General features: G+C 34.6%; 2 protein-coding genes, 1 long non-coding RNA gene and 1 pseudogene across 3 annotated transcripts; 2 read left to right on the top strand and 2 right to left on the bottom strand.

The window, feature by feature from the left end:
• Positions 1–8,904: 8,904 nt before the first annotated feature.
• Positions 8,905–12,278, top strand: LOC114412298 (annotated as a pseudogene).
• Positions 10,214–12,805, bottom strand: LOC114412297 (UPF0481 protein At3g47200-like). Its single transcript, XM_028376125.1, has 2 exons — positions 11,981–12,805; positions 10,214–11,490 (listed from the first exon to the last, which is right to left on the bottom strand). The coding sequence occupies exons 1-2, from the start codon at positions 12,634–12,636 to the stop codon at positions 10,623–10,625; spliced, it is 1,524 nt and encodes a 507-aa protein (XP_028231926.1). The 5' UTR covers positions 12,637–12,805; the 3' UTR covers positions 10,214–10,622.
• A 39,989-nt stretch (positions 12,806–52,794) lies between these two features.
• On the bottom strand, positions 52,795–56,500 carry LOC114412296 (uncharacterized protein At3g27210-like). Its single transcript, XM_028376124.1, has 3 exons — positions 56,034–56,500; positions 53,986–54,066; positions 52,795–53,608 (listed from the first exon to the last, which is right to left on the bottom strand). Exons 1-3 carry the CDS (start codon positions 56,188–56,190, stop codon positions 53,202–53,204), a joined length of 645 nt encoding a protein of 214 aa, XP_028231925.1. The 5' UTR covers positions 56,191–56,500; the 3' UTR covers positions 52,795–53,201.
• A 513-nt stretch (positions 56,501–57,013) lies between these two features.
• On the top strand, positions 57,014–60,858 carry LOC114412295. The gene is made up of 2 exons (XR_003666639.1): positions 57,014–58,202; positions 60,584–60,858. It is a non-coding gene; the product is annotated as an uncharacterized LOC114412295 (long non-coding RNA).
• The last annotated feature ends 11,231 nt before the right edge of the window (positions 60,859–72,089 follow it).

Genomic DNA, 72,089 nt, shown 5'->3' with positions numbered 1-72,089 from the left:
TATGATGACAAACTATATAAATTCTGATTCATGAGCATGCATATCATATAAGATATATCAATTAAGCTTAGAAAGATAATGATGGTCAGAGTTCATAAATGCTTAATGTATTAAGACTCCTGCTAAGTCCAGTGACCTCTTATGCATGTTCAGAGTGATGAATGCATGTGTGTGTGTGTATAGACATTGAAAAAATAATGCATACTGTCTTACCATGAGAAACACTCATTTTTTTAGGTGAAGTGTGTTGCTCTTATTACATCAAAATTCCTAAGTCTTCTCCAACTTTTGTCGTTAGTAAAAAAGACAGAAGGGTTCAAGTGAAAGGAATGATGAAGGACATAATTGTTGTCCTTGAGTGGGTGGTGGAGGTGGTGTGGATGAATGTTTGGGGATGGACAGGTTGAATGTTTGGAATACTTGGTGGTGGAATAGTTTGAGCAACAGGTGGTGGTGGTGTAGCAACAACCGATTGGAGGAATATCTTTAGGATTGTCGGAGGAGGATGCTTTCTGTGTATGATATAGAATAAAGGAGAAATGAATGTGGGTGATTCTCTTGGGCTTTTGAAGAGGATTTAATAAGTCTGTTACTCAAGCACCAACTCAGTAGAGCACACAACACTTTTATGAGTCTTAGGTCGTCCAGTCATGTAGATGTAGTAATTTAGGAGTTATTGGACGGTGAGTTATCTTTATCCCATACGTTTTATGAATCATTCTTTCACAAAGTCCATTCCCAATTGATTTCTTAATAAAATCATCATGTCCTCATTGAGGGGTTTTGTAAAAATATCAACAAACTGATTTTTAGTGGGTACAAAATGTAGATCCATTGTCCCTTTCTGAGCATGATCTTTGAGAAAGTCATGTTTAATTTCTATATGCTTAGCTCGAGAATGCAAAGTAGGATTTTTGGATAAACTTATCGCTACTTTGTTGTCACAGTAGATAGGAATTCTAGTTTCAAAGATGTTGTAGTCTTCTAGTTGAGTCTTGATCCATATCAATTGAGTATAGCAGCATGCAACTGATATGTATTCAACTTCTGCAGTAGATAATGCTATTGATCCTTGCTTCTTACAGATCTCGATGACAAGATTTCCACCAATGAAATGGCAGCTCCCACTTGTGCTTTTCCTTTTAACTTTGTCTTCGGCATAGTCAACATCATAATAGCTTATTAACCTAAATGCTTTCCCTTGCTTAAAACAAAGACCAAGATTAGTAGTTCCACTTAAATATCTAAATATTCTTTTAACATTTGTTGGAATGAAATCTTTCACATATGCAAACACTAAACATGATATTAGGTGTAGAGTTGTGAGGTATAATAGTGATCCAATCATTGCTCTATATTGAGTCCCGTCCACCTTGTTGGATTCCTCGTCTAGTCCAAGATTTGTGGTTGGATGCATAGGTGTTTTCATCTCCTTAGCATCATGCATGTGGAACTTCTTTAGGAGCTACTTCACTTACTTAGTTTGATGGATGTATATTCCAAGGTTTTTATTTATTTATTTATAATCCTAAGAAGAACGTCAATTCCCTCATCATGCTCATTTTGAACTTAGTCTCTATTAACCTAGAGAAATCCTCACACAAAGGTTCATTAATAGCACCAAAGATAATATCATCTACATAAACTTGAACTAATATAAATTGATAGTCATAGTTTTTCCAGAACAAATGTGTATCTACTTTCTTTCAAAACCATTTTCTAAAAGAAATAAACTAAGTTTTTCATCCCAAGCTCGAGGAACTTGTTTTAGTCCACACAGGACTTTGTTTAGTTTGAGAACATGATTGGGAATGTACCACTCTCAAACCCAAGGGGTTTTTCTACATAGACTTCCTCTTGGGTAAGTCCATTAAGGAATGCACTTTTCACATCCATTTGACACAACTTCATTTTATTATGAGCTGCAAATGAATGTAAAATATATGTGCAACAGGAGCATAAGTTTAAGTATAATCTATACTTTCTTGTTGTGAATAGCCTTTGGCAATTAACTTTGGCATGTTTCTTGCTACCTTACCTGCCTCGTCCAACTTGTTTCTTAATACCCATTTCGCACCCACTGCCTTATTTCCTTTGGGTAGTTCCTCAAGCTTCCAAACATCATTCTTTTGAAATTGGTCAAGTTCTTCTTGCATGGCCTTGACCCAGTGTTCATCTTCCATAGTATTATCTATGTTTTGGGGTTCTATTTCAGATATCAATGTTGTTTCACCTTGATTTCTAAGTGATGCTCTTGTTTGGACTCTAGTTGAGGGATCACCAATGATTTGAATTTCTGGATAATGCTTCTTAAGTAATTGTCCAATTGGTTCCCTGACTTCTTGAGGATTTTCCAATGTCTGATTTGATGTGTCTACTTCTGGTGTCTGACTAATTGTTAAGGGTTTGATTCCATCATCCAGTTTAAGATCTGCACAAGACTCATCCAGGTCTGATATTTTTGTATCAAGCTTAGTTCAATAAACTTCACATGGATTGCTTCTTCTACTATGAAGGTTCTAGATTTGTATACCTTATATGCCTAAGATATTTCATAGTATCAGGGCAATGTTCCAATATCACTATTGGAATCAAACTTTCCCAAGCTTTCGTTAGTGTTTAAGATGAAACATTGACATCCAAATGGATGAAAGTATGAAATTTTAGGTTTGTGTCCTTTCCATAATTCATAAGGAGTCCTTTTCAAAATTGGTCTAATGTAAATTCTGTTTTGTAAATAGCCGACAATATTCACTGCTTTAACCTAAAAGTGCATGGGGGTGGAATTATTGTAACACCTCAAATTCTTTTTCTAAAATATAGCTTTAAAATCATTTAAATAATAAATATTGTGGAATACACATCATTAAATTAGTTTCTTTTATAAATTGTTAAGATATCTCAATGTATTTTTTTTCTTTTGAGAAAACAAAGAACATATATACATATATATTGTGCTTGATTAAAACATGTATGTATAATTAAAATACTCTTGAATAAAGGGCATTGTCCAAATGTGTTCTCTATAAAAAAAATATTCCAAAAGTTGTTGCCATTTTTCTTCTATCCTTATACAATGTTGTAATATAGTACGAATTATAAAGAAATAACTTACACAAAATTAAATGATGAGAAACTGGAAGAAGTACATAAACATACATATTGAGCCTCAATGACCCTTAAGATTTAAACATAAATGTACCGAAATCATTACAACTGTTAGCAAGAAAATAAAATATCCATCGTCCCTTGAAATGTTATACGGTATCACCAAAAGGTTTAATACAACAAAATATCACAACACTGAGTATAGAAATATTCCCACCCCAAAAATACATCAAAAAGGGAAAACCATCCTACACTCAAAGCAATTACTACCCAAGACCCACAAATTACCTAGGGCAAAGTCATATCTTCGAAAGGGTCGCTCTCATCTCCCGAGGAATCCCTTTCCTCGTCGGGCGAAACCATCTCTCCCTCAAATATCTCTTCACCCCAAACATCCCGATAGGAAGCTACCTTGGACGACGTGAGATCCTTATTGTCGCTGAAATCTCCAACATTCTTGTGGACTTCAATAGGCGTATCCCAATGGAAGGTAGATCTAGTAGGCCTCTCATTGGCATCATGCCCAAAGAATTGCTATGGGAATCACAAGGAGTTTTCCGGCCGCGCAAATCCAAAGTAAGCATAGTAGGAAATGATATGGTTAGTATCATGCTGAGGGGTATGCTCGAACGAGAAGTGGTATGTAGCATTTGCCTTTATGGTGACTAGTGGCATCTGGGGCTCATCTAACAACAAAATGTGGTGTTGAATGTATCCAAAGTATGCATGGAGGCATGCCTCTTCCTCCACCATGTAGTCGCATGAATAAATAAGAATTTATGTTGCACAAGTTCTAACTTAACAAAATTTGTTTTGATTGGGAACTGAAGTAATTGCTTAAGGACAAACAATGCTCAAGTGTGGGGAGATTGATCAACCACTTTTTGAGTGGTATTTTGTATGAGTTTTTGTGTCATTTTGCATGCATTTTCTTGACAGAACTCATGTTTGGACACTAGTTTTGTATTGCAGAAGTACAGTTGTTCAATTGAGTAAAAGAGTTCGAAATTGCACAATTTTATGAAGATTTGAAAACTCTATACTTGATCACGATCGTGGTACATTTACCACGGCTATGGTAATCAGCACGACCATAGTGAAATGATAACAACCTTGCAGAGTAGCATCAAAGATCCGACAACAACCGTGATAAACTTATCATGGTCGTGGTCAATTCATGAGGATCATGGTCAACACGGTCATAATGCGCCTTTTCATGCAAATATCTTTAGGAAGTTATATATAGGTCTCTAGATTTTGTAAAAACAATCTTTAGTTTTATTCTTATCTTTTATGAATTTAAGAGAACCTCGAGGGTTTTTTAGAGCTCAATAACTTGGACAACGCTGTTAGGACGGATCATGATCATCATTCCTGCCTATTGGTATGTCTATGTTTATTTTTTTATAGGATTGCAAGTTTGGCTTTGATCATGAGCGGCTAATCCCCCTAGTTCGGGAGTTATGATGTAACTATCTAATTGTACCCTTCTCCCTGTTGTTAATGAAATTCCTTATTGTTTTATGTTAATTAATTTTCTTCCATATTTTACTGTTTATTTGGAACCTATCATTCTACTCAATCGATTGCATACTAGTCATCATCTGCATGTAATTGGTATATCTAGGTAGAAAATGTTTTACATCAAATTGCATGATCAAACAATTTAGATAATCTCCAATATATTAGTTAATCTTTAATTGGTCATCCTTAGAATTGATTTTATCCTTTGACTTAAATTGATAGACCTATGATCATTGGGGTATTGATTTAAGAAGAAAAAAACAATCTTCTGACCTTGATCATAGGCTTTATTTGATTTTGGGAGTTGGTAACTAACTAGATAAGGAATTTCTTTAGGACTGAGATTTGGGGAAATTGGTATTATTGAGTCATAACTCCCAATTACTCTTATCATCACTCAAATCTCTCTTCGCATTATTTTATTTGTTTTATTCTAAAAATCAAAACAATAAAAATATTTAAATCCTCTTTCTAATCACTTCAATTGTTAGTTTAATAAACTTGTCTAGTTGGAAATAAATTGGTCCTTTGGGTTCGGTATCCGGACTTTTGAGTTCACTATTACAATTGGATAGGGTACACTTGCTCTTGTGTGAGCCCAACATATTTTACACATCAGTGGACTCGATGTGCATTTCCGTTTTGTCTTTCTAGTATGGATAGTCCTTGCCTGTGAAGCCTAACGACCTCATAAAGCATGCTTCCTAGGTACATACAAATTAGCCTATTCTAGTAGTGGAATTGACTAAGATATAGTTCCTAAGTTTAAGTTGCTTCCTTTTAATGTTACTTCTTGTTTTGGGGTAAATATCAACTTTATACTTGATAAGTTGACATTGCCTCTTTGAGACAATATCAACTCAGGGGAAACTATTTTGGGATAAATATTAACTTCATACTTGATAAGCCGACATTGCCTCTCTAAGACAATATTGACTCAGGAACAATTGTTCCGAGGTAAATGTCAACTTCACACGTCACAAACACATGGCATGCAACCTAATACAAGATGAACAACTTAAAGGCAATAAGTCAGATACAAATCTGAATAGCTGGTTGAAGCAAGAAGCGTCTTAGTAACAACCAACAGAGGGTAAGTCCAACGTAACCTTCAGAATAGGATATCTCACACAAATATTTGTAATAAGCCACTACACAAGGAGAAAGATGGGCTTGACCAACAACGACGAGATGAGTCTAGTAGTACTAGTATTGATAGCTACTAAACACAAAAAATGGTTTCGAAGAAGAATGGCTCACCGAAAAATAGGAATTATTGTTGCACAACTGGTGGCGGTGGCAGAGTGGGGTCGCACTTACTTTGATATCATATTAAAGTTTAAGGGCTACATTTTAGTAGGTATAAGTGTTTGGAAGATATCTAAGTGGGTGTGTGTGTGTGTCAGCTCACTTAGATATCTTCCAAACAATTATACCTTCTAAAATGTAGCCCTTAAACACATACACACAAATTGATTACAAAGATAAAGTTATTTTTACATAGTAGGTTCTGCTTTAATTTCAATTCACGCTATTAATACTACACTACAGGATTGTTTTAAAATTCATTTTAAATTCTTTCAAACTCTAATTTAATACATTCCTAACTCAAAATTTATTAATTAATTTTTTTTTTCAATTTCAGTCCCTAATACGCAAACTTACAAAAATTAAAATTAAAAACACACAAATTTATAAAATTAAAAATGAAAAAAAAAAACATACGGACACCAAAATTAAAAAAAAATCACATAACTTACAGAAACTAAATTCATATTTAAGTCTTTTAGAATTATAGCAATTGCCTTAATTATCTGAATTCCGGTTGCTATAGGGAGTGTATAGAATTCAAATGAAAAAAAAAATTAAAATTTCTTTCACGCTATTCTTTAACTAAATTAACCAGGGGTACTATTACTAGATGCATTTAGCTTTGTTAATGTGTCAAATTTGAAATGACTACAAGTAAATTCGCAGTGAAAAGCACTTAAATATATGAACAATCTTGATATCGATAAAGCATTCTACTATAAACAATTTAAAGTCTGTATAGATTCGTGATGAAAAAGCGCTTCAACAAACAAGGAAGGTACGTAGAATCAGAATTTATCATAAAGATTATAGGCTTAAATAGTCTGTTTGGACTTCACAAGAGTCAGTGATAGCCAATTAATTGCAGCAATACTTTATATAAGTGAACCTCCGTTGTTTTAAGAAACAGATTGCATTGCTTACTAATTAATTAGTAGTACATGTAAATTTGCCTATTCTGGTTTCGTTTAATATATTAATTTTGAACATCATATTTCTAAATTGCAAGCGGTCATGGTTGTAGCCGTGGCCATTGTAGTTGCTACGAAGCGGATTACGACCATTACAATGGCAAATTATTATATGATTGCGCAAAATGATATAAGAACTAATTCCATAGATATTATAGTTATTAGTATATCTTTTATTTTTAATGTTATAATTATTCAATCTAAGATTTTTGAATCGTTTGTCACCATTAGATGCGTCTCGCGCTTCCCCAACATCCCACTCAACCATGGACACTAATTAGAAATTAGAATAGAAGATTGAAGTTTGTATTTTGTTTTTTTTTTTATGGCAATTTTAGGTTCTATTGAAGCCCATTGCGTTTTGGTTGCGACTCCATTGCAGTTGCATTGTAGCAATTAATGTTTTTTATTTATTTATTGGAATTGAAATTCGATACCAGAGGCGTACAAGTTACAACTCCTTTTAACTAACTAAATTAGACATGATTGATAACGATTTAAATGAATTAAATTTATACCACAATTGCGGGTTGTTGCCGTTTCAGGTAGTTCCGCAATTGCAATATTGTGGCACAATAGGTGTTGCAGTCCACAACTTAGAACCTTGCTGATCATTAATCTGCTTTTTACTATTTTATGTTAAATCAAAATACAATTAATTGTGTATTAATAAATTTTAAGCAAATAATTACTTGATTTTTACAGCTTATTTAGAAAGCACATGTTAGAATTTTCAATACACACATTAGTTTAGGAATTTTTTTATCTGTCTAAATCTTAATAATTAATTTGATCTTTTTTTATTTAAACAATAATTCTCTCTTTCTTTATCTTTTCTTCCTTAATTTCCTCTCTCTACTTTTTATATAAAAAAAAATCCTTTATGTCTCTACTACCACTATTGTCATTATTGTTGTCGCATATATTGAAGTGACAACAATAATTAGTAGTGATGACAACACCATGGTATCAAAAGTAGTAGGTGTGATGATAGTGACAACTATAACAGAGACAATGATAAAGGTAAAGGGAATGATGATAATTATATGATAGTCATCAATGGTGATCGTGATTATGGTGATGGAGGTGACGACATGAGTGATGATAAATGATGATTTTTTTTAAAATAAACTAAAAGATAATGGTTAGATAATTAAGATGGAAAGTATTATGAAAGAGATAATTTTTTTAAAATAATAAAAATTAAATTAGTTTTTAAGAATTAAGACAAATTAATAGACTAACTAATACGGTTAATAAAACTCCTAATACACATGTTAGCTAAACTTGTTTATAAATTATAATCAGGTGTAAGGTAAGTTACACAATTTTTTTATAAAAATTAATGTATATGAATTAATTTTAATTTATCAAACAACATTAATTTAGGTCCCGTTTTGGGTGTTCTTTAGTTGTCAGTTTCAAAAAAAAATTTAAAACAATCAAATTTTAGTTTTTACAGTTGTAGTTTTTCCTGAATTTTTTAGGTTGTTCTAAAAAAATTCATTTTAAAAGTTTCTTATCTTATTATAATTAGTTAAAGGGTGTGATTATATGAAAATGACAAGAAGTGATAATAGTAGTGATGATTTTGAAGTTGTCAATGTGGGTTATGGTGAGAGCAGCACCAACAATATTAGTGTCAATGGTGATGTTGTTGTTGGTAACAAGAAGGACCATTATCAAATATAAGAAGAATGTTTAAAAACCAAATTTACAAAAAAAAAATATTTCTTGATTTTGAAAAAGATTATAAATGAATTTGAGGTAAAATTAAACTGTATGTTATGAATTAAAGACAGAAAATTTACCATCACCTCAAATAAATCATAATTTTTTATTATAAATTGCTTATGTTAAGAAATTTATATATACATCAATTGTAGAAATCTAGTATCTCACGAAGCAAAGAGATTTTAAGTTCGAATATTGTGTATCTAGTTACCTTTAAATACTTGGAGGATGAGTATTCATAGTGATCCTTGGATTCTTCTGATTGTCTCATAAATCCTTGGATTCTTGTGTCTCATAAATGTACTCTTAAAAAAAAAACTACTTAGAAATCATAGAAAGGCGAGAAGATAATTAGAATGCTAAATTGACTCCAAATTTCCACGAGGTTCTACACTCCAGAAACATTAGGCTTGAATTTACCAGATTATTCCTTTAATCACTTTGTATACCACACCAGACCAGACCCCCTGTTCGTCAGCATCGACATAACAGGAACAAAGAATTACTAACGGTTTCCTAGTCAACTCTCTACGACCTCCGAGTTTTCATCTTAGGATTTGGAATTAGAGAAAGAAAAAAAAAAAAAAAAAGAATGTCGCTGATCCCGAGTTTCTTTGGTGGTCGCAGGAGCATCCTCTTGGACTCATTCTCTCTTGATGTTTGAGACCCCTTCAGAGATTTTCCATTCTCCAATTCCCTCTGCACTTCAGAGAATTCAGCATTTGTGAACACAAGTATTGACCGGAAAGAAACTCAAGAAGCTCACGTGTTCAAGGCTGATGTGCCAAGGCTTAAGAAAGACGAATTGAAGGTGGAAGTTGAGGATCACAGGGTCCTCCAAATAAGTGGAAAAAGGAACCTTGAGAAAGAAGACAAGAATGACACGTGGCATCATGTGGAGCGTAGCAGTGGCAAGTTCATGAGAAGATTAAGGTTACCAGAAAATGCTAAGATGGATCAGATCGAGGCATCCATGGAAAATGGGGTTCTCACTGTTACTATTTCTAAGGAAGAAATGAAGAAGCCAGAAACCAAAGCAGCTGAAATATCCGGTTAAAAATGATGTAATTTTCTCTAATTTTCTTCTAGTATATATGTTGTGCTGGTTCTGATTTTCTCTATTTTTCACTCACATGACATGATTGTGTGTAATTATAATGCGAGACAAATAAATAAGATATTTTTGTTGTTGATAACGTGTTAGTATTGTCTCTGTCTACTACTTATCTGATTAAAATGCAAAGCTTCCACCATCGCACCTTAACACTGTAAGTGGATGAATGTTCTAATGATTTAATCTAGAATCTTGATCCTTTTATCAATAAAAATTGTATATAAACAAACTATGAAGCATAATGGATATACCTTTAAACTAACTTGAAATCAGAATATCTGTTTCAAATTATACAAACAGAAACTTTTCTTATGGAAGGCACCAAGGTGCCTCCTAGATACACAACCGAAATAGAATTACTAGCCAAGAAAGTATGCAAAATCACCTGAAAGAAACCTTAAAAAATCTAAACACTCTATTGAGAAAGTGAAACCCAGTGAACAGTGGTTGCCTTAAAAGAAAACTTTTATTACACATCAGTAACTGTGGTTTAACAGTCATTACAAATTCCAATCGCACACCAACAGTCAAAGATTGATCAATTGCAATACCACACTGAATCATACAGAAACATAAATAGATTACTTTTTCTTTAATGCCCCAACAAAATACTACTCAGGAAAAAAAGAATGATTTTTTTAATGTTGTTAATTTTAATTACAAAACAAATAGAGAAGTGAATAGAAGATAGATAAAATTTAGATGCACTTCTATTGCAAACCTTTATTATGTGGTAAAACTCCCAATTTTGATTAAAAAACACCAAAAGTATTTAAGAACTGCATCTAAATTTTGTCTACAGAAAATGAAAGCAAAGACAAGTAATTTCAATCTGGTTGACATGGTGACTGGTGAGTGAACTAGCCAACAGGGTGAATAGCAAGCCAAGTTTGGATGAAAGTGAGAACTAGAGCAACAAGAGCAGCATGGAAAGCAATGATTGCCCAAGGGTTACTAAAGTACGTATGATAACCAAGAGCTATCCATGTCCTGTATTTGCTCCTATAATGCTTCTCAATTTGGCATCTAACATGCGAATAACTCTCCGTGTCGGGCACCAAGTCAGTGCTTATGGTGTTGAAGAGCTTTGCCACTTCCTCATCACTCCCAAGGGCATTGTGCAGAACCTTTGCTGCTCTCAGCTCCTTCACATCCTCAGGATGGTCGATAAGCGAGTCCATGAAGGCCACGAAGGAACAAATCTCGAAGTTGTTGCCAAAATCAGGACACATCTCATATGCTATCAAGTTGAGAAATGTAGGAGCTGTTGTGTCATCAACTGTGATCTCAGGAAGCATCAGTTCCGCGCACAAACACATCCAGCGATAAGAGAAAGACACGTCTCTGAGCCTGCGTGACTTTTCTCTCTTAAGTTTAATCCCTGCTGCTCTCAGCTCTTGTATGTTCCTGTATGTTGTCATGTCCAAGTCTTCATTTGTGTTCTGCTCCTTTTTCTTGTTCCTGTATGTTGTCATATCCAAGTCTTCATTTGTGCTGTTCTCCCTTTTCTTGTTCCTGTATGTTATCATGTCCAAGTCTTCATTTGTATTCTTCTTCCTTTTGTCCCTTCCTGTGTCCTTTTTCTCATGTGGGTCATCAAGGACATATCTGCGAAGCTGATCAAGAAGATGAATAGGTGATTCCTGGGTTATTTCTATTCTATGTTCTCCTTTTAGGGTGTCTTCGTTCTTTACACAAACGCTTCTGTACTCTTCTTCAGTCAATGCTCTAAAAATATAACATGTTCAAAGTATAATCATACCGACTGAATTCTACTTAAAATCATATATATATATATATATATATATATATATATATATATATATATATATATTATCAAAATTGTTAATTCTGTAGAAACAAGCATTTGTTTTATGTTGTTTTCGTAAATCGATTGATATCATCATTCATCATGCTTCATGTCTCCTTTTCTATGTTCAAATTAAAATGTGACATATGATTAGAAAGTATCTTTGTCTTGGTTGTTAGTTTTTTATTGATGTGTTATATTCATAAATATGTGTAAAATAATTTTCAGCTTATTGTGACACATCAACATGTAATGAAACTATGGTAATGTGTAGAATTAAAGTGTTTGTTTTTTAACAAGATAAAAAAACACAAACTAAAACTCAAATTATTAAGGAATTAAGACTGAAAGTACGTATGGTATGCTCATAAAGAACAAGATTATATTTAAGCATTAAATGAGGTATACCTATCTTCATCCTTGCTTTTAAAATTGCCCATGTCCTGTTTCTTAGCTTTTTGCTCCTGTCTAACTGGTGACAAATGATGGCACTTAAGAAACTCATTCATGCTCTTTACTAGCTTTGCATCATTCCCGTGGTCTGACAACAGTTTAAGCACTTGATAGGGAAGCTGGTTCTCTAACAAGAGCACATCCTGCCACACAAGAGCCAGTTGATCAACCTTTACATTCATTTCTTTTGGATAATGAAGTTTTCCCTTCTCCAAGATTTGTAGCAGAGAACATCCATCCACAAATAGCATCCACGACCACGAGAGCTTTTCATCATCAGGGAAGTCTCTAACAACATCCTCAGAAAACAGTTCCTTCAGTTGTTCAATATTTGATGCAATCTTTTGGTACAGAGTTTGTGCATCTTGTTTGGTGCGTTCGAGGTACATTGCTGCCCACATAACCTTGTATTTTTCTCCCAGCTGCAGTTTCTCTGCACCATGATGGATTGGACCAATTGACACCAACCTGGGTAAGTAATGCTTGGCAAAATGTTTTCGATCTCGCAGATGATGTGCTACCCTTTGTATCTTTGGGGCTGAATTTTGTGCAATTTGCTTTGCTTTCTCTAGTTGGTCAAACTTTAGGCTGAGGTGTTGTGTATCAGTCATGTTGTGCAATTATACTATTGAAGGATTGGTGGGTATTTTTACGTGTTCTAGATAAGTGAAGTTCAGGGTTCATGAAAACATTTCACGTTACAGTTTATTTAATATATAGTCAAAATAAGAAGTGTAAGAATCACTGAGCTCTGCTCATACTTTAAAATTTGAATGTTGAAATCAGAAATTCAGGAATATAGCAATTGCCTTATCTTAAATATAGTTACTAGGGAGTAAATAGAATTCAAAATGCAGAAAGAAGAAAGAAAACAAACTGAAAGTACTTTCACGCTACATTATATATCTTATTCTTAAGTTAACCAAAGAGTACTAGACTACTAGTACTAGATGCGTTTAGCTTTGCTATTGTTTCAAGTTTGGAATGAATACTATAGAATTCGAAGTGAAAAAGCACTCAATAAGGAATACGGGAGGCATCTTTCTTTGCTAATATTTGAAGTCTGAATACATTCGTGGTGAAAAAGCAATTCATAAAAAAGAAAACCAAAGTACGTAGAATCAGATTTTACATTAAAGATTTCCGAGTTTGGACTTCATTAAGAGTAAGTGATACTAAATGAAGTGCTGCAATACTTTATATAAATGAACCTGAGATTGCTTTGCTTTCTAGGTACATACAAATTAGCCTACTCTAGTAGTGGAATTGACTAAGATACAGTTCCTAAGTTTAAGTTGCTTCCTTTTAATGTTACTTCTTGTTTTGGGGTGAATATCAACTTCATACTTGATAAGTTGATATTGCCTCTTTGAGACAATATCAACCCAGGGGCAACTATTTTGGGAAAAATATTAACTTCATACTCGATAAGCCAACATTGTCTTTCTGAGACAATATTGACTTAGGAGCAATTGTTCCGAGGTAAATATCAACTTCACATGTCACAAACACATGGCATGCAACCTAATACATGATGAACAACTTAAAGGCAATAAGTCGGGTACAAATCTGAACAGCTGGTTGAAGCAAGAAGCATCTTAGTAACAACCAACGGAGGGTAAGTCCAACGTAACCTTCAGAATATGATATCTAACACAAATATTTGTAATAAGCCACTAGCCGATAGTGCCATGTAAGGAAACACTATAAATAGACACTCTGTAATCACACCAGAGGAGGACACATATAACAAAACACAATACTATGAGACTTCAAAGATCGATCTCTCTCTCTAAATTCTCTCTAATTCTCTCAGTCTATTTCACGTTGCACGATCCAAATCACATTTTGTGTCCTACACCATAACAATGGTGCCATCTATGGGGATCGTTGATTCTCTAGGATGAAAGGATCCATAGTTCGTGGATCTTTGTTATGGTGAGCACACAAACCAGAAAAGCTTCAGCGACAATAACGCATTCTTCACTTGTGACAGAAGCCATGGCCTCTCCAAAGATGGAGGAGAACGTAGAGTTCGCGTGCGCGCAATTAGCTGAGCTTGTAAAGATGCTAAAACAACAAAAATAAATGCTTGAAGAACATCAAAATTGAACACAGATCTACAAACATAAAAGGATGATGCACAAAACTAACATTCGAAGGCAGTGGAAGACAAGGGAGACTCGTTGGTGAAGAAAAAGCGTATGGAGAACAAGCTGAGCAAATTGAAATCATAAATTTCACCAAAATCTTGAAAGAGAAAATTTCCAATTAATATCATCATGGATAGTGGATCTTGAGGTGGAAGAGGTGGGTTCTAACGAGGTTATTCCTTTCAACATGTTGTTTTCTAAATGCTTGGTGGAGCTTAAGGTCCCAAAACTGTTGCGACAACTTCCAGCAATGGAACTATATGATAGATCATCCGGTCTGAATGATCATTTGTCGTTGTTTGAGTTGGTGTAGTCGTACAAAGGAGTTTCAACCTCGATAAAATGTTGTGTGTTCTAGCTGTCGCTGAAATCTATGGAGCTGAAGTGGTTTCAATCTCTTCATTCGAGATCCATTGATTGGTGACTAGATTTAAGGGAGAAATTTAGGTGTTCCTTTGCAACTAGTAAAGAAAGACCAAAGTCAGAGGCTGACCTAAATCTAATCTGGCAAGGACCTGAGGAACCACTCAGAGGTTACATCTCGTGATTCAATAAAGAAGCGAGAGTTGTGGACAACCTATATCCAGGAGTCATATTGATGTTGGCTAAGGATGGTGTGAGGGAAGGATCTTTTTTCTTCATATCCATTTCAAAAAAGCCTCCTATCACCTTGGAGGAGTTCTTAAAAAAGGTAAAAAAGTACATTATCAATGAAAATATTTTAGAAGCCAGAAAACTAAAAATGGAAGAAAATCAGATTACACAAAATGGTGCAGTACAAGGAAAAAAATGACAAATAGTCTAACTCAAATAACAAACTGACTTACAAAGTTAGCTCAAAGTACAACAAGTACACTTCCTAAGCCGTTAAGAACCGAAAATGGTGGAAAAATCCGATCAAAATACTACCGCTATCATCGAGCAACTAGACATGACACTGACGATTGCTTTCAATTGAAAAATGCTATTTAAATCCTTATTCGTTGGGGAAAATTGGACATATATGTGCAAGGTCAGGGAGGTAACTTCATACCTTGATATGATTGGCCACTTCATGATGAGCACGAGAAAGGTCAAGAAGTCCTAATTGGCACCAAAGAAGAGGATGTTCCAGAAAATGATCTTTGAGGTACTGACATAGGCCACCAGAGAAAGAAGTGGACAATCATATGCATCATGATGGATTCGAGTTAAAGCATAAGTTGGATTCTCCTAAGAGAAGACCAAATTCCCTTCAGTGAGAGCCAAGGTGATATATGTCATAGTGAGAGGGTTCGCAGGGGAAGGTCCCTCAAACAATGCTAGGAAATGACATGTGAGAGAAGTCTTGACATAGGTTAAAAGAAATTATGAGTCAGTTAAAAGAAGGCTTTCACCATTGATTTTTTATAATAAAGACGTGGACATGTCAATCATTTCAAATCCTGATGATCCCCTACTAGTTAAGACTTATGTAAACAACAAGGAGGTATATGGATTACTAGTCGACATAAGCAGCTCTGCATATATAATGTTTTATGATTTCTTTAGGAATCTCAGAATCCCACAATTGAAGTGGCTCCCCTATAATGAGGATCTTATAGTTTTCTCTGGTCATCACATATCTTTAATAGGATACATGAAATTGCATGTAACCTTTGGGAAGGCACCAGTAACTAGAACGATTATCGCCAAGTTCATTGTGGTAAAGCTGCAATCATCCTACAATGCCATATTGGGCAGGCCGACCTTGAATACATTAAGAGAAGTTATTTCAATGGTTCATCTGGCCATGAAATTCCTCAGTGATGAAGTGCAAGTCATAACATTGAAAAGAGATCAAAAGAAAGCTCATGTGTGCTACAAGGAATCCTTAAAACGAAAAAAATTCGATATGCTAGATGAAATGGATTATGAACCCAAGGCTAAAACACAGTCCAAGGTAATGCTCATAAATCTGGATTGCATAGAAGATGTAAAAAGGGGCATGGGGCACCTAGGTCGGAGCCAAGAAGGAGCTTTAAGAACCTCCAAATCAGAAAGGCAGAATAATAAATAACGTACATTGGGCGGACTTGCATAGTGAAACCGTGGAAATCCTATCCTTCTTTCTCAAAGAAAATGTTGATGTATTTGCATGGAAATTGACAAATAATCCAGACATAGACCCAAACCTTTTCTGTCTTAACCTGGCAGTAAATCCATCCGTAAAACTTGTATGCCAAAGAAAGAGGAAAATGGATCCTAAACAACTAGAGGAAATTGAAATACAAGTAAAGGAATTATAAGAAGCGGGGTTCATCAAAGAGATCAAATATACGACTTGGATAGCTAACGTCGTGCTAGTAAAAAAGCAGAATGGAAAATGGTGAATGTGTGTTAACTATACTGATTTGAACAAGCATTGTCCAAAGGACTTATACCCACTTCCCGACATAGATAATTTGCTGAACGGATCCTTTGGCTAACGATATCTAAGTTTAATGGATACTTATTCAGGGTATAATCAAATACCGTTGCACCCTAATGATCAAGAGAAAACAACCTTCATGATAGAAAAAACAAACTACGACTACAAGGTCATATCTTATGGATCAAAGAATGTTGGTGTTTCATACCAAAAGAGATGAACAAAGTTTTTGAAAACCATATAGGTTGGAACCTAAGAGTCTATGTAGATGACATGATAGTCAAAAGCAACACTCTGAAACAAACATAGTAGATTTGGAGGAAACCTTTTCTCAACTACAAAAGTATAACATGTTCCTAAATCCTAAAAAATGTGCTTTTGGGGTGTCCATAGGAAAGTTCCTTGGCTACATGTTATCAGAAAGAAGGATCGAATTAAATCCCAATAAATGTTGACTATAGTGGAAACGTGAACCCCAAATGTTGTCAAAGATATTCAAAAGTTGAATGGATGATTGACATTATTTACAAGGTTCATGGCTATGTCGGCTGAGAGAGCCTTACCTTTCTTCAAAATTTTGAAAAGGACAAGAGGTTCAGCTAGACGGAAGAATGTGAAACGGCCTTTAAAAAATTTAAAGAAACATTATTTGCTCCACCAACATTGACACGTTAGAGATAGGGGAGCAACATGAAGATCAAGCTTAGAAGAGTTTTGACTTTTACATGACCAACTACTTATTGAGTGGCATTTGTATTGCTTATTGCTTATCATTCTTAGTTTATCTATGTGTACATCATGCATCATCATATAGAAGTAGAAAGATAGTTTCTGAGATAAGAAACATCTTCATTGCTATATTTCTCACTTCTTTAATCAATTACCACCCATGTGTAATCGGTTAGATAAGTCTTTAAGAAACTTGAAGAGAGTTCATAGCTCTGATTTAATCGGTTACCATATATTCATAATCAATTACACAGTTCTTTTTGAGACCATGTCTATTTTCTTGGGTCTCTGGTTTAGTCGATTACGAGGATATAGGATTACATCATTCTTGAAAGTGTTCCAGAAGTGATCAAGAACACTTTAATCGATTAAATCAAGATTGTAATTGATTACATTGTTCTTAAATGTTTTCAAATTTGGGGATGAATACTTTAATCGATTAAATAGAAAATATAATTGATTACCTTCTCAAGATTATTGATTACATTGCCAATATAATCTATTATAGACGGTTATAATTGTTTTCTCTATATATACCCACCTTGTGTTCACTTTCAAGCAATCAAAAAACACGTTTTTTAACGAATCTTTACAACTCATAAACTTCAATTTTCATTTCTTAGAGCTTTCAAAAGGAAAGTGAGTTGTAAACACATTTGAGATCAAGAGAGGTCCATTAAATCAAGTTTTTTGTTCTTGCATTTGAATATAAAGGTTGTATCTCTCCTAGACTCTGTTTCATATGGTTTTTACACATTGTTACTACATGTGCATGAGTTTTACTGCATGGTAGAATAGATGTTTCTAGTTTGAAGCTTAGAATGGGTTTCTCTTAGGCTTAGATTCACAAAGGACCCCAGGGTTGGGTGCCTAAGTTTCATTTTCTAGGTAGAATTTGAAATTTCTTGTGATTGCTTGTAAAACTCACATTGCATAGTGAAAATCAAATTTGGGTTGAATTAGATAATTGGATTAGATTCTCTAGAAATAGAGAGTGAACCGGTATAAATCTTGTTCTCTATCTTCTCTTTAACTCTCATCTCTCTCTATTGCATTCTTTATCAATTTCCTAAGGTTCAAAGATATTTCAAATTGGTGCACTTTAACGAAAGAGTGCTATGTTTCGGGTGATTGATTCGATATTGTTTTTAACAAAAAGTTGTGATATGATCCTTGTGGAGAAAAAGTTTTTAAAACTTTGTTTTTATTTTACAATTTGTTTTAAAACCAATTCAAGCCCCTCTTGGTTTGGTGAGTCCCATTATCTTTATCATGACAAAGTCGGATTTAGGAGAAACATTGTACCTATATCTGGCTATAGCAGAGGAGACAAAAATGCGGCGTTGGCCAATGATAATGATAAGTCTAAAAAATTGGTGTACTTTATAAGTCGAGCACTTCAGAATGTCGAGTTACAGTATCCAAAAGTAGAGAAAATCATTCTAACCTTAGTATTTTTAGCTTGGAGGTTACATTCGTACTTCCAAGCACACCTACTCATAGTAAGGACTGATAAACGGATCAAATAGATATTACACAATCATGACTTAGCAAGAAGAATGGTGACATGGGCGATTGAGCTATCAGAATATGATTTGAAATATGAACCGAGACAAGCACTCAACGGCTAATGTCTGGCCAACTTCATAACTGAAATGACTCCTACCAAAGATGAGAAAAGGCTAAAGGAACTACCTTGGGCTTTGCTTGTTGATGGATCATTCAGTGGGACACGTTGTGGGGTAGGAAGTTTGCTAGAATTCTCACATGGAGAGCATCAATAATAGCATTCCCACTCACAAACATCCAAATAGAGCACGAGGCTGCAGGTCTATAAATAGTGATTGGCATGGAGGTTCAAGTGCTAAAAGTTTTCATCAAATATAAGTTGATGGTCAACCAATTGAATGGAGAATACTAAGTCAAATAACCAATCCTGGAAAAATGCGTTGACAAAATTCGGGTTATCAAAGAAAAATACAAAAAGCTAGAGTTCGCCTACATTCCAAGAGAAGAAAATACAAGAGCCGACTTATTGTCAAAACTTTCTAATATTGAAAAGCATGGAGGAATGGAGAATGTTGCCCATCAAACAATACACACCCCAAGATTTGTCATGATGATAGAAAGGCATGAAAGCTAGATGAAGCTGATTTTGGAATATATAAGAATAGAGCTAGTTTGGAAGTCTGAAAGATCAAAAGGAATGGAAGAAACTACAATGATGAGCTACCAAATTTTGCATAATAGATGACAATCTTTACAAAGAGGATTCACTTAGCCACTATTGAAATGCTTAAGAGTGGCAGAGGTAAAATATGTGATGGTTGAAATACGTAAAGGATATTGTGGTATGGGCACAAAACTCTGGAGAGGAAGATATTGAGAGCTAGCTACTATTATTGGCTGACCATTAAAACCGATAGAGCTTACTATGTGCAAAGATGTGAAAAGTGCCAAAAATGTTCCGACATAGCACATGCACCAGAAAACGAGTTGCACAACTTGGCATCTCCATGGTCATTCTTTGGTGGGGATTGATATACTAGGACCTTTCCTAAGAGCTCAGGGACAAGTTAAATATCTGGTAGTAGTGGTCGACTATTTCACCAAGTGGGTTGAGGCTAAAACACTTGCCACCATAACCTCTAAAATATTGAGAACTTTGTGTTCAAGTAGATAATTTGTAGGTTTGGGATTCTTGATGTCATAATAACCGACAACGACACTCAGTTCATTGATAGACAATTCTGCCAATTGTTATCAAGCTTGAACATTAAGCAAAGGTTCACCTCCATAGAGCATCCGCAAACAAACAGACAAGTCAAGGAAAAAAATCAATTATTCTACGAGGATTGAGGAAAAGAGTAAAAGAGGCTAAAGGAACCTTGGTAGAACAAGTGCCATATGTCTTATGGGCATACCAGAGAACACCCCATTCTGCCGTAGGGGAAATTGGTTTCCCTAACCAGGATAAGCAAATATAAAATGACCTAAGAAATTGGTAGGCACCTTAGGAAATGAGTTCCCAAACCAAGGTAGAATCTTAGAAAGACCTACGAAACCTATAGACACCTCGGGGTAAGAACCTCAAAAGTATGAATTTTGAGAAATCTTAAGGTACACCGGAAAATGGGTTTGCAAACCAAGATAAGTATTGCAAATACAGAAACGATCTACAATGTTTGAATGCACTATGGTAAGTAGATTTACAAATTAGAAAAAATCAATCTAAAGAGATTCGTACAAATAAGTCAATGCATATAAGAAAAAGGCGGAAATAAAGGAAATGTGTACGTCGGAACATTATTTAAAGTTGACATATCAAAGAAATATGATGGAAAAATTACTCGTTTATTCAACACTGACAAAAATTACATTGGTTACAGACCAAACCTTACATTGGATAATCCTACGCTTACAACAATGATAAACCACTTTTAGGTGATATTTGTGAGTTTTGTACCATTTTGCATGCATTTTCTTGGTAGAACTCACATTTTGACACTAGTTTTGTATTGCAGAAGTACAACCACTCAATTGAGTGAAAGAGTTGGAAATTGTAAGATTTTATGAAGATTTGAAAACTCTGCACTTCATCACTATCATGGTTTATTTACCATGGTCGTGATAAATAGAAAGACCACCATAAGATGATAACAACCCTCTAGAAAGGCATCAACGATCCAACAACAGTCATGATAAATTCTCCATGGACGTGGTCAATTCATAAGGGTTGTCATCAACCATGAGGGTCGTAGTTGATCCACAATGCCCCAAGGCTTCAGTGTCGCTTTCGACCACGACTATGGTAGATTTTTGATGTATCATCATTTTCTCATATTTCTTAACCCTTTTTGTCACCATTTTAATTACTGATTAGCCTTAATTGTCAAATTAATTACGCAGTTTTATCATTAGGGCCTACTGGATTAATTTTGTGTTTTTAATTTAATTTCAGGAGAATTATAAGTAATTGGGCTTGAATCCGGAATTGGGCTTGGACTTGAAGAGAGCAAACAATTTTATTCTACCAAATCTTATCTTATCTAGATTTCATCTTATCTAGATTTTATCTTATCATATCTAGATATTATTTAATCTAGATTTTATCTTATCATATCTAGATTTTATCTCATCTAGATATTATTTCATCTAGATCTTATCTTATCTTATCTAGATTTTATTTCATCTAGATTTTATCTTATCTTATCTTATCTAGATTTTATTTCATCTAGATTTTATCTTATCTTATCTTATCTAGATTTTATTTTATTTATGGGCTTGGACTTAAAACAAATTTGTAAGCTTTGGGGCTGAAAACTATATAACAGCACCAAGGTTCTAGTTTTAGTCTCTCTCTCTCTCTCTCTCTCTCTCTCTCTCTCTTTCGTTTTAGTTTTTTTGTTTTGGAGAATAATTCTAGTTTTCTTCGTTTTTTACTACAATTTCGTTTTCTATTGATTAATGGAAGACTAAGTCTCCAACATTGTTTTCTCTTAAGGATCAAGCACAACTCTCTTTGAGGTTTTATTATTACTATTGCATTCTTCTCAGTTTTTCCTCTTCACCAATTACTATGTATTTGTTGCTATTAATCCATGCATGCTTAGTGCTTGATTAATTGTCTCTGCGCCTAATTTACGTTCATGCATAATGATCAGTTTCGTTCATGATTAATTGGTGTATGTGTTGCTTAATCACATAATGAATGCCTTATGTTAAATTTCACTTAGTAATTTAATTTAGGGTTGGATTAAGTGGTTGAACTGATAAAAGATAAATCCTCGTAACCTAGAATAAGAGACTTGCTTGTGAATTAAGGGGAAACAACGTGTTTTAATTATGATATTTTATAATTAAAATTTACTTGCTGTTTAATTTACAAAAACAAACAACCCCCCTAATTCGTTACTATTTTATTACTATCTGTTATGAACGTTTGGTTGACCATTGCTCGTTGGGAGACGACCTAGGATCACTTCCTAGATACTGCATTTTTAATGTTTATTTGATTCGGGTACGGCCTCGATCAAATTTGGCGCCGTTGCCGGGGAGCAGTGGGCCAAAGGTTCATAATAGTGTTTAGTTATCTTATTTTGTGTAACGTTCTGTTTTGCATTTCAGTTGCATTCCCTGTTTAGCGACTGTTTTAGTGACTATTTTGGCGACTAATTCAGCTTTGTGTTTTGCTGTGAACAATGTTGAACAGTGATTATCGACTGATTTTGCAATTTAATTAGCGATTTTTGTTTTGATAGTTAGAATTGTTATTTTTGGCTGAATTTTTGTGTGGTAGCTTCTTTTGATCCATATTTTGTGTGAAAAATACCAGGAGCACTTGGTGGGACATTATTTGAGAGAGACAAAAAATTTTGGAATTTGTTTTTAGCAAAACTTAAAATGGCCATAACTTTTGCTCCGGGTATCAGAATAACTATTATTATATATGCATTTGGGGTAGAAAAAAATTTCCCATATTGTGGCAACTTGCTGAAGCCGGTTGGGGATTCCCAAACTCCAAAAATCAGCCGTTTACTAAGTTTTTTTTTTCAAGTATTATTGTCCTATTTTTCTAAACTTTGCTTAGGTAGTTTTCATAGTTAGACTTTGAATTTTTGTTTGAAAATTTTTGTGCTATCTTTTCATGATTTTAGGGTGTTCCTCACAAAATTTCACCTTATTTTGATATTATTTGAGTATAGCTGTAGTTTTACCCCCTGTTAAGTGCTGTTGAGAAACACATTATTTGCTGCATATAGTGCATGACTAGGGGCAATCCAGGTGATTTACAACCCTTTGATCCTGAAATAGATAGAACCTTTCATAGATTAGTCAGGGATAGTGTGCATCTTGGTCATTCTGTGCATTTTGAGCATTCTAAGCATTTTGTTGAGGGTGATTCTGAATATTCTGATTTTGAGCATTCCACTACTAATTTTTATACTGAGAACATGGCTCAACCTCCACCTCGTGAGAGGACTCTTAGGGAGACAGCTGCACCTGATTTCACTTATGAAAGCTTGTGCATTCAATATCCTGATGAGTGTGTTCCATATGTTCTCAAGACTGGACTAATACATTTGTTGCCCAAGTTTCATGGTCTTGTAGGTGAAGATCCTCATAAGCATCTTAAGGAGTTCCATATTGTTTGTTCCACCATGAAGCCCCCTGATGTCCAAGAAGATCATATATTTCTAAAGGATTTTCCTCATTCTCGGGAGGGAGTGACAAAAGATTGGCTGTACTACCTTGCTCCCAGGTCTATTTTCTGCTGTGATGACCTTAAGAGGGTGTTCTTGGAGAAATTCTTCCCTGCATCTAGGACCACTGCCATCAGAAAAGACATTTCAAGCATCAGGCAACTTAGTGGAGAAAGCTTGTATGAGTACTGAGAAAGATTCAAGAAATTGTGTGCAAGCTACCCTCACCACCAGATTTCTAAGCAACTGCTTCTTCAATATTTCTATGAGGGACTTAGCAACAAGGAGAGGAGTATGATTGATGCTGCCAGTGGTGGAGCTCTTGGTGATATGACCCCTACTGAGGCTAGGAATTTGATTGAGAAGATGGCTTCCAACTCCCAACAATTCAGTGCAAGAAATGATGCTATTGTCCTTAGAGGAGTCCATAAGGTGGCCACGGATTCATCTTCATCTACTAAAAATAAAAAGCTTGAAGGAAAACTTGATGCCTTGGTCAACCTAGTAACCCAACTTGCCATGAATCAGAAATCTACACCTGTTGCAAGAGTCTGTGGTCTATGTTCTTATGCAGATCACCATACAGATCTCTGTCCTTCTTTGTAGCAATCTGGAGTCAATGAGCAACCTGAAGCTTATGCTGCAAACATTTATAATAGACCTCCTCAGCAGCAAAACCAACAACAACAGAATAATTATGACCTTTCAAGCAATAGATACAATCCAGGTTGGAGGAATCATCCAAATCTGAGATTGACAAGTCCTCCACAGCAACAACAACCTGTCCCTCTTTTTCAGAATGTTGTTGGTCCAAGCAAGCCATATGTTCCTCCTCCAATGCAGCAATAACAGTAGCCACAACAAAGGCAACCAGCAACTGAGGCTCCTCCTCAACCTTCCTTAGAAGAGTTAGTGAGGCAAATAACCATCCAAAATACGCAATTTCAGCAAGAGACAAAAGCTTCCATTCAGAGTCTGACAAATCAGATGGGGCAGATGGCTACTCAGATGAATCAAGCTCAGTCCCAAAATTCTGACAAATTGTCTTCACAAACTGTGCAGAATCCAAAAAAAGTGAGTGCCATCACCTTGAGGTCTGGCAACCAAATTCAAGTGCCTCCACCAGTAGCAGCACCTACACCTGAAAAAGAGGATGAGATAGTTGCACAAAAGAGAAAACTTCCTAACAAAAATTTTCATGCAGGTGGACCTTCTTCTAGTAATTCCGACTTACAACAGCCTCCTATCCCTCTTCCATTCCCACCTAGAGCAATTCCAAACAAAAAGATGGAAGAAGTGGAAAAGAAGATCTTGGAGACCTTCAGGAAAGTAGAGGTGAACATACCTCTGCTAGATGCCATCAAGCAAATTCCAAGATATGCCAAGTTTCTAAAGGAGTTGTGCACCCACAAAAGGAAGCTCAAAGGCAATGAAAGGATTAGCATGGGCAGAAATGTGTCAACATTGATAGGTAAATCTGTTCCTCACATTCCTGAGAAATGTAAGGACCCAGGTACTTTCTGTATACCTTGCATTAATAGGAACAATAAGTTTAAGAATGCCATGCTAGATCTAGGAGCATCAGTTAGTGTCATGCCTCTGTCCATTTTCAATTCTTTATCTCTTGGACCTTTGCAATCTACAGATGTGGTGATTCATTTGGCAAATAGAAGTGTTGCTTACCCCGCAAGTTTCATAGAGGATGTGCTGGTTTGGGTTGGTGAACTTATTTTTCCTGTTGATTTTTATGTTCTTAGTACGGAAGAGGGATTTCCCCATGGTTCAGTTCCAATTATTTTAGGCAGGCCATTTATGAAAATAGCCCAAACCAAGATAGATGTTTATGCTGGCACATTGTCTATGGAATTTGGTGATATTGTTGTTCATTTTAACATTCTTGATTCCATGAAACATCCATCTAAGGATCATTCTGTTTTTTGTGCTGAGATAATTGATCAGATTGTTGATGATTAAATGTTTGATTTTGATTCTGTTCTTCATGGTAGGAAACATCCATTTTTATCTGATTTGCATACTTGTCATTCCTTATGCATTGAATCTGAATCTGAGTTTGAATTTGATCATGTGTCTGATTTTTATGCTGAGAGTGAATTTGAATTTGAGTCTGGTGTTGTACCTCTTGATGTTGATTTTTTAGAGTCAGAATGCACTAACCATGTTGCAGGAAGTACATATACTTCTGACTTGCTTTATGAGGTATAGGCTGAGGAACCTTCTTCTTCTCCTACCCTAGTTCCTCCCACTGTTCAACCACCACCCACACCAGAATTGAAGTCCTTACCAGCAAACCTCAAATATGCTTACTTGGAGGACAAGGAAAAATTTCCAATGATCATCTCTACCTCCCTTGACGCTGAGCAAGAGGAGAAGTTGTTGCTAGTTCTCAAGAAGCACCAGAAAGCCATTGGATGGACTTTAGCAGACATTCCTGGTATTAGCCCATCTACCTGCATGCATAGGATACTTTTAGAGGATGGAGTTAAGCCAGTGAGGCAGCCACAACGGCGACTCAACCCCGTCATTCTAGACGTGGTGAAAAAAGGAAGTGACCAAGCTCTTACAAGCTGGAATCATCTACCCCATTTCTGACAGCCAGTGGGTGACTCCAGTCCAAGTGGTTCCCAAGAAGACAGGCCTCACAGTAATTAAGAATGAAAGCGATGAGCTTATTCCCACATGAGTGCAGAACAGCTGGCGAGTCTGCATTGATTATAGGAGGCTGAATTAGGTAACTAGGAAAGATCATTTTCCCCTGCCTTTCATTGATCAAATGCTTGAGCGCTTGGTAGGTAAGTCTCATTACTATTTTCTTGATGGTTTTTCTGGTTATTTACAAATTCATATTACTCCTGAGGATCAAGAAAAGACCACATTCACCTGTCCCTTTGGCACTTTTGCCTATAGGAGGATGCCCTTTGGCCTATCCAACGCCCCTGGTACCTTCCAGCGGTGTATGCTTAGCATTTTCAATGATTTTTTAGAGAGTTGCATAGAGGTGTTTATGGATTATTTTACTGTTTATGGATCCTCTTTTGATGCATGTTTGGATAATCTGGATAGAGTTCTTAATAGATGCATTGAAACTAACCTTGTGCTGAATTTTGAAAAATGTCACTTCATGGTAGAACAAGGTATAGTTTTAGGGCATATAATTTTGAATAGGGGCATAGAGGTAGACCCTGCAAAAATGGATATTATTTCACAACTGCCTTACCCCTCTTGTGTGCGAGAGGTTCATTCTTTTCTTGGTCATGCAGGGTTTTATAGGCGCTTTATCAAGGATTTTAGCAAAGTGGCCCTTCCACTATCCAATCTACTGGAAAAGGAGGTGGACTTTGATTTTGATGACCAATGCAAAAAGGCTTTTGATTGCCTCAAGCGTGCGGTGACTACCACCCCTATCATTCAGGCACCTGATTGGACAGCCCCATTTGAGCTAATGTGTGATGCATCCAATTACGCATTGGGGGCTGTCCTTGCTCAAAAGATTGATAAGCTACCTCGGGTGATCTACTACGCTTCCAAAACTTTGGATGCTGCCCAAGCAAATTATACTACCATAGAGAAGGAGCTATTAGCTATAGTTTTTGCTCTTGAGAAATTTCATTCATATTTGCTTGGTACTCGTGTTATTGTTTATACTGACCATGCAACTTTGAAGTACTTGTTGAAGAAGGTTGAATCAAAGCCTAGATTGATCAGGTGGATGCTTTGGCTCCAAGAGTTTGATTTGGAGATCCGTGATCAGAGCGGTGCACAGAACCTCGTGGTTGACCATCTGAGTAGGATTGAGCGTGTGTCTGAGGACACACCCATTTGGGATGATTTTCCGGATGACCATTTGTACATTCTGTATAGTATTTCTAACTCCTTCCCCACTCCTTGGTTTGCTAATATTGTGAATTAATTGGCTGCTTCAGTTTTTCCTCCCTTAGCATCTAAAGCTCAAAATGATAAAATTAAGAGCGATGCTAAGCATTATATTTGGGATGACCCCTATTTGTGGAAGTTATGCAGTGACCAGGTTATTAGGAGATGCATTCCAGACCATGAGATTGAATCGGTCCTGCAATTCTGTCATTCTTCCGCACCAGGTGGCCATCTTGGCATACAGAGGACAGCTCGCAAGGTGCTTGACTGTGGTTTCTATTGGCCCACCATCTTCAAGGATGCCTGGAGAATCTGTAGCACTTGTGAGCCTTGTCAAAGAGCAGGCGGCTCACCTTCATGGAGACAGCAAATGCCTCAACAACCCATGTTATTCTGTGAGGTGTTTGATGTTTGGGGTATAGATTTTATGGGGCCTTTCCCTGTCTCTTTTGGTTTTGTTTATATTCTCCTTGCTGTTGATTATGTTTCAAAATGGGTGGAAGCCAAACCCACCAGAACTAACGATGCTAAAGTTGTTGTGGATTTTGTTAAATCTAATCTGTTTTGCAGGTTTGGAGTTCCTAGAGCCATCGTTAGTGATCAAGGCACCCATTTTTGTAACAGATCCATGTATGCCTTGCTCAAAAAGTATGGGGTCGTGCATAGAATTTCCACACCATACCACCCCTAACTAATGGGCAGGCTGAGATTTCAAATAGGGAGATAAAAAAGATCTTGGAGAAGATTGTGCAGCCAAATAGAAAGGATTGGAGAACCAGGTTAGATGATGCTCTTTGGGTGCATAGGATTGCCTACAAAGCATCCATAGGAATGTCTCCTTATCGGGTTGTCTTTGGCAAGGCATGTCATCTTCTTGTAGAGATAGAGCACAAAGCCTACTGGGATGTAAAGACCTGCAACTTCTCTATGGATCAGGCTGGAGAGGAAAGGAAGTTGTAACTAAGTGAGCTAGATGAGATCCGTTTAGAAGCCTATGAGAATTCCAAATTCTACAAGGAGAAGACCAAGAAGTTCCATGATAGTTTGATAGCTAAGAAGGACTTCGTGGTTGGACAGAAAGTTTTATTGTATAACTCTAGGCTCAGACTCATGAGTGGTAAGTTGAGGTCAAAGTGGATTGGTCCTTTTGTGGTGACTAATGTTTTTCCTTATGGTACAGTTGAGATCAAAAGTGAATCCACAGATAAGGTCTTCAAGGTCAATGGACACTGGCAGAAGCCATTCCTCACAAATCCTTCCTTAATGGATGTAGTGGTGGAGGAGACCTCCTTACTTCACCCTACTTCTCTTCTGCCATGACTTAGGGAGTTTTCTTTTTCTGTCTCCTTCTTTACTTTTATTGCACTTGTCCAAATTTATTGATTGCTTTGATTGTTCTTGATCTTATGATTGTGCTACATTGAGGATAATGTGTTGTTTAAGTGTGAGGGGGGGGGGGGGGGAGAAGATTGTTGGGTATTCTAGTTTAATTTTATTAGGTTTTCTAGTTTAATTTTGTTAGGTTTTCTAGTTTAAATTTTGTTAGGTTTTCTAGGTTAATTTTGTTATTTTGGTTTTATGTTTTGTGTACAACATTGCATGTTCTCTTTGAATTATAGGTTATGTACAGGTAATGGATAATTGTTTTTGAAATAGGAGATTCTTGGCATTTTGTGAATTGAAACCCTTGTTTTTCTCTACATGTCAAGTGAGTTTTGAAAGTTCGAATTGAAAGTGATAGATTTACCCTTGGTGAGAATTTGAGCCATCATCATCTATTTTATTCACTGTGTTTTGCCTCATTGATTGCTTGCACAATAGCCTTAGCTTTACTCTTGTTGATACTTCTTGCTTCACATGCATGTTGGGAGATGATTTAGGAATTTTGTTCTTATAAGCCTCTAGCCAAATGAGCCTACCTTGAATTAATTCCTTTGATAGCCACTTTGAGTCTGTGTTCCCCTTTCTTTTTTTTGAATCTCATTACAAGCCTTAAGTGAAAAACCATGATTTCTGATGCAATCCTATCCCGCAAGGGCATTGGGTAGAAGACTCCAAGTAGATTGGGCTAGAGATCCAAGGGTAGGCCCTAGGGTTCTCATGAGCCTCAGGGTAGATTTCGAGCCCATGGGCTAAGTATGAGCCCGCTTATCTTTGTAAATATTAGAATAGGTTTTTCCTTCATTTGGGCCTTGTATTTTGGCCATTCTAGTAGTATAGGGTTTTAGCCTTGTATTTCGGGGCATTTTGAGTAGTCTTTGTAGTAAGGCCTTTTTTGTATTTTCATGTTTTTTTGTCATGGGGGTGAGCTTAGCTATTATAGGGGGTGTGTAGCTAAGTTCTAGCTTCTCATCTCAAGGAGGTGAGCTTAGCTATTAGAGAGGTATGTGTAGCTAAGCTCTAGCTTCTTTAGGAATCTTCTTAAGGAAGCTTCTCAAGGAGGTGAGCTTAGTTATGAGAGGGGTGTGTGTAGCTAAGCTCTAGCTTCTCAAGGAAGTTTTCTCAAAGAAGCTTCTCAAGGAAGTTTTCTCAAGAAAGCTTCTCAAGGAAGCTACCTAGTCTATAAATAGAAGCATGTGTAACACTTGTTGTAACTTTGATGAATGAGAGTCTTGTGAGACACAACTCAAAGTTCAACTTCTCTCCCTTTTTCTTCCTTCAATTTCGTGCTCCCCCCTCTCTCTTTCTCTCCCTCTTTCTTTTCCTCCATTGAAGCATCCTTCCAAGCTTCTTATCCAAGGCTCATTTTGGTGGTGAAGCTCTTTTTTTCCATGGCTTATTCCTTAATGGATGGCGCCTCCTCTCACCTCTTCTCCTTTGTCTTCCGCTGCATCTCCATGGTGGAAAATCACCATTAAAGGATCCCATTGAAGCTCAAAGATCCAGCCTCCATAGAAGCCCCACAAGCAAGCTTCCATCAAGATTCCCTCCACCTTGGAAAGGATTTGTCCTCAAATCCCGAGGTTCTTCATACTCTGGGCTCCTTCCCTCAACACCTGTAAAAAGAACAAAAACATATGTATTAGTTGTTTTTGGTATATTGAAGTAAGGTAAGGTCTGAAAACCCATTTCCTGGGCATCTTCCCATGAAGGAACATGGTTTCTCACCAACTCAATGAGTGGTGCTACAAGTATAGAAAAATATGGGACAAACCTTTTGTAAAAAGTTGTTAAGTCATGGAAGCCCCAAATTTTTCTTATACTTGGTGGAGTGGGCCACTCAGGAATGACCTTTATTCTCTTAGGGTTCATGGGAACCCCTTCATCACTATTTGAAAAATTAAGAAAAGTAATGCAATAAAACATACCTTTTTCTGTATTTTCATATTGATTATTCCTACCAAAAAGTATGACAAACCTAAGGTGTCCCATATGAGTACCTAAGTTTATATTAAAACTAAAAATAAGAACAAACCTACCTAATGGGTCCCTATGTACACACACCATGAAGATGTTAGGTGTACGAGTGATTTTACAAAAGAGGGTTGCACCACTCAAAACATTCATCATACCACCTATTTTAGGGACTTGGTGCGTAATAATACCTATTTTGGGCACCAACAAAGCACAAGGATTTAAGCTCTTGCGAACCAAACCCTCATCCAACAACTTCTTTACTTGAGGAATAAATTCAAGCCCAAGAGGTGTGGCAATGCTAGCAAGTGCCTTTTTACAAAAGAGAAAATGTGGAGGTTGTCTAAGAGGGAAAGTTTCTTTAATGTTTGTCTTTATTGTAAAATGAGTTTCCTTCTTAGCTAAACTCTTGGAGGAGACACTTACCTCCTTACACTTCTCTTTAACCACTAATGGTTGTCCTTCTTCTTGGGGGTAGATTTCTTCACTAGATTCTTCCCCTTTTGCTTTTTCACTTTCACTAGAGGAAGGTGAAGTAGTAGCCTCATCTTGGCTACTATAAATGTCTTGGCCCCTCATAATCATGGTTTTTGTGGTGAGGCATTGAGAAGTAATGTGTCCTCTTCCAAGACATTTAAAGCACTTTATAGAGCTAGTTTTCTCTTGCATACTAGCCTTAGGGGCTTGCTTTTCTATTGTCTTCCCCTTATCATCTTTGGGCTTAGAAGGTGTCACCCCTAAGATTCCTTGACCTTGGTCTTTCTTTGGATAAGAGTGAGAGCCATAAGATTTTGAAGTAGATTTCTTTTTAAGTTGTTGCTCTACCCTTATTTCCCAATCTAAGTTAGCCTCTACATTGTCCTTCCCATGGAAGTATGAGAGTTTAATGTTAGCCTCTTGAGGCTTTCTTTCCTTTTCTCTTCTATGGGAATGAGGTCTAAGATGTGACCTATGCCTTCCTTCGTAATAGTCACGAAGTTCTTCACTTAGGCTTTTGCAAGAGTTATGACTACTATAGGAGGCATGTTTTTCTCTTTTCATTTCTTTCATTATTTTTCTTCTTTCTTCCTCTCTTATTTTCTTTCTTTCATCTTGACTTATTTCTTCCACTCTTTTTTTTCCTTTTTCTTTTCTCTCTTGTTTTTCTTTCCATAACTTGAGGGAACTCAACTCATCTAAGATTCTAGATAAAGGGTCTTTATGACTAGTACCCTTGCCATTAACACTAGATGAATGATGACTCATGTTGGTTCCTAAGTTCTGGTTCTTTCTTGTTGGAGGTTTGAAAACAAAAGGTAAAAGAAACTATGGTTGAAACTAGCCAAATAAACACTAAAAGAGGTGTGAAAGATAAGGTAAAAAACTAATTGGTAAAAGGAAAGCTATCTAGGCAGTTTGACAATGGAAGGTAAAGGAAATAAGCTATGAAAGTAAGCAAGAAATGTAAACTAGGCGAATCCTAAGAGTGTTTGGATGACCACATTCAAGGTTCCCAACAAAACACTCACTATCCTAAGGAAAATTGCCGAAAATTATTACACACAAATGGAAGTTTGGTAACCTATTGAAGGCTCCCAACACACTTCCAATGAAAGGCCTTTTTGTTACAAAACTTGAAAGCAATGAAGGTAAGTAAATTGCAAATTACAATATTACAAAACGGTCCTCAATTTTGGTGGTTGTTCTCTCTTTGGTGATTCACTCAATTTGGAGTGCTTCTTAGTCCAATAGCTCTTAAGGTGGTTGGCCCCTTGCTTCTGGACTCAAATTCTTCAAGGGATGGCACCAATCCTCCTTCCAATTCCCTATATGGAAACCCACAAACAAGGAAACAAAGAGACAAGCAATAACCAAAGACCAAAAAAAATGAAATGAAAGCTAAACCAATGGAGTTTTAACAAGACAATTTTTCAAGGATTATTCAACAATTAAAGCAATGAAAAGGACATAGAAGCAATCTAGGACTCAAAGAGAAACTTAGAATGGCTCTAGAGTAGAGTAAAAAAAACTGAAAAAAAAAGACTCAACAAACATCTAGCTTTGGCACTTGTCTTCACACTAATTTTCAATTGAAATTTCCAATTATAGAATAAATTTTGAGCCAAAACAACAAGCACACTTCCTTTTCACCTTTTTTTTTCTGGATACTGATTTTCCTGCCAACTTGTGTGATTTTTCGTAGTTTCTCTTTTTATCCAAATCACTTGTTTCTTTTTTTATAAATTTTTTCCAGATGTCTAGAAAATTCAGTAAAAATTTTAGCTCAAAATTCGAAGTAACCAATTCTCAGTAATTTTTACAAGTTTGTATGTCCAAGCTGCCAGCACCAGCGATTTGTTTCTTTAAGCATGGTATATTGATTGCCTTGGGCTTACTTTCAACCTTCCTACGTATGTTGAACTCACTAGGATTGTTTAACACTGTTTTAGGAGTTCAATATTCACTTAGGATCAACATTTCAGCCAGCAATTCAATCACCAAAACTCAAATATACAATAGACACAATCATAAGGAAACCTAAAAGTTCAAGAAAAGGTTCACAATCAAAGACTCTCTAAGAATTTTGCATGAACATGTTAAGCACTAATTAACATGAAAGATTTGACTCAAATAAAATAATAGGCTAAAAGAATTTCATACACTCATGAACAAATGAGTTAGACAAAGAAACAAGAAAATAAAATTCAGCACAACATAAGAAATCTTATGTGACAAGTTTCATGACTAGACATGACTTCTATGACAAAACTACAATAGGTGAACAAGTCACTCTAGATTTTTGAGGTTTTCTTCTACTTTAATATTTTTGTAAGAATTTTATGGTTTAGGTTTCAGCCACAAAAAATAACAAGACAAAACTCAAAGGAACCTAAACTCAACACAATTCATGGTTCAAGAACAAGAACAAGAAATTTGAACCATAGAAAATCAAATCTAGTTTCTATAGCACGTTTAATCGGTGGAAACTCTAAAGAATCATGTTAACAACATTTAGAACAAGACATGTGAGGAGATACATGGAGAAAAATGAAGAAACAACAATGGAAGAGAAGGTAAAGAAAAAAAAAATAATGGAGGTTTAAGGAGCACCTACTTGAAGCTCTTGTGCTCTGATTACCACTTGATGGAAGCTTGCTTGTGGGGCTTCTATGGAAGCTGGATCTTTGAGCTTCAATGGGATCCTTTAATGGTGATTTTCCACCATGGAGATGCAGAGGAAGACAAAGGAGAAGAGGTGAGAGGAGGCGCCATCCATTAAGGAATAAGCCATGGAAAAAAAGAGCTTCACCACCAAGATGAGCCTTGGATAAGAAGCTTGGAAGGATGCTTCAATGGAGGAAAAGAAAGAGGGAGAGAAAGAGAGAGGGGGGAGCACGAAATTGAAGGAAGAAAAAGGGAGAGAAGTTGAACTTTGAGTTGTGTCTCACAAGACTCTCATTCATCAAAGTTACAACAAGTGTTACACATGCTTCTATTTATAGACTAGGTAGCTTCCTTGAGAAGCTTTCTTGAGAAAACTTCCTTGAGAAGCTTCTTTGAGAAAACTTCCTTGAGAAGCTAGAGCTTAGCTACACACACCCCTCTCATAACTAAGCTCACCTCCTTGAGAAGCTTCCTTAAGAAGATTCCTAAAGAAGCTAGAGCTTAGCTACACATACCTCTCTAATAGCTAAGCTCACCTCCTTGAGATGAGAAGCTAGAACTTAGCTACACACCCCCTATAATAGCTAAGCTCACCCCCATGACAAAAAAACATGAAAATACAAAAAAAAGTCCTTACTACAAAGACTACTTAAAATACCCCGAAATACAAGGCTAAAACCCTATACTACTAGAATGGCCAAAATACAAGGCCCAAACGAAGGAAAAACCTATTCTAATATTTACAAAGATAAGCGGGCTCATACTTAGCCCATGGGCTCGAAATCTACCCTAAGGCTCATGAGAACCCTAGGGCCTACCCTTGGATCTCTAGCCCAATCTACTTGGAGTCTTCTACCCAATGCCCTTGCGGGATAGGATTGCATCAATTTCACCCTACCCTTAAGGAATTTTGGAGCTTTGGAATTGTTTTGGGAATAAGTGTGAGGGGGGGTATGTTTCATTGGGTGATATGTTTTTGTTGGCCATGCTTGATGATGTATTTTGGCCATGCTTGATGTATATACATATATTGCCTAATTGTTACTTTATTTTTCAATTGCTTTCAAATGCTACTATCCACGTTCAAAAGAATAAAAAAAAGAAATAAAAAAATAAAAAAAATCAAATAAAAAAAAGAATGAAGTTGAATAAATAAATGAGGTCTTGGTTTGAAGACTTGGATTGGTTTAGGACTTGGTTGATTTTGTTTTGGGTTTACTTTTCAATTTTGGTTTTGGGGTTTACTACTTTTTCTTACTTCCCACTTATTCCCCATTGTTCCTCTATTCCTTTGGGTTTTAGCTACTACCCCATACTTTCCTCTACCCTGTCCTTGGCCCCATTACAACCTTAAAAGACCTTTTGATCCTCATGTGCATGTGCTTGTGATGTGGTTGTCAATTTTAGAGTTTTTCCAAGTCTATGTGATGTTTATTTTCATGGGTGCTCTGAGAGTAAACAGTAGCCTAGATACTTGAGAGATAGAGTGCATATCTTGTGAGGCTTTATCACTTTTCATTCTTGAGCTGATTTACTATCTTGCCATGTTTGAGATGCTTGGATGATTTTCATGACGGCCTTGACTCTTTAACTCTTTATGTGTTGCATGTTGATGCAATCCTAACCCGCAAGGGCATTGGATAGAAAACTCCAAGTAGATTGGGCCAGAGATGCAAGAGAAGGCCCTAGGGTTCTTATGAGCCTTAGGGTAGATTTCGGGCCCATGGGCTAAGTACGAGCCCACTTATCTTTGTAAATATTAGATTAAGGTTTCATTCTTTTTGGGCCTTGTATTTAGGGCTCCATAATGTAGGTAGGGTACCCTAGAAATAGAGGATTTTTCAGCCCTTGTATTTTAGGGCACCTAGACTAGTTTTTGTATTAGGGGTAGTTTTGTAATTTCACATGCACTAAGTGGATATTTGATGTGTGTGGTTGAAAATAAATTTAATTGAATTGGTAGAAGCCCAATCCAATTAAATTTTAGAGGGGGAGGTGAGCATTTGCTTACTACACCCCATTGCCACATCATATAGTCACACTTTGTGCATGTCCTTCATGCTTTTCATGCCTCATGACACCTAAGCACACTTAGTGGAGAATCTTGGAATTGATCTTGGATTAGTGGGCTGAACCATAACTAAAATTCACTAATCATAATTAGTGAAATTTTGGCTCCAAAGTTTGGCTCCACAAATTCAATTTCAAATTCAAGTGAAATTTGAATTTCCCTCCAATTTTGTGTGACACCTAGGCTATAAATAGAGGTCATGTGTGTGCATTTTTTTCAATTTTGACCATTTGAATATTAACTTCAGATTTTAGAGCTCTTTTAGAGCACAAAATTTTGTGCTCTTCTCTCCCTCTCCCTTCATTCATCTCCTTCTTCCTCCAAGCTTTTATCCATGGCCTCCTATGGTGGTGAGCTTCTTCTAGACTCATCTTCTCCTTGAAGTGGCGTCTCCTCTCTCTCTTCCTTTCTCCATTCCGCTGCCATTCATCTTCCAAGAAGCAAAGGAGTCCATTGATGAAGAAGATCCTAGGCCTACAAGCTCCAATGGAGCTTGCATCATGTGGTATCAAGAGCATCTTCATCTAGGTGATGTTCTTTTGCTTCATGTGGTATCAACAGATATGACTCTTCATGTTTAAATTTGAAAATCAAAACGTTTAGAAACACTGGTAATCGATTACAAGTATTGTGTAATCGATTACACAAGTTTAAAATAATTTGAAAATGTTTTATTACATGTTATGACTCTTGAAATTTGAAATCTAACGTTTTAAAACATTTGTAATCCATTACATGCTCATGGTAATCGATTACAGCTTTGTAAATTAGTTTTGATAACAATGATGGCAACTGGTAATCGATTACTACCCTTCTGGTAATCGATTACCAGAGACTAAAACTCTTTGGTAAAATATTTTGTGAAAAATTCTTGTGGCACATAAGCTTTTAACTCTTTAGCACGGACTTTCCACTAGTTAAACTCTTCTGACAATGCATCATCTTGCTCTTATGCCTTCTTCAAGGCGGCATTTTTCTCTTTAACCAATTTCAATGGGTTAATATCTCTCAAAGATTACTTCAACTCCAAAAAACTTTTATAACCCGAAGTGACATGAGTCAGATACCCCTTTAATCTAGCTAAAATTGACAAAGTAGGAAAAATCGTTCTTTTGAATGGACTCCCAATCTTCTAACAAGATGACATGATAAATCTCATTGCCCGAAGGCATCCACACAGGAGGAACACCAAACTTGCTAGCAGGGACCAAGCTAGAACCGGTTGATTCCAAATCGTCTACAATATTGACGACCCTCTGTCTCTTAAAAGAAGGAATAGGTAGGTCAGGGAAGATTTAGAATTGGTTTTGACAATAGAACTTCTCCATATGTTTGATGGTTCGGGCTTGTTTCTCAAAATTTTCTTCTTGTCACCACCACTGATGGCAACCGATAAGGGCTTCTCCACCAATTTTCCCATGGTTGTCTCTACAAATAACAAAAAGGATCATTAACATCAATCATACTCAAATCCAAAAGAAAGAATGACACATAAACAATCAAGACACACCTAAAACAAACTCCTTCGTGACCGCGGAAAGGAAAAGGCGAAAAGGAAAAGTGGAGTCGAGGCGCTGCAGAATTGGGACTGCAGATCTCTTCCTTCGTCATTTCTCTTGCAAGTCTTGTGCTTTGCGCAATGATCGTTTATTTTTTCTTAAGGATTGGACGTAATCTTTGTACCCTTATGTATTCCTTTTGATATCATATATGTTTGAATCTTTTCTACTTATTATTGGTGATTTCATTCTACTCATAATGCTTAATTCTATTTGATCACTAGTGTCATGAAATTGGATTTTAAGTGAGAATGGAAAGTAATCTTAGAATTTGAACTAAATGATTTTACTCTTCACGTTACGTTGCTAGGAATAGAGCATAATGTTTTCATTGCAAAAAGCACGAGAATATAATTGTAATGATGGGGTATTTACTGCATATGCGAGGGATCGATATTTAGTAAATTTTGTTAGGTTCCAAGTGCGAGGGATCGACTTGGAATAACTTAATGTATGCATCAATAATGTTAGAAAATGATTCATATATGTTAATCTTATTAGGATACTAAGGGTATGAACAATGAAATCCAATCCTATGTTTTCTTTAATTAATTTAAGTCGTTATTATTGATTCCGTAATTTACGTATTTCTGATGCACTGAATTCTGTTAATTCTATTATTTCCATAATTCCGTTATTTTCACTATTCTTTTACTTTAATTTGTCTTTAGTTAGTTGACATTTGATTAAATTTGATTAAATTTGTACATAACTATTAAACTGATAACCTTTATCTGAATGAAGTAAGTAAACTCAAGTCCTTATGGAGACGAATTCTTTTATAAAAGTGAAATCTACAATGACAATTGGTATGCTTGCCAAAAGTTTAACAAGTTTCTAACGCTGTTGCTGGGGACTTGAGTCATCCACTTAATTCTTTCGGATTTAAAATTTCAGTTAGATAAGCTATTTTTCTTACTTTGTAATTATTTCTTTTATTTTTGTATAAATTCCCTCTTGTTATATTTTATTTTCACTAACCTTGGTGCTTATGAGTTGTTGTAGTGTGTTCTTTTTTCCTTTATGCAAGGTAAATTTCTTGTAGATAAATCGCCATTTGATCCGGAAATTACCAAAATTGAAAGGAAGAATAGAAAGAAAAAGAAACAAGCAAACACTATAACACCGGCTGAGTCTTCTTCTTCTGATTATCTTTCAACTAATAAGACACTTGTAGAAAATAACATGGATGGTCAAGGAGGAGAAGGAAATAGACCACCAAGGAGGACTCTTGGTGACTATGCTTATCAACAAGGACCAAAGCATTATAACAACATAGTCATTCCTCTTTTCAGCAACAAGGTCGTGGAATTGAAGCCAGCACCGCTTAGTCTAATTGGCTCAGATTCCTTTGATGGAATGGATCATGAGGATCCGTACACACATTTTTCTACCTCCATGGAACTATTCAGTACCATAAAAGCTATTGACAAAGATGATCCTTGATGCCTCAACTGGAGGCACTATGATGTCCAAGAGTCCGGAGGAAGCTATTGTGATTATTGACTCCATAACAGCCAGTGATTATCAAACTCATCATGATAAAGCTCTGATTCAAAGAAAATGTATAATGGAGCTGAACACTCAGAGTGCAATTCTAGCTCAAAAAAACTCTTGACATAATAAATTGAGGCCTTAACAACGCAGATAGGCCAACTTCCTCAGCAATATCACCAAGGTGGACCACAGAAAACACATCAAGCTCACCAAGTTTAACAAATTTTGAGATGAGATTTCTGTGGTGGTAACCATCAAAATGGCCACTATTCAGCACCTGGTGATGGACAATAAGAAGAGGAGGCCCATTATCTAAAGAACCAAGCCAGACCTCAAAAAAGCTTTCAAGGAAGCTACCAAGGCTATAGAGGTGGCTCAGGTTTAAATCAACTTTATGGCTGGAGACCACAAAATTCTGGTCTGGCTAGCACTTGTTTTGTAGGTCCTTCTAACAACTCTAATGGAGGTTTTTCAAATTTTTCAAATAGGGGTCCACAATAATAGCAAGCTCAGCCAGATAGTATGTTAATGATGGAAGATACTTTAACATAGTTTATGCAGGTATCCATCGCAAACCAGAAGAACATTGATGCTTCTATTAAAAATCTAGAAGTTCAAGTTGGACAACTGACAAAACAACTATTTGAACATGGAAATGGATCTTTCTCAGCAACCACACAGGTCAACCCAAAGGAACATTGTAATTTAATTACAACAAGGTGGGTGATTGTGGTTGGTTTGAAGGATAATGATGAGAAAAAGAATAAAGAATTGAAAAAGAAAATGAGAAAAATAATGAAGTGGTGACTAGAGAAAAAGTGGAAGAAAAAGTGGTAAGTGAAGAAGTGAAGAAAAAATCAAATGAACAAACCACTAATAAAGATAAAGCTATAGTAAACCATCCACCAATTGAGCATCTTCCTTATCCGCATGCTCCATCAAAGAAAGATAAGGAAATGCAATACAAGCATTTTATAGATATTTTTAAACAACTGTAGATTAACATTCCTTTTTCTGAGGCGTTAAAGCAGATGCCAACATATGCTAAATTCATGAAGGATTTGCTTGTAAAGAAGAAAAGAATTGTGGATGATGAAACAGTGGAACCTTAGCCTCAACAATAATGTCTAGCTTAAAAGACGTTAAAGAAGCACTCCTGGGAGATAACCCAGTGTTTTTAAACTTTGTCTTAATTTGTGTTACTTTAATCTTATGTCTTATATGTCTGAAACTTACTTTTGAGTCTTTATTCATGAATTATGTTTTTGAATTTCTAATCAGTTTTGTTAGAGCTATCATTGCATGGTCTGGGGACATGCCTATTTTTCAGAAGGAGGATGAAGACATGGCAGATCCTGTTGATTATTTCATTGGAGGAGACTAAGCTCCTCAACCATGATCATCAAGGAGATTGAGCTCCTCAGCCATGATCTTCAAAAAATTTTGAACTTGTCTTTATGTTTATTTATCATTCTGTATTAAATTTCAAGTACTTTATTACCTTATTTATTATTTTGAATTTTTTAAAAAACTTACACAAGTTTATTTTGACTCATTTATGTGTTCTTTGATATTTTGTTAGTATAGTTATAGATTTCTTTTTGGGACTTAAACAATTTTTTTTTTACATAAAATGCTTTGGAAAGAATCAACAACCAGTATTTTTTAAACTTATTTTTGGATCAGAACACAACAAAAAGATTTTTTTTGAAAACATTAAGAATGAAAACAATGAAGGACTTTCCCAAAAGCCAAATGAATTCAAATGTCTTTGCATGGACTTGATAAAAGAACAACTTTTGAAATACTGATTTGATTTGAATATGGAAACAGGCCTTAAGCTTTAGCGACTGTGTGCAACCACAAATTTTACATTGAGTGTCCTCATTGAAATGTTCTACAGTCGATTTTGCATAAATTTTTAATTGTCATAACATATGATTCGTGGATATGATTTAGGCTTTCTTTCTTTTTTTACATTTTAAGCCACTGCCAAAAAGCTATCCCAATGTATATTATTTTTGCCATTTGCAAGCCTTTTGAGCCAAACACTTGATATTTTGTTGGAACACTAACCTAGGATAAAAGTTTCCTACCTTATCCTAGGTTAGGAGAGCAAAGGTGTTTTGTTGGAGATTTCTATCATTTGGTGGCTAAGGTGATGTAAATACTCTATTTTTAATATGAGTATTAAGGGAAAATAGAAAAGAAAAAAATAATATAAAAGAAAAAGAAAAAGAAAAAGGAAAAGGAAAAGGAAAATGAAAAAAAAAGTTCTTTATGGATAAATAAAAAGTCTAAATCATGTACATTTTATTAGAGTTGTTGTAAATATTTGAATTAAAAGAAGTGATAACTTGGTTGAAATGAAAAGGGGATAGGAAGTTTCGTTCATTTGAGTTACTAGCTAGATTTTTATGTCTACTCTCCTATTCTCAAGGTATGTTTGAATATCCAGAAAAACCAAGATTTCCTTCAAAACCAGACCCAACCTTAAAAAGACCTATTGATCCATGATGATTATGCAAATTATCTTTGATTTGATGGAAAATGACTTGCCAAATTGATTTATGACATATCAGTGATTGGAATTAAGATGAAACACTTGTCCGTGTTAGAATTATACACCTTTGAGAGGTTTTCCTCTGTTTGAATGCATCCAGTGTTTCCTCTGATGTTCTTTAGAAACAAAGTGCGAATTGATCTTAATCTCATTTTTGGTTCTGTGAATTCCATCTTTGTGCTTCCATTTCTTTGTGTTGCATTTTGAAAAATGTTGTTCTAATCAGTTTGGGGATTGATTCTTTACAAATCATGTTCATAATTTTTGAAGCATACTTATTTTATACTTATACTATTGTTATTTGTAATTTTTCTTTACTTTGCTTGAAGACAAGCAAGATTCTAGGTTGGGGGAGTTGATAAGTGCCAAAATTCAGTTATTTTTGGGATTAAATTGTTAGCACTTATCTTTCGATTTTAACAGTTTTCTTATAAAATCTAGTCATTTTATATATATTGTACATTTACTAATGTTGTTGTATAAATATGAAAGATTCATCCATGATTTTGTAGGTTTTGATGGTTGTTTGTTAGATCCAGAAACAAAGCCAAAAGGAACAGCCAAATGGTCTCCCAGGCTATCAACCAGCTCACCTGTGCTAAAGATCTTACTTCAACCAGCAAGCAACTCACCTAGACAAGTGGATGCCTTCAAGAGTAAGCAACAAATTCTCTTGGACGAGCTACAACTCACCTGAGCGAATTTGTCTGCTCTCCTAGGCTATTTTCTATAACTAGCCATGCATTTGTTTAAGGAAGGGGGATCCCAGCAGCCTTCAGTAGCGAGAAAAATGCAGAGAGAGCAAGGAAGAAGAAGGCAAAAAGGAAGAGTGGAGCTGAGGTGTTGTAGTGTTGTGACCGTGGATCTCTTCCTTCGTCATTTCTCTTGTTAGTCTTGTGCTCTGCACAATGATCGGTTAGTTTTTCTTAAAGATTGGATGTAATCTTTGTACCCTTATGTATCCCTTTTGATATTATATATGTATGAATTTTTTCTACTCATTATTGGTAATTTCATCCTACTCATAATGCTTAATTCTATTTGATCACTAGTGTCATGAAATTGGATTTTTAGTGAGATAGGAAAGTAATCTTAGAATTTGAACTCGATGATTTTAATCTTTATGTTACGTTGCTAGGAATAGAGCATAACGTTTTCATTGCAAAAAGCACGAGAATATAATTGTAATGTTGGGGTATTTACTGCATATGCGAGGGATTGATATGTAGTAAATATTCTTAGGTTCCAAGTGTGAGGGATCGACTTGGGATAACTTAATGTGTGCATCAATAATGTTAGAAAATAATTTACATATGTTAATCTTATTAGGATACTAAGGGTATGAACAATGAAATCCAATCCTATGTTTTCTTTAATTAATTTAATTTGTTATTATTGTTTCCGTAATTTACGTATTTTTGATGCACTGAATTTTATTAATTTCGTTATTTACGTATTTCTGTTATTTTTGTATTTCCATTATTTTCATAATTTTGTTATTTTCACTATTCTTTTACTTTAAGTTGTGTTTAGTTAGTTGAACCAAAATCAATGACATTCAATTAAATTTGTACATAACTATTGAACTGATAACCTTTATCCGAATGAAGTAAGTAAACTCAAGTCCATGCGGAGACGAACTCTTTTATAAATGTGAAACCTACAATGACAATCGGTACACTTGCCAAAAGTCTAACACAATGAAGGATTTCAAAACATTCTCAAGCTCTCAGAATCCAGAATACAAAGCTCTTTATAAAGGAGACAAAAACTAATTGTCTAACTTAAAACGGTTACAATAAAAAACAATTGCAGTTACAACACAACCTATGTTAATAAACCACCATATTGGACACTCTCTTCTACATGATTGGATGCTATACTAGATTAAAGAAGATTGGATGACCAATACAAAAGGCAATAGTACTAGACCGGATGACCAACATTGTCATCCACCTTGTCTCTAGCATCCATCGTCCAACAATCAGCAATGCAAGAACTTGCTTCTTGGAACAAGCTTTGTGAACATATCAATTGGGTTCTCCCTTGTATTAATTTTATGGACTTCGACCTTCTTTTCAATACGGAAGAAGTGGTATATGATTTCAATGGTCTTGCACCTCTCATGATGGACATAATCCCTGGCTAAACAAACTGCCCATATATCTACTCATAATACTGACTGCTTGTGATGGGTCCAATTTTTTGCATACAATATCATACATAAGATTGCGTACAATACTTGCATAAGGAACACAAGAAATGTATTTCTACTTTGATTTTGACTGAGTAGTATTGAGTTCAAATAAAAGAATAGACCCTGTCTGAGGAGTACATACTGGTTTTATGGATGCCATCCCAAAACAATTCAACACTTTCTTAATGTATTCCTTTTGACACAGAAAAAGCTTCTTCTGGTCTCGGTCCTTCTTGATCTCCATGCCAAAAATATTTTTAGCAACTCCCATGTCCTTCATCTCAAATTCACTACCGAGTAGTGACTTAAGCCTTTGAATTGCCAACAAATTTTGAGATGCTATGAGCATGTCATTCACATAGAGTAGTAGATAGATGTGGGAACCATCCTCCACCTTGCTATGATAAGCACATGAGTCATAGGGACTTTTGATATACCCATGAGAGACAATAAAAACATTGAATTTCTTGTACCACTGCCTTGGTGATTGCTTTAGCTCATAAATAGACCTCTTTAATCTACAGACAAAATTTTCCTTTCCATCCACCTCAAAGCCTTTAGGTTGCTGAATTAGAATGTCTTCCTCCTGTCTTCCATGGAGAAAGGAAATTTTGACATCGAGTTACTCTAACTCCATGAAGCAACTTCTTGACTTCAGAATATGAAATTGTTTCCTGATAATTGGTTAATTTGAATGAATCGATGTCTTCTGCTATTTGTAGTGCATAAGACACTATATCAAAGCCATATCTCTCAAGAGCTTTGATTTGCCTTTGTGACTTTCTAGGTGTTGTGGTTTTGGGCTACTTCTGATGGTTTTGAGTCATCCAATAAGTCCCCTCCAGTGGTACTAAATTTTGATGTTAATGATGGATTTGAAGATCTTGATCAATCTCATTAGGTGCTTCAAACTGCTTCTGATCACTAATGTTACTAATTATGGAGCTCTCAAACTCCATTTGCTTAGTGACATCCTCAACATTGCCCAAATCTCCATCAGATTTAGAATGCAGCATAGCGAGTTAATCAAATACGACATCTCTACTCAGAATGACCTTTCTTTCAAATGGAGACCAGACTTAAAATCCTTTGACTCCATCTCCATAACCCATAAAGAATCCTTTCTTAGCTCTAGGTCCCAATTTTCCTTCACTTACATGATAGTATGTCCAACATCCAAACAACTTCAACATTAAGTATTTAGCTAGTCTGTTAGGCCATACCTAAATAGGGGTCTTGAAGTTTATGGCAATGGATGGTGAACGATTCATAAGATAGCATGTTGTGTTGACTACCGCAACCCAAAAACTTCTATTCAAGCATGAATTGGATAAGATGCATCTGACCCTTTCTAACTAGGTCCTGTTCATTCTTTCAGCTACTTTGCTTTGTGTTGGAGTATGGCATACAATGTATGCCTTCCTCTCTTTAGAATTCATTGAATTCGGTAGAATAGAATTCCAAGCCATTGTTAGTTATAAGACATTTTACTATCTTTCCTATCAGATTCTTCATAAGAATTGTCCAATGCTTGAAAAATTTGAAAGCTTAAGATTTTTGCTTCATCATGAATACCGACAGACTTACAAGGAGCATCGTTACCTATGAGGATGTTACCACTTGGCTTTTTCTCATATGTCATAAACCAATGTCTATGTGGACACATATGATAAGAACAACCTAAGTCCAATATTCATTGTTCAAAATGTTGTTATAGTTGTTCACCAACAGCCAGAACCAAATCGCTTTCCAAAGAGGAGTCATTCTAAACAAGAGTAGCAACAAAATCTTTCTTTGCTTTTTTTGGATAGTCTCATTTCCAATGACCCGATTCTTTGTAGTAATTGCATATGTCTTTAGGATCAACTTGGCTCTTCTTGCCACCTTTGTATTTCTTCTTCTTCTGCTCTTTAGCAGAATCAATCACTGATAATCTGAATGCAAAGGCTTCATCATCATTCCCAAATGCCTTTAGTCGAAGCTCTCTAAAATACAGACTGGACTTGACTTCTTCAAGTGTAATGGAGTTCTTGCCAACACTGAGAGAACTCCTAAAATTCTCATAGGAGGGAGGAAAAGAGGCTAATAGAATCATTGCTAGATCTTCATCTTCCATCTTGACATCAATGTCACACATCTTCATCAAAGTAGAGTTTAGCTCATTAAGATGTTCCTTTAGTGGTGTTCCTTACCTCATTCGATGGCCAAACAAACGTTGTTTCAAAAGTAACTCATTGGAGATTGATTTTGTCATGAAGAGTTTCTCCAATTTGAACCAAAGCCCAACAACAGCTAGTTCTTCAAAAACTTCATAAAGAGCCTCATCAGACAAAGATAAGATGATTAGCGAATATGCTTTTTCCTCTTGTAACTCAAGCACTGACTTATTAATCTTCAACGGTTGACCGGAGAAAGGAGCCCAGACGACATGTTCTTTCAACAAAGCTCACATCTTAATGTGCCAAATGTTGCAGCTATTCTTCCTTGTGAATTTCTCAATCTTACTTGCATTAACCATCTTCTTGATAGAATCTTGAAGATGCAACACAAACAGATAACAAACCAAATGGTTGATCACTAATGACTTGATCTACCATGAAATAGATGTGCAACTAATCTTGAACGAAAGCTCTAATACCAATTTGTTGGGAAAGATGCGAAAAATTCTATTCAGATAGGAAAGTTCAAATGATAGAATGAGAAGAGATATCATACAAATTGTTAAGTTTATTGTGAATAACAAAATTTACAATGAAGGGGTTCAAAGCACTCTCAAGCTCTTAGAACCCAAAATACAAATCTCCTTATAAAGGATACAACAACTAACTGTCTAACCGAGAAAACAAGAGTACTCCCTTCTGCGTTATTGGACGCTTCACTAGATTGTTGAAGATTGGATGACCAATACAAAAAAAAGAGTGTTGGACCAGACAACCAACATTGTCATCCACCCTGTCTCTATCATCCAGCATCCAACAATCAACACTACTATAATGAATAGACGGCTAATAGAATTCAAAATAAGGCTTAAATCGCTCACTACTTTCATTATCAACAACAACAAATAGATCTTCCAAATAATCTTTCGAAGGTCTTAGCCAAAAATACATTTCCTTGAAATTTTTTATCAATTCTTCAAAAGCCTTGAGAATCGATATATATGTACAACCCTTCAAGGAAAGACATGGATAGCCAGAGGACTTCTTACCACACCAAGGAATGAAGAAGTAACAAAATACATTTAGAGATAGAAAAAAGTTGTGGCAGGCACACAACTTCTCAAATGAAAGAATAAAACCCCAAGCATTCGGGTGAAGTTGAGAAGGACAAATCCTAAGGTGATTTAAAAAATCAATTTGAAAATTTCTAAAGGGTAGACTCAACCAACCATATCAAAGTAAGTAGCATACATTGGCAAGAAATCCTAGTATGCATACCTAATTTCTTCTTCCTCCTCAAAAGTATAAGGTACTCCTACATGAAATACAATAAATCACACTAGAATGGGGGTTAAATAGTGTGTTAGTCAAAATATAAAACCTTTTTGAAATGGAAGATGTTTATAATAAACATGTTTATAAAACCCTCGTCCAGTGAATAAGAGTGGGTTGTCATCCAATGATGTATAAAACTTATTTTTTAGTGAAAATCTTGTGTGTAGAATGTATCAATAATGGACTTTGAAATACTTTAATAAGCTAAAGAAGAGCAGTAAAAAAATACTTTGTTTTATACTGGTTCACTTAACCTGAGCTACGCCCAATTCTCTTTTACCAACTAGTAAAGGGTTCCACTAATCGAACTTGATTACAACAAGTATTATTTTCAACCACTTTTGGCTTACAAGTATTCTCAAGGCCACTACTGGCACACCCCTTAGACTCCCCTTGCATCTAAGAACACTCAAGTATTATTTTGTCCCTAAGTCACTCATAGCTTTCACAAACAAAAGTTTAATATAAAATCATAGATTCTTTACAACACTCAAAGAGTGAATATACAATGAAGTTCTAATCTCTCACAAGTACTTTGTATATCACAAAGGATGGACTCTTTTATGCTCAGTGTATTTCTCAACAAATGCTTTTCTTTTCTCTTGTTTCTTGTTTCATGACTCTTGTTTTTTCTTAACATGTTCGTTGTTCTTCAATCCTCGATGTCGTATTTATAGGTAGAGAGAAACTCATAATTGTGAAGAGTATTTTCGAGATTGAATAATATGACCATTGTGCAACTTGATATTGTTTCATGAAATAAGCAGATATTTCACGTTTATGCTTGATAGGACCAAAACTTTCTATATCTGTCATTCATAACTCAATATGGCTATTAGACTCATAAAAGTAAATATAAGATTGAATCACATATTTATTCCTTTTAAACATAATCATATAAACTAGCATAAATTGATAATTCAAATAAAAAGCATATTCCAATCAGTGTTTGGATTGACTAGACGAGTACTTTTTGCTTCTAGTAGATGAGGTATCCACTAATGAATAAGTATCACCTGGTGTTGCTTCCAGTCATCAAACCTGTTGACTTACATGAAATAGAATGGTTAACACAAATTTATATCTTTGTTTTCATCAAAACCTTAAAAGATGTCTGGGTCATTCAGTGTCTAACACTACATCATCTCTCCTACCTTAAGAGAAAATCAAATCATCATTATCGGGCAATTCTATCTGCCACCTGCCAACATTATTATCTCGAGTGAGTGGAAATTAAGGGGTAAAGAAAGCAAGGACCAAGGGAGTCAAAGCAGAATGGACACCATGAACTTCCTCATTGATCCATTTGACATCTTCTAAATTGAGTGCTTCATGGAGTTCAAAGTTGGTGGCCATATCTCAGTCACAAACAAAAGGGGGATTAGATTCATTTTTAAAATCAATCCCATCACCCTTAAGGCCAATAAGTTGTCTTTCTGCTCTTACAACCTCAATACAATTTTTTGTGCTCCCCTCAAAACCAATGTGGATTTGAGAAATCAACTAGTTTTTTCTATAACAACATGGGAACCTGACGAAGTTTCTCCAAAGTAGTCAAATTGCCCATAGAATTAGGAGGGATCGTGGAAGACGAACTCCCATCGCTCTGCAAATACTAGGATACAATAGAGAAGCCTTAGCAAGTTCTAGACCATCCTCATACGAATAAGGTTGCCCCAAAGATTTCAAGTAAGAACAACAAAGTTTGACTTTAGAAAAAGGAATAATGTTTTTGTTTGGTTCCGCCGTCAAAGGACACTCCTTGCAGGGAATGTACTAACCAACACCACCAACCCATGCTCGAAATTGAGAATCCATATTGGTTGAAGGAACGATCGTTGTCTCATGAGGATTCGATTTCCTTCGAGGATGCAACTCAGTCTCCCTCTCAGTCGTGTCCTCATCATTCCAAAACAGTCCAAGCACTGCTATCTTTACCACCAACAGATATATTCCTAGGATTTCCGGAACGACCATAGGCATCGTGATCAAACAATCCCCATAAATTAGACTTTGGGGAAGACATCTTCAGAAATGCAATCAAACCCAGGACATTCTTAAAATAAAAGATACGACAAGACGAGAAACAGGTAGATTAAAAAGGCAAAGATAGGAGCAAAAAAGACACACCAGGAAGCAATGAAATAAGGAAGAGGTAGATGAGTATGGAAATCGCAACAATCTCTGAAAAAGAGCAAAGCTCCACGCAAACACGCACTAAAATGTCAATTATGGCAAAATAAGGCAAGCAAGGCAGATAAAGGGACATTATCACAAAAGGTTGTAGTTATAAGATTTTGAAATTAAAAAATGAGCAACTAAAGGACCATTTACTTGGAAATTCATGCCTAAAAGGTTTTTGGTGAGTATTAATATTAAATGAAAAGACATCCAACAGAGTGCATGCACAAGGTCACCACGTGACATCAACTTTCTTCTCGATAAGTTGACATTACCCCTCTGAGACAATATTGACTTAGGGGCAATATTATTTTGTGGTAAATATCAACTCTATACTCGATAAGTTGGCATTGCCTCTCTGAGACAACATCGACTCATGGGCAACTGTTCTAGGATAAATATCAACTTCATACTCGATAAGCTGGCATTGCCTTTCTAAGACAATATTGAATCACAGAAAATTGTTCCGGAATAAATTATCAACTTCAGACATCACGAACAGCTGGCGCGTAGCCTAATACTTGATGCACAACTAACTGACTATACGTCGAGTACAAATCTAAACAGTCGGCTGAAGCAAGAAGTGTCTTAGTAACAACCGACCAAAGATAAGTCTGGCGTAACCTTCAAAATAGGATATTTAACACAAATATTTGTAATAAGTCATGTGATCGATAGCGCCATGTAAACAATCAATATAAATAGGCACTCTGTAATCACGCCAGAAAAGGACACACATAACAAAACTCAATACTATGAGACTTCAAAGATCTCTCTCTCTCTACATTCTCTCTTATTCTCTCTTTTTCTCTCAGTTTATTTCACACTACATGATCCAAATCACCTTTCGTGTTGTACACCATAACACTTCTAATTAATGTACTAATTCCTGAAAATTTATCTATTGTATGTCATTGTATTCTTTCTCCAACACTATCAAAATACAATTAAGTCTTCCAATACATACATTGAAATGCCTAATCTTTTCAATTAATTTTAGATTAATATATTTTAAAAATATAATTACTTGTTTTTTACAGCTTATTTATGAAAAAATCTTTTTTTTTTATAGATTTCAAGAATACTCCACATGAGGTAACTTTGTTGTGTTAGGAACATTTACAGCTTAGTATAGCTTCCTCTAAAGTTGGATTTAGATTAGCGTTTGCATTTAGCAAAGACTTTATCAAAGTAAGAACCCCAAATACAGACCTTTCCTGGCATCCTTGATTTAATTAGGCTTACACTTAATCAGCCCAAATGTCTCTAAACATACTGAAAAGACACTTTTGTGCCCTTGTGCCCGAAGTTCCTCTATATCTATTACTTCCAATGTCTTACATAACATATAGTTGTCATGACAAATAATGTAAAAAGTATACAATAACAGTAAAAGTTTTATTCCACTAAATAAGTTTCAATATCATTGAACTTAATCAAGACTAATTTTTAAGAACATTATTCATTATGAGATTTTTCTTAACGAGCTTAAAAGATAATATATTCAAATTTGTAAATTGGATAATTACTCCAAAAGTTTTAACCCATTGGCCAATGACGTCAAGCGAGATCTTTCACCAGAAATTATAAGGATCTTGAAAATAAAAAGGTTTATATATTATAATAGAATTAATATGGTACTAGTTTGTTAAACAAACATATTATTACATAGCATATTCAACTTAACTAAAATGCAAATTTTGATAGTCAGGGTTAAAATTTTCATTCCATTTTAAACACCTAAAATTAATAATGGGATACTCAAAAATTATAATTGGTGATATTCGTGGACACGGATCAAGAAATGTTTCAAAAGGAGCCAAAAATTATTTTACACAATTATTTAAATATCTAACTTCTTATAAATAACTATTTAATAAGTAATAAGTTTCACACAAATATTTATTATTAACTTTATATGTAAAATTAGAGATAGAATCCATTACCAAAAGAAAATTAAGCAAACATCAAGTCAACACCTTATTTTTCTTATTTATTTTTCTCTATTAATATTTTTTATTTTTTTCACACACACACACACACACATATATATATATATATATATATATATATATATATATATATATATATATATATATATATATATATAGCTAGTCACTAAGTTCCATCACATTAAATTGAACTATAGTATAACATTTTTATCCCTAAAAGAAAAAAAAAAGTATAATTATAGAAAATTAAAGAAAGGTAAGATAAATTAAAAACAGGGTTTGTCTTGACATTTTACGGGCTTAGAGTAAAACAAAAAATAAGGTCCTCTTATATATAAATATTTTAAAAATATAAACATATATTACATAAAAATAGACACAAAATTTAATTAGAAATGATATGTTTTATCATAGTAATAGTAAATTAATACTACAGTAAACATTGAAAATATCACAAAAATATTTAAAATAATAGTAAAAAAAGTTTATTGCAATAGTATACACACACAAGTTTTATTATATGAGGTGTGAAAATTAAAATTTTATTTACTAAAGTCAAATTGAGATTAATTAAGACTATAATAGTCATAAAATTCAAATTATCAAGAATATCAAAACAATTTCTCTTCATAATAGTAAAATAATATTTTAAAATGTCCTAAACATATTTAAAATAAAAATATAAATTTGATTAATATATATAAAAACTTATATATAGAAATATATATATATATATATATATATATATATATATATATATATATATATATAATCAAACAAATGTAAAGTAAGCACAAGAAACACTAATGATAAATATAAACAACAACAATAATAATAATAGGATAATCTTAAGAAAAATAAAATAAAAATATAATTACAATAATAACCTACTAGTCTAAAATCTAAAATAGTAAAATAATAATATAAAAAGAAAATAAAAAATTAATCATGATAATAATAATAATATAAAATACTTATACTCGTGCAATCCACGGGTTCCAAGTCCATTCTTTAAATAAAATGAAAACAAATTTATCGTTGAAATTTGAAAAGACTACATTGGGATATGAATTGACTAGTGGTATGAGGGTGGTGCTGTGGTGGGGTGATATGCGACAAAATAATTGATTAGAAACATCCCTTTTCAATAGTCATTTGATGGAAAAACTGGGCCCTAATTTTGCAACACTAAATCTAAATTGTAATATCATTCATTACACTAATTTGATAGAAATATGGCTATTAAAATTGCGTAATAAATGAAAGTAAAGAACCAGAAATATTCCTTTCTATTTAGCAGACTTCAAGACTATATATACAACACCTATATGCTACCTATTTATTGAATAACTCAAAAATAATTTAAAAATTAGAAAAATTATGAACTAAATATAACAATACTACCTAACTGGATACAACTAATTATGAAGAAACAGTTATCCAAGATGTTGGATCACTGGCAGAAAAAATCTCATTACATAACGATTTAGAGCATCCCTTATGTTTATGTTTACAAGATTTCAAATTCATTCTGCTTGGTTCTTTACAGAATCCATTGATGTATATTACCAAAATTTAATTCAACCAGAGTTTAGTTTAATTTATATACACCCTATAAAACAGTCTTACACAAACATCCAATAACAATTTACTTTATCACCATATTATATTTATGAATTCGATGACGTGATAAAATAATCAAATCTTATTGGATATCTGTGTAAAAAATGCTTTACATTGATAATATGTATAAATTAAACTCATCAGAGAAACTTTGATTCATCTGATTGCTAGAGAAATCAATGCTTTCCATTTACTTCTATTGCAGGACTTGTCTTCCTCCTCCTCTCGCGAAAGCTTCGGCATGAAGACAAGCTTGGAATGCACCACTGCAAAGACTTTACTAATTTCTCTCTAATGGATGCACGATCCTCACTCATGGTCCTTTCACTACTACAAGCAGAGTTAGCCTCTGAGAGATAAGGAGTGCAATGTGCAGATTTTGGTAAAACATCTTGGATAGTGGGTTTGACTTCTTTGTGTCCATGGCCATCAACTTGGTCATCTTTGACACTTTCGCGGAAAAGCTCTAACAATTTCTTTTTCTTTTCTGGGGATGTTTCCGCCATAGAGCCAGGAATTCTACTCCTAGAAGGGGTTCCAAAAGTGTGGTGAATTGGTGTGGTCCCTCGAGATGGTGTAAAGTCTGCATAAAATGAAATAGACAATGCAGCTGAAGGTGGTTGGGGAGATTAATGATAATATTTGAAAGAGAAACTACAGAAAAAGGCAACACAATATATCCAAAATTTCTAATGAGTTCTTCCTTCTTCATCAACTTGCATTACATAAAGGCTAATAATTATGATAAAAAGTCCATGACAAACTAAATGTCATGTTATAAATCATGGCAATAAAATGCTTACCATCACATATTATTATTACCCACAAAGCCTCACCTCTAATCAATACTCTCATCATTCATATCATAACTATATATAATAACAAAATGGCAAATTAAACAAATTTAAATGCTCTGCCAGAAAAAAAGTACAAAAGGAGAGAGTTGCAGGAAATCCTTACCACCATTGACACTATAGAAATCATCTTCACAATCCGAGTCTAACCAGGCCTTGGAATCAAAAAAGGCTTCCTCTTTGCTACCTGTGCAGGAAGAACAATGACTTGTGAATGGAAAAGTTGGATGTGAAACTTATGACAAAGTAATTCAACAAAAGAAATAATAACAAGAAACAGTTAATCCAGTCAATTGAGCTGCAAGATTGATTCCTGAGGTTGGAATATTACTATTGGGAGGTGGGGAAACAAATTCTTGTTCCCAAACACTTCCTTCATTGATCAGTAATTCATAAAGACAAAGTAGTCACTTCAATTCCTTAGTATGTAGTTAAAGAGGAATAAATGCTGTAACATAATCTGGGAACTCAATCACAATACACAGAGACATTAACACTGTATAATCAACTAATTGCAACACCAACAATCAAGTTTATTTCAGCTTTATTGAGTTAATAGATATAGATCCAACTCAACAGAAAGAAACATAGTATGTAGTTAAAGAGGAATAAATGCTGTAAAGGTCAGAAAAGGCAGGTTACAACGTTTGGACACCCAATACATTATTGCGTATCTCTTTCTTACTCATAATTAGAGTGAAGACAACTGTTACCATTTTTTTGGCAGAATATAATAAGCAAACACCATAAACAATAGTCAGTACAGTTAAAATGTTAATTTAAAGAGAGAGAAAAATAATCATACGAAATTAAATCAAAAAGTAGCAACCAAAGCATATCATGAATTCAGCCAAGTGTCACTGAAATAACCACGGTGCATGAAATTCTGGTATCTGTTTCTAAATATATAGTTCTTGTCTGCAAATACTGTTTGTAAATGTAAGCCTAAGCCCAGAAGGAGGGTATGTTGGGATTTTTGGTGGGAGTGTTTCAAATGTTTGACGGTAAAATAGGTTTGAAGTCATGTTTGATTACCCTTCAAAAGTATGTTTGAAAATAAAATTTGATTACCGTTTAAAAGTATGTTTGAAAATCAAATTTTGCTCGAAACTCAATTTAAAAGAAGACAGACTTCGGGATACTTTTGCAAACTCAAGCATGCACGGAATCTGCCAAGATATATTGACTGTAGCTAATAAATGCACAATTGGGTATAAGCATAGTTCAACAAATGAATCAGTATTAAAGGATACTGTCCTTTCAATCCCTATCAATGTCCACCATAACATATAAACAATCATATATTAGTGACCAAATGTTTATATAAAGATAAACATTGAATAGACCCTAAATCTGGAATGAGAAAAAAATCTTCATATTCATATTCATATACACAATAAAAACAAAAAACATGCAACCGGTGAGAGACATCCACAGCATAAGTTGCAATTGCCAAGATGGATGGGGCCCATTTATTCCACGTGTCTTCCTCCTATTGGAAGATGCAACCGACTAAAAAGGATCCAATAATTTTTCACTTAGGTATTATAACTTAATCATATCTAAGCACAACAGAAATTAAATTATATTATATTAAATTTATAAATCAAATAGATCAATGGCAAACAAAGATGCCCAACAGATCACCCAATACGAGAGGGCAGAAGAAATCAAACGGAACCATGCTTCGCAAAAAAGCAAACACCAGTAACACTGAATAACACATCACATGCAAATAATTTTCTTAAAAGAAAAAAGCATTTTTTTTCAAACACATACTAAGAGATTAATAATTCTTCAGATCACACCTTAAAACGAAAACCCCAGAGACATTCCCATATTAATAAAAACAGCATCTTCATACGAAGACACTGCAAGGTTTTTAAAAACAGTCCAAAACAGCGATTTTGGCGGCAGCATCAAGATTTTTAGAATCACTGTAAGCACAATTATGATTACATTTATCTGAATTAAAAAGTAACATTTGCCGATTAAAAAAAAACGATTTATCTGCAATTTCCCACAACATTAAGAATCATGATGAAACACCAACCGCTATTTAAAACCTTGGACACCCACCCACCAATCAAAAAAAGCAGAGAAAAACAACCTACGAACACAAATCCTGAAGCAACAAACGAACAAGGACAGTACCATGGTCGGTGAAGGTGGTCGTTGACCACCCATTTTGGGGTTGTTGTCCCTTGATGGGTGATGGATGAATCACCAGTTTCTCAGATTTGGAACCGAACGAGAGTTTGAGCTTCATGTCTGCGTTAGCGTTTCTGGGGACCGAAGAACACAAACCCATCACTCAAAAGACAATAACTTTATGATCATCACGGTCACGGGGTGACCCAAAACTAGATTTATTAATTGCTCTGCACACTTGCTTCAGAGAGAGAAAGAGATGAAGAAGAAGAAGAATGTGCAAAGGGTGTCAATATGCGTGAGTGTGTATGTGTGTTTTTGGTGTTTACTTAAAGGGTCGGGGGGGGATGTGAATTTGAGAGGAGGAAAAAGTGGAAGGTAAAGAGGATTGGCCTTGAAAGTGAAGTTATGTTATGTCAACAGCTTTGTGTGGTGTGGTGCGTGTGCTGCTATGGTTATTGCTTTGTAGCTTGTATTGGTGAGGGATGTATATACTGTATTGGATGTAGATTTTTAGAGGTGGGGCCCGTGGGAAAAATGAATAGTTTGTTCACTTTGTTGGAGTCAGAGAAAGATGGGGTAATGAGTATGATGTGTATGTCATTAGAATAATTGCTTTGATCTTCCTTTGTCCCATACAAGTGATAAGGTTTTTTTCCATTAGTTTTATACTTCTTTTAAAAAAAGTAGTTAATACTTAATATAATTAATCAAATTAAATTTTCTATAATGTATTGCTTTTTCAAAAATACTTTTAATTTTGTTAAATTAATATTTTTCTTTTTACTTAATGGTTTCTCATTCAATTAACTTATGTTTGAAGAGAGAAAAATAATTAAGTATACTTTAGAAAAAAATTAATCCATCTAAAAATTCAAAAAATAATTTTCTAAAAAAAATCTTGTAAATTGGAACATAGAAAGTAGTTTTTACTTAAGAAGATTAATAGTTTTAATTAGAGGCATAAAATCAGTAAAGATGAGAGCAATGTGTTGGCCTAGTGTCACCCTTGTCGACGCTCTCTGCCTTGCGCAACCATGGTCATCCCTCCTCCGGTGTGCCCATGACCCTTCCTATTCTAGTCTGATTTAACCTCGCCTAATGCCGAAAAGCTCCTTTCACAGCTCAAATCGTTCACACAGGTTCTTATCAAGCCTTGTGACTTTCCCTTCAATCAACTATACCCAAGCCTTGCTTGAAAGGAGACACAATCTCTATCAAGATATCAGAGGATGTATACCAAGAAAGTATCAACCAGTGCAAAAACAATCTCCGCAGAAGGCTCATCCTCTTGAAGGGAACAACACCGCTCAAAGCTACAGACCTTCAAAAAAAAAATTAGCAAAGCTGCTCTAGAGCCCCATGGGTCCTGGGAAACTAATCCCTTTAGGGTGTGGTTTCTACAAATTCAATTTCGCATCATTGGAAGATCTTCACAAGGTATGGATAGCAGGCTCATGGAAACTTCAACTAGGAATTTTGCGTCTGACGCAATGGATCCCCGACTTCAACCCATACAACATGAGGCAAACCCATGTTTAACTTTGGGTGAGACTCTTCGAGCTCCCTCTAGAATACTGGAGACCTAGGCTTTGCGAGATCACAACTTATATAGGTATGTCGATTATCCTTGATGTGACCACAAGAAACATGGCTTTTGGCCATTATGCTCGTATCTTAGTAGACATTGATCTATCTAAGCCGTTGCATTCGGATATCCTAGTTGAGAGGAATGAATTTGCTTTTTATGCGAGGGTTGAATATGAAAAATTAACCCATTTATATGATTTCTGCAAAACAGTGGATCACACCCTACCTCAATGTAAAAAAAAAAAAAAAAAAAGGAATCTCAGTCCCACCAAGATGGAAAATTTGTTATTGTTCATCTGCCTACAGGTTCCAAGGCTACAGAAAAGGAACCCAGTGCCCAGAAAAACTTGGTTGTCAAGGCTTCCACCGAGGCCTAAAAGGATTAAAACTTTGTTAAGAAACTCGTTACAGTTGTTGAGTCAAGAATCAAACCCTTTCTCAACAATGTAACATAATGAGTCAAAGTATCGATACCCAAGGAGAATCCTCCAAGATGAATGACGATGAAGACAACTCACACTTTATGGTACTTCACACAGTGACATTTCACTCAACATCCTTGTTAGTCATAATCCTTTATAGGTAGTCATTTCTTTGATCTCGACAATCAACTCCAGCTACTTTCATGATCAATGATTATCCCTGTAATGCCTTAAAATTTCGCTAACTATAAATTGATGTTTAATTTTATTTATCGTGTTATTTGATTATATGATTGACTTGGATGAGTTGAGGAATGGTTTAAATTAGTCATGTGTGATTTGCTAGATGTGGATGTAGAGTTATGTGGAGTTTTATTGACCTAAGTTGAAATTATGAAATTTCAAATTATACCTAAACTTATTTCGATAAAACTGCGATCTTGGATTCGTTAACCATTGGATCATCTTCAAATTCATACTATAGGTTCCTAACACATGTCCTCATGGTTTGGCCGTTGGGATTTGACAAATAATAATTTTTGACCTCTCGCTTAGTGTGAGAAGTGCGCTAAGCACAATTCCAACCCGAAAGGGAGTATTGCGCTGAGCATGAAAAGTTGCACTTTGTGCCAAAAGTGGACTCCTGCTTAGCTAGATTATAAATACGTTCTTTAGCGTGAAAAACATGATTTTTCCACTATTTTTCTCTCCAAACATCCACCCAAGCCCTAACACCTCCTCATCCACCACCCACGACCATTGGTGGCCATCACGAGACGTCATTGCTTGCCGCCGAACCACCACACTGAGAGGAACGTTTTAATCAAAGCGGAATCTTCAGAATCCACCACAAGGATTCCGTGGAGAACAATCCCTCAATCCTTACTTTCATAGCTTCTCTGAGGTAATCTTGACTTCTAAACCTTTCTCCTAGTTAGTTTGAGTTTTTCTTAGTGTCTCTAGTGTTTTTGGTATTGTAATAGGGTGTTTTTACACTTCCTTTGAAAAACCCTTGAAAATGATACGTTGTAAAAGTTATCTTTTTATAAAATTGATGTTATTTTCGTGACCTTCGCTAATCCCCGGTCATATTGACGTGATGGAATTTCAAAATGACATCTCCTTTCAGTAGAATCTGAAACACCTCTTAGCCCTTTATGTTTTGACAGGGGTAATTGACTTTAAATGTTGTTATTAACCTTGCTTTTGAAATACATACTAAATTTCCTTCGACTTGGTATATAGAATGTTGCATTGGACTGACGAACGTGAACGAGAGAGGTCTCTGAATGACACAAAGAGGAATTGACGGAGAGCTCACGATAGATGAGAAGAGTTTATTATAATTTATGGCTTTTGATACCATAGTTGGGGTCAGGGAACCTAACTATGTGGATGTATGACTATCCTTGTTGCAGGCTGGTTTTCAAGAAAATAATGTTTTTGACTAATGGGATGCAATACGTTTGTTATTGATAAATGATATTATTGTTTTTATTAGACTTGTGTTGTCTGAAGACCTAGGAAATGTGAATCTCAGGCATGAACTATATATGCATGTATATGTGGAATGTAATTTACTGATGATATTGTTATTGATGATATTAATTGATATGAGGTGACGTTGATGTTTATGATAATGTTGATAGAGAATGATGTTTTTATTGAAAATGATATTGATAATAATTGATATGAGACGATGTTGGTGTTTATGATAATATTGATATGAGATGATGTAGTTATTGATGATTATGTTGATATGAGATAATTTTTTTGTTGTTGATAATGTCATTGAGATGAGATGGTGTTGATGTTAAGAATGACATTGAAACGAGATGATATTGATGTTGAGAATGATATTGAGATGAGATGATGTTGATAATGACATTGAGATGAGATGTTGTTGATGCTGAAAATGTCATTGTGATGATGTGTGATATGTATGTACATGGGGGTGCAGTGACCATGATGGATAAGGGATGACTTAGAATCATTAATTATCTACATTCAGTGCATTGATGATGTCCATGATTCATACTTCATATTGCCTGAAAATAGTATAAATTTTGTCAATAAGTACTTGTAGTTTCTCATGAGGAGGAATACTTGTACTTGGGGGCATGTCACTTGGTTTGAAAATCCCTTGAGAATCAGGCTGATCATCACGGGGAGGGGGGGGGGGGAGTTGCCTGTGCACGACAGGGTGATCTCGACACTTGCTGCCTAGTTTTCCTAAGTGAGATTGTCGTGTGGACACGCTTAGACTATTTTCTGATGAATGGTACCACAATGCATTTTAGAGTTGAGGTTAGGTGCATGTATCATACCGAGCATGATTGATTGGAATTATGGATGGATGATGACTACTTGTTGAGTGTATGTTGGACTAATGGATGCTTATGTATGATTATGGTATTTGTTAATATTTTCTTACTAATCATGATTATTTGATTTTTGTGTTAATTTCTTTTATAATAAACCCACCCTTGCAATTTTTGTATCGTATGGTTGATATTTGTGATGATTGTGAACCTTTGTTAGTGAGAGCAAAAGGATAGCAGTAAAGTACGTGAAGTGAGACTCTTTGGTGGAACTGCCAAGCCGACATGATGACGTCGGAATTATTTGGGAGAAAGTTGTATTTTGTTAATCAACTCCTCCATAGTTGGTTATATAATTCTTTTTTTTTTCGAATTGAGAATGTAAATCACAGATTTAATTATATGTATGAACTAATTTACTTTCCATCATGTGAATGACGTGTACTGAGTTACTATATATATATATATATTCATTTAAGTAATTGTGCGTTGTTTGGTGAATGTATATTCGCAAAAAATTTACTTTCATTTTTTATAAGCAAATTAACGGAGTTTTCATTTAAAAATTTAAATTTACACAGTTTAGAGTGGTGATATCATAGTGACGAGGCGGGTCATTACAATCCCCACAAATCAACACAAGACTTTTTCAGCGTGCTTAATACTCACACTTTTTGGGAAACTTCCTAAAAGGTCACTCATCCCATAATTTCTCCAAGCTAAGCACTCTTAACTATGGAGTTCTTGAGTGATAGGCTACCGAAAAGTAGATACATCTTGTTGGTATAGATAATGCCAATTAATTCCTTTAAGTTACCCTAAACAATATAGTCACAAACCAGCACAACCTCTAGATGGATCCCTCTCATTCAGGCATGATTCACAAGGGTGTTACAAATCCCCCCCTTCATTCATGCCTCAACCAAAGCCTAGAAAAAGAAAGCAAAGGCCAAGACAAACCCATCCACTAGGAGCCACCTTATTCTGAAACATTCCAAGGGTTAGGTAACTAAACCCATAATGGACTTATTTGTTTTCTTCCCCTATTTTTAGAATGCTATTATTATGAAGCTTCTACATTCATCTATGAAGCTTCTGTAGAAGCAAAGACATTTTGATGTTTTGATGATGCCAAAGGATCATGCGCTTCTCAAGTTTAATTCAAGACAAGAATCCAAGAAATTCAAGAGATATGATCAAGATAATCTCTAGAGACTTAGGAAGGGAATTCCAAGTTGAAACAACAAAATGTTTGGCCAAAGAATATAAGTTAAAATGTTTTTACAAGAGATTTACTCTCTGGTAATCGATTACCAAAGGATGTAATCGATTGCCAGTGGCCAAAATGATTTTTGAAATGCTTTTAAAATGATTTTGAATACTTTTGAAAGCATGTAATCGATTACATAAGTATTGTAATCGATTACCAGCAGTTGAAACTATTTATAACAGCTATTAGAAATTTGAGTTCAAATTTTACAATGTGTAATCGATTACACTTGGATGGTAATCGATTACCAGCAGTTATTGAACGTTTTAATTTAAATTTTAAAGCCTATAATCGATTACACAAGTCTTGTAATTGATTACCAGAGGAGATTTTCAGAAAATAATTTCCAAGCGTCGCATATGTTCAAATGGTTTTTGAATGGCCATCAAAGGTCTATTTATATGTGACTTGGAACACAAATTTGCTTAGAGTTTTTCTGAAAAAAAAGTCTTATCCTCTCAAAAGAAAAATTGTCTTATCCTCTGAAAACATTCCTTGGCCAAAACATTTGCAATTCAATAGGGAATTATTTGAGTGCTTCATTGTTCAATCTATCTCTTTCAAGAGAGATTTCTTCTTCTCTTCTTCTTACTTCTAAAAAGGGATTAAGAGACCGATGGTCTCTTGTTGTAAAGCAATTTGAATACAAAGGATGGGTTGTCCTTGTCTGGTTCAGAACTTGTAAAGGGTTTTTGCAAGTTAGTGGAACTCTCAAGCAGGTTGCTTGGGGACTGGACGTAGGCATAAGGGTATGACCGAACTAGTATAAAACTGAGTTTGCACTTTCTCTTCCCTTAAACTCTTTTATTTATTATTGCTTATTTCTTCTATTCAGTAAGTTTAATTTGAATAATTATTTAGGAATTCATTTTAAAAGGAATCTTGGGATTTGGGTTAAAATAAAATAGAATTTTTAATTAGGGAATAGTTTGTGATATCTTAATTCTACCCCCCTTCTTAAGATATCTGAGGCCACTTGTCTAACAATTGGTATCAGAGTTTCATTCTTGTATAAAGTTTAGAAGCTTCAAGAATAATGGCCTCGTCAAACTATTTATTTCCTAAAGGGAATTCAATAAATAGGCCTCCTATTTTCAATGGAGTGGGTTACCATTATTGGAAAATCCGTATGCAAATTTTTATAGAGGCAATAGATTTAAATGTCTGGGATGTAATAGAAGTAGGGCCATATATTCCCACTATGGTGGCAGGAAGTAAAACAATAGAAAAGCCTAGGGAAGAATGGAGTGACGAAGAAAAGAGATTAGTGCAATACAACTTAAAAGCCAAAAATATAATTACATCTGCCTTAGGAATGGATGAGTACTTTAGGGTATCAAATTGTAAAAGTGCAAAAGAAATGTGGAATACCCTACAAGTAACACATGAGGGCACAACAGATGTGAAAAGATCTAGGATAAATACATTAACTCATGAGTATGAATTATTTAGAATGAATTCAAATGAAAGTATACAAGACATGCAAAAAAGGTTTACACATATAATAAATCATCTTGCATCTTTAGGGAAAATTTTTCCAAATGAAGATCTCATAAATAAAGTATTGAGATGTTTAAGCAGAGAATGACAACCTAAGGTAACAGCCATTACTGAGTTGCGATATTTAACTAACATGTCTCTTGCTACACTAATTGGAAAGTTACAGGAACACGAAATGGAACTGTTGAGATTAAATCAACACAAAGAAAATGATAAGAAAAAGAAGGGAATTACTCTTAAAGCTTCATCTTCAATCCAAGAAGAAAGTGATTAGGAAGACTTAATTGATTTGGATGAAGATGATGATCTTAGCCTTTTTGTAAAAAGGTTCAACAAGTTCCTGAGAATCAGAGGAAATCAAAGGCGACCAAATTTTAAACCTAAAAGAAGGACATAAGATTCATCCTCTACTCCAAAATGCTATGAATGCAATCAACCTGGACATCTGAGGGTTGATTGCCCGATCTTCAAGAAAAGAATGGAGAAATATGAAAAGAAAAATTTTAGTGAAAAGAAGGTGAAGAAGGCCTACATCACATGGGATGACAATGATATGGAATCATCTGAGGATTCAGAAAATGAAGTGATAAACCTGTGTCTAATGGCTAAAAGTTATGAAAGTGATGAAGAGGTAACATCTTCAAATAACAAATTATCCATTTCTTTTGATGAATTACAAGATGCATTTGCTGATTTGCATAGAGAATCAATCAAACTTGCAAAGTTAGTTTCATCTTCTAAGAAAACAATTTCAGATTTAGAAAAAGAAATTTCAAAATTAAATAAAGAATTAGATCATCTTAAAACGGAAGTTTCAATTTCTAAATCAAATGATAAAGTTTATGTTTCTACTATTCCTGATGAAAAAGTAATATCTAATTCATGTAACTGTTGTAGCAAGTATGTAAAAGAAATTAAAACATATGACGGGAGATGCATCAAAGTTCACACATATCTCTCCCAAGAAAAGCGGGCATGTAACTTATGGTGACAATAACAAAGGTAGAATTCTTGGAGTTGGAAAAATAGGTACGAATTCTTCAAACTCCATTGAAAATGTTCTACTTGTTGAAGGCCTTAAGCACAACTTTCTTAGTGTTTGTCAATTATGTGATAAAGGCTATCTACATGAGTGTTTAGAAATAAATTAGATGAAAATGGCATAGTTATTAGAAATAAGGCTAGATTAGTCATCAAAGGATATAATGAAGAAGAGGGGATAGATTATGAGGAAACATATGCTCCAGTTACTAGATTAGAAGCCATCAGAATGTTATTAGCCTATGCATCCATAATGGACTTTAAGCTTTATCAAATGGATGTAAAAAGTGCATTCTTAAATGGCTTTATTCAAGAGGAAGTATATGTAGAACAACCCCCAGGATTTGAAAACTCAGACAAGCCCAATCATGTTTTTAGATTAAAAAAGGCTTTATATGGCTTAAAGCAAGCACCTAGGGCTTGGTATGAGCGTTTGAGTAAGTTTCTTTTAGAAAAGGATTTCTCTAGAGGCAAAGTAGATACTACTCTTTTCATAAAGAGAAAATTACATGATATTTTATTGGTTCAAATTTATGTTGATGATATTATTTTTGGATCTACTAATGAATTATTATGCAAGGAATTCTCTCATGACATGCAAAGTGGTTTGAAATGTCAATGATGGGAGAACTTAATTTCTTTCTTGGATTACAAATTAAACAAACCAAGACTGGAATTTTTGTCAATCAATCCAAGTACTGCAAAGAGTTAATTCACAAATTCGGGATGGAAAATGCTAAGCACATGGCTACACCATTGAACACTGTTTGCTATTTAGATAAAGATGAAACCGGTCAGTCAATAGATGTTAAGAAATATCCAGGTATGATCGGATCCCTTCTTTATTTATATGCTAGCAGACCTGATATAATGTTTAGTGTATGTATGTGTGCTAGATTTCAATCAAATCCCAAACAGTCACATCTTAGTGTCGTTAAAAGAATCATAAGATATTTGTTAGGCACTATGAATATAGGTTTATGGTATCCTAGGAATTCCACATGCACCTTAATAGGATACTCTGATTCAGACTTTGCCGATTCTAAAACAGATAGAAAGAGCACAAGTGGAAACTTGTCAATTCATTGGATCTACTCTAGTCTCTTGGCATAGTAAGAAACAAAATAGTGTTGCTTTATTCACTGCAGAAACAAAATATATTTCTGTCGGTAATTGTTGTGCACAGATTCTATGGATGAAGCAACAACTCTCTGACTATAGAATCCTTCTTGACCATATACCTATTTGGTGTGATAATACAAGTGCAATTAATCTTTCCAAAAATCTAGTTCAACATTCTAGAACCAAGCATATAGAAATTAGGCACCATTTTCTAAGAGATCATGTTCTGAAGGGAGATTGTGTGCTAGAATTTGTTGATACAAAGAATCAGCTTGCTGATATCTTCACAAAACTTCTCCCCAAAGAAACATTCTTTTCCAATAGAAGAAAATTAGGCCTCTTAGATATTAGTGATTTGGATAAATAAGGGTTGATTGGTTGATTGAAATATTTATGGTTAATGATTGATTGATTATATTTGATTCTAAGATTTTGATTGCGTTTGATTGGTGTGTTATTGTATAATTGATGCTTGTTTGATTGAATTAAATGAGTATCAATATTGATGATTGATATAGTTAGATGTTTTTAGCATAGACATGGATAATTTTCAAAGGAAAAAGCCTAGTTAGTGTTCTGGTAATCGATTACCATTACGTGTAATTGATTACACAAGAACAGATAGCCTGTAATCAATTATAGCAGCCTGTAATTGATTACCAGAAGGCTAAGTGCTCCTGTAATCGATTACCAAACCTTGTAATCGATTATAGAATGTCATCTTCTATAAATAGCCACCTTTCAGAAGCTGCAGTCACGCACACCTCGAGTTACGGTGCCCTCTTTCTCCCAAAACTTCCAATCCTTATATCTCACTCGTTTCTCAACCAAATCACCTCCCACAAATCCCATTTCTCATCATATTCGATTCTCTTTCATTTCAACCGATCAAAATTTTCAATAACTTCACCAAATGGCAGAATCATCCAAGAAGTGCAAGGGTTCATCCACCTCCGCTGCTGCACATAGAACACCACGTCCCAGAGCCATCGGAGCATCCCCAACACCAATTCCACCATCCTTATCATCCTCTACACTATTTCATCTGATGAACAGCGTATCCGGTACTCCTCTCTTTCAATCTCATCAAATTCTTGATCCCAAATATCTTGACCTAGAATTCTTTGATGGGGAAACATTTGATTGCTATCAAGTGTTTCAAAACACTGGTTTGATTCCTTTTATGTCATTGAAATTACCATATTATCTTGAGTTAGTATGAGTCTTTTACTCAAATTTGAAAATTCAGGATGGAACTTTAATTTCTGAGGTGCATGGTATCCCTATGATTATTGATGAGTCTCTTTTCTTTTCTTTGACATAACTACCCAGTCAGGGTGCACCTTTTGAGGGCACCATTATTGACGACTGGAAGTTTGATTACTCCAGTCATGATGCTTGCCGCATGGTCTGCATTGACCAGGCGGATATGACCGGCAGACTGCTTGCCGGGTCATTGACATTTGATTGTCACATCATGCACTATATCATTGTTAGAATTTTGATGCCTCGTTCTTCTAACCTAGCTCAAGCCTTTGAGGAGGACTTGATTCTGATGTGGGCTTTCTTGACCGGTCGTCCAATCGACTGGGCACATTTGATTCGTTATCGCATGCATAAGGCATTGCGGTCTAGTTTACCTCTACCTTACCCTCAGCTTGTGACTTTATTTCTTCGACATTTTGAAATTCCTTTGAATTCTGAGCCTTTTGTGCAAGTTAAACGTTCCTTTGCTATTGGTGCCGGTGCGGTAACCTCCTTCAGCTACCGTAAGGACATGGATGGGCAATGGTTGAAGAAGGATGCACAACCTCCGCAAGACGAACGTACTCCTTCTCCTCCGCCTCAACGAGATGACTCCTCAGCCCTCATGCATGAAGTTCTTTCGGAGTTACGAGGCCTCCGCACCTATGTTGGTGAACTCTTTGACTCCTTGGATGGTCGTATCGACACCATTGATGCTCGTTTTGAAGGAATGGATACCCGCATCACTCAGCTTGAGGAGGATGTGAGTTATCTTCGTCGGTGCTTCGACCTTCCACCACCACCTTCATAGATTTAGATTATTATTATATTTTATTTTTAAGTCGTGTATTTGGCTATGTTTTATGACATTATTCTCTGAACTTTGGTTATGTTTAAGTATTTGGCACTTAGTTAATTATGACTGAATTATGTTTGATTTTGACTTGTGAATGGATATGGCTATGTTATTTTCTGCCTTATGTTAATTCCACGTACTTTGGCTTTTTGATGTTGCCAAAGGGGGAGAGAAACAGGGATTAGGAGCGAAGCTTAGAAATCAAGAGATTATAAATTCCAAAACATAGGGGGAGTATGGGATGAGTGAACGTTCTATCTTGTATATATTCTATCTTGTATCTTGACTTCAGGAATTAAGTTGTCATCATAAAAAAGGGGGAGATTGTAGAAGCAAAGACATTTTGATGTTTTGATGATGCCAAAGGATCATGCGCTTCTCAAGTTTAATTCAAGACAAGAATCCAAGAAATTCAAGAGATATGATCAAGATAATCTCTAGAGACTTAGGAAGGGAATTCCAAGTTGAAACAACAAAAGGTTTGGCCAAAGAATATAAGTTAAAATGTTTTTACAAGAGATTTACTCTCTGGTAATCGATTACCAGAGGATGTAATCGATTGCCAGTGGCCAAAATGATTTCTGAAATGCTTTTAAAATGATTTTGAATACTTTTGAAAGCATGTAATCGATTACATAAGTATTGTAATCGATTATCAGTAGTTGAAACTATTTATAACAACTATTAGAAATTTGAATTCAAATTTTATAATGTGTAATCGATTACACTTGGATGGTAATCGATTACCAGCAGTTATTGAACGTTTTAATTCAAATTTTAAAGCCTGTAATCGATTACACAAGTCTTGTAATCGATTACCAGAGGAGATTTTCAGAAAATAATTTCTAAGAGTCACATCTGTTCAAATGGTTTTTGAATGACCATCAAAAGTCTATTTATATGTGACTTGGAACACGAATTTGCTTATAGTTTTTCTGGAAAAAAAAGTCTTATCCTCTCAAAAGAAAAATTGTTTTATCCTCTAAAAATATTCCTTGGCCAAAACACTTGCAATTCAATAAGGAATTATTTGAGTGCTTCATTGTTCAATCTATCTCTTTCAAGAGAGATTTCTTCTTCTCTTCTTCTTACTTCTAAAAAGGGATTAAGGGACCGAGAGTCTCTTGATGTAAAGCAATCTGAACACAAAGGAAAGGTTGTCCTTGTGTGGGTCAGAACTTGTAAAGGGTTTTTGCAAGTTAGTGGAAATCTCAAGCGGGTTGCTTAGGAACTGGACGTAGGCACAAGGGTGTGGCCGAACCAGTATAAAACTAAGTTTGCACTTTCTCTCCCCTAAAACTCTTTTATTTATTATTGCTTATTGCTTCTATTTAGTAAGTTAAATTTGAATAATTATTTAGGAATTCATTTTAAAAGAAATCTTGGAATTTGGGTTACAAGAAAAAATAGAATTTTTAATTAGGGAATAGTTTGTGATATCTTAATTCAACCCCCCTTCTTAAGATATCTAAGACCACTTGTCTAACAACTTCTTATCCTATCATCACTCCTTGGAGCATTAGATCTAAATGGTAAAATGCTATTTTTTCCTGGTAGAATTGGATCCTCCATTTCTTTTCTCTTTCTATGTGTATGATAGATAAACCTTTACTTCATACAAGTTTAGGTTATCCCTACTTTGTTTATGTTTACACATGTGTTTGGTTTTGGCACCCATGTTTATTTTGTTTTGTTTTCTTTCTATTTTTCAATATATTTTTGATTATGCTGCTTTGGCATAACCTGTTTCTCTTAAAAAAAATAGTTTTAATTAGATATACCATACTCTAAATATAAGATTCTTATAAAATAAATTATTTCTTTTATTAAAAAATCTACTAACTTTTTTTACATTAATTATTTTTTTAAGTAAAATATCTTTAGTTATTTTAGTTCATAAATAATAAATGTTATGAATTATTTTTTCTTTTTTTCTCGATGATGGAAGAGTTGAAGAGTTTAGTTTTAAAAATTAAAAGTACATTACTATTACTCATTCTATACATTAATTATGTAGGTGAAAAATAATTAAATAAAAAATGATATAGTTAGTTTAATTCCTATAATTTTAAAGATAATTTTATATTAGTAATTTAATTAATTAATTTTTAGTACCTTTAAATTAGTTTTAAGTGTCTTATATTTAGGGATGAGATGAGGATTTATTATTGTACAACAGCAAGATTGAGATTTGAATACATAATTCTAAATATTTTAACCATATTTTTGTAATCTTCTTTTAAATGATAAATATTGAAATATTTTTTTTTAAAATAAAATAAAATTATTATTTTCATTTATTTTTAAAGAAAATTTGTAGGAGTATAACTACAATTTCTGTGAATAACTAGTGTTTTTTCTTATGCACTGTAAAATATAAATATTTATTTTATAAAACTAAAATTTATAATGAATAAGTATTTTTAAATATATAAATTTTATTATAAACAAAATGTATAATAAATAAATATTTTTAACATAAAAATTATATATTAGCTTTATGATAAATAATTTATATTTTGATACAATGTTATTTTTAATCAGTGATATTTTTTGATAAAAATATTGAAGTTCAACTTAGAACTAAAAATATTAAGAGTGATAGATTCAAACAGATAAGGGGTTAAGAAAACATCTAAAAACTCTCTAATTAGAGGGAAAGAAAGCTAAAAATAATTTCTTTAAAGAATGACATCTAAAAATGTTCTCGTTCAAGATAACCATTAATTCTAATAATTATATATAGTGATGGATGGTATTTTTTTTACAAATCCTGATGTAAATTTTTCTATCACTGCTCGTGTGTTTATGCATAAGGCTCTTTTTAAAAATTTGTATCTTTTTATAATTTTTTTACAATTTTCTAATTACATAATAAAGAAATTATTAAATAAAAAATAACTATATTTAATGCCTTACAAAACATAAAACACGTTCAGAACATATTATACGAATAAGAAAATTAATTAGTAAAAAAAAATAAAAACATTGCAAGAGAATTTATAATTATTCTTTTTATATATTTTGGTAGAAACGAACTTGTATTCCAAGAATTTAAATTAATCGTTAAATTAAAATAGCTTTCTACCCACTAATTAATATACTTGGTGATTGTGAGAATTAAGTTTTAATTAGTTTGGTGACAATTTATTGTTCACTCCTAGCATGAATTTGATTCACAATTCTTGAAAAATAATGTTTATTAGGAGTTATTTCTATATGTTTAATTTTGATACGCTAGTAAGAAATGCTCTCGTGTTGAATTTTTTATATGAAAATATTCTGTGAAAATCTTGTTATCATTTTTCATTTTAGAATTTAAATAGTAGAGTCTTATTAATTATAATTTGTGTATATTCGAGTCACAAAAATCTCACATGATCATGTAAAAATTCAATACAAGAATATTCATTTTTTACTATGTATTTTTACACTATCAATTAATTAGAAATTATTTTATATATGAATTCCAATATAATCATTATAAAAGTCATAAATCTTATTATAAATGATAATTATAATTGAATTATAATATAAAAAATATGTATACTATCAGTCAATTCTATTTTTATTTGTAGTAAATCATGTGACCCATCCTAAATTTATTTTTTATTCTTTTCAAATATCATTTAAATTTTAATTATTAGGGTATTTTTTTTTAAAATTTAAAATTTTACAATCAGTATCATCTTAATTAATTTAAATTAAATTTTGTTATGGTAAAACCATGCAATCTTTTGAAGGCCCAAATGGTCAAAACATTGGATTGAGTTATTAAAAAGGCAAATTTGTCAAATAGAGGCAGCTGGAACAGAATCAACAGTTGTTACCTAACCTTTCCATGGGGCAGCCGTAGCAATACGTTGACCCTAAGTTTAAGCGTTAGAAGCCAGTGAAAAGCGAGTATTTATTATATTAGTTTTTACATGAGTTCATCATGGGGAATTAGTGTGCAACTATTCATAAAACATCTGAAATTCCCATCTTATTCCCTTTTGTAAAGAAGGCTCATAATTTCGAATATCAATTTATATGTAATGCCAACATAATATATTCCCCATCTGTAACTTATGCCTAATTTGTTTTATGTGACCTGTAAAGGATTGGAAATTAACGCTCAATATTTTATGTGAATTGTGAAGCACCCAGGACCACCTAATAGGATTTTTCTGACTTCCAGATCTAGTGTCTCCGTTTATCACTTGTAAATTCTTCCCGTTTTCATGGTCGATATTGCAGGGAGCAAATTACATTTAGAAAGATAAAATATGGGAAGTGGATGTTTTGATGAAAAAAAATTTAAGTGAGTTAGGTCTAAAAAATTCATTAAGGTCAAAGTAATTCTCTAGAGACTAGTGTAAATGAAAGCTAATAAATATACTTATAAATTATCTATATCAATAAAATTCTCAAATCAAGACTTTAATTTATGTCTCAACTGGATAATTTTTATTGACGTATAAAGGAAGAGGATTAGTAAGACATTGTTTTAGGATTTTGCTAGCCATTATTTTAAAAGCATTAGTTAAAAGAATCAATAAATAGAAAGTTTTTGTTATTGTTGGAGTTGCATTGAACTTTACAGATGAGTGTGTTGTTATATTTTTCAACAAAAGTACTAGCTATTAGTGTTTTCCATTTTTTAAATCTATTTTTTTTATTAATTGGATTTATTAAAAATTACTGAATAAT

Source organism: Glycine soja, chromosome 5 (genome assembly GCF_004193775.1).
Source record: "Glycine soja cultivar W05 chromosome 5, ASM419377v2, whole genome shotgun sequence".
Taxonomy (NCBI): domain Eukaryota; kingdom Viridiplantae; phylum Streptophyta; class Magnoliopsida; order Fabales; family Fabaceae; genus Glycine; species Glycine soja.
Note: the sequence above shows the minus strand (reverse complement) of the source record. Positions and strands in the feature narration are given on the sequence as shown.

Excerpts from the sequence above, each read along its gene's own strand:
- LOC114412297 (XM_028376125.1), bottom strand. The coding sequence starts at position 12,636 with ATGACTGATACACAACACCTCAGCCTAAAGTTTGACCAACTAGAGAAA. Across the intron at positions 11,491-11,980 it reads AAAAGCAAGGATGAAGATAG|AGCATTGACTGAAGAAGAGT; the intron begins GTATACCTCATT and ends TTATATTTTTAG.
- LOC114412296 (XM_028376124.1), bottom strand. The coding sequence starts at position 56,190 with ATGGGTTTGTGTTCTTCGGTCCCCAGAAACGCTAACGCAGACATGAAG. Across the intron at positions 54,067-56,033 it reads GACCACCTTCACCGACCATG|GTAGCAAAGAGGAAGCCTTT; the intron begins GTACTGTCCTTG and ends CTTCCTGCACAG. Across the intron at positions 53,609-53,985 it reads TTTCTATAGTGTCAATGGTG|ACTTTACACCATCTCGAGGG; the intron begins GTAAGGATTTCC and ends CATTTTATGCAG.